Source organism: Lathyrus oleraceus, chromosome 7, assembly GCF_024323335.1.
Source record: "Lathyrus oleraceus cultivar Zhongwan6 chromosome 7, CAAS_Psat_ZW6_1.0, whole genome shotgun sequence".
NCBI lineage: Eukaryota > Viridiplantae > Streptophyta > Magnoliopsida > Fabales > Fabaceae > Lathyrus > Lathyrus oleraceus.
In genome coordinates this window covers 456,243,815-456,315,903 of record NC_066585.1, presented here as the reverse complement: position 1 = coordinate 456,315,903, position 72,089 = coordinate 456,243,815, and the positions used below count along the sequence as shown (strand labels likewise).

The window sequence follows — 72,089 nt, the reverse complement described above, 5'->3', positions numbered from 1 at the left end:
ACTCTTGGGCTTTATTGTCAGTGGTAAAGGTATTGAGGTTGACCCGGCCAAGGTGAGAGCTATTCAAGAAATGCCAGTTCCCCGTACAGATAAAGAAGTCAGAGGTTTCTTGGGACGTTTGAATTACATTGCCCGGTTTATTTCCCATTTGACCGCTACTTGCAAACCCATCTTCAAGTTACTGAGAAAAAATCAGGAGATGATATGGAATGATGAATGTCAAGAAGCTTTTGACAAAATCAAGAAGTACCTCCAAGAACCTCCGATTCTGGTACCACCAGTTGAGGGAAGACCTCTAATCATGTATTTGACCGTTTTAGAAAACTCAATGGGGTGCGTGTTGGGGCAACATGACGAGTCTGGTCGAAAAGAGCATGCCATATACTACCTTAGCAAAAAGTTTACCGACTGTGAAACAAGATACTCACTGCTCGAGAAAACTTGCTGTGCTTTGGCCTGGGCTGCTCGCCGACTAAGACAGTATATGTTGAATCACACCACTTTGTTGATTTCTAAGATGGATCCTATCAAATACATATTTGAGAAACCCGCCCTCTCCGGAAGAATAGCAAGATGGCAGATGATTTTAACAGAGTATGATATCCAGTATACCACCCAAAAAGCAATCAAAGGAAGCGTGCTAGCTGATCATTTGGCTCATCAGGCAGTGAATGATTATCAGTCTATGAATTTTGAGTTCCCAGATGAGGATGTCATGCTTGTTACTGATTATGAAGAACCTGGACCAGAGGAAGGACCCGAAGTGGGATCCCGATGGACTATGGTTTTTGATGGATCGTCTAACGCATTGGGCAACGGTATTGGCGTCGTGATCATTTCCCCCAAGGATGGCCATACGCCTTTCACCGCTAGACTATGTTTTGAATGCACCAACAATATGGCTGAGTATGAAGCGTGTATTTTGGGACTCAGAGCTGCTATAGACCTAAGAATCAAGTTCTTGAAGGTGTACGGAGACTCAGCCTTGGTAATCAGTCAGGTCAAAGGAGAATGGGACACTAAACATCTGAATCTCATCCCTTATCGAGAACGGGTGTTGACATTAATCCCATACTTTGAAGAGATCACATTCGAATATATTCCACGAGAGGAGAACCAGTTGGCAGACGCATTAGCTACCATGTCATCTATGTTCAGAGTCAGATGGGACAATGAAGCTCCCCGGATTACCATTGAACGACTAGACGAACCAGCATATTGTTATGAACTTAACGCTAATGAAGTAGAAGAGAAGCCTTGGTTCCACGAGATAAAAAGATATTTAGAAGCTCAGGAATACCCTGAAGGGACATCCATCAATGACAAGAAATTTCTGAGGAAGTTCTCCGCTAAATTCTTTTTGAGTAATGGAATATTGTACAAACGTAACCATGATTCGACTTTGCTTCGCTGTGTGGATAGAAAGGAATCAGAGAAGATTATGGAAGACATGCACGACGGTATCTTTGGGACTCATTCTAGTGGACATACAATGGCCAAGAAGATTCTGAGGTCAGGGTATTATTGGTCTACCATGGAAACTGATTGCCACCATCCCTCCAGAACTTGTCATAAGTGCCAGATCTATGCGGATAAAGTACATGTGCCTCCTGCTCCATTAAACGTGTTGACCGCGCCGTGGCCCTTTGCAATGTGGGGCATTGATATGATTGGCGAGATTAAACCTACCGCCTCTAATGGACATCGTTTCATCCTTGTTGCTATTGATTACTTCACAAAGTGGGTGGAGGCAGCCTCATTTGCTTCTGTTACTAAGAATGTGGTGGCACGATTCATCAAGAACAGCCTCATCTGCCGATACGGCGTCCCTGAGAGAATTATCACTGACAATGGCACTAATTTGAACAACAAGATGATTACTGAACTCTGCACGTAGTTCAAAATAAAACACCATAACTCTTCTCCGTACCGGCCAAAGATGAACGGCGCTGTAGAAGCGGCTAATAAGAATATTAAGAAGATTATACAAAAGATGACGGTAACATACAAAGACTGGCATGAGATGTTACCATTTGCTCTTCATGGTTATCGTACTTCGGTACGAACTTCGACAGGGGCAACTCCTTTCTCTTTAGTCTACGGAATGGAAGCCGTTTTACCAGTAGAGGTTCAGATTCCCTCTCTAAGGATCATGAAAGAGGCGGGCTTAGACGAAGACGAATGGATTCAGACTCGACTCGATCAGATAAATTTGATGGATGAGAAGAGACTTGCGGCTGTATGTCACGGGCAGATATATCAGAAGCGCATGACCAGGGCATTCAACAAAAAGGTCAAGAGACAAGTGTATCAAATTGGCGACTTGGTAATCAAACGCATCATCCTACCACAAACTGACCCCAGAGGCAAATGGACTCCCACATACGAAGGGCCATTTGTAGTTAAGAAGGTATTCTCAGGTGGAGCCATGATACTCGCTACAATGGATGGTGGAGACTTCCCACATCCCGTGAACGCGGACATAGTTAAAAAATACTACGCATAAAAGAGACCCGCTAGATCGACGTATCTAGGCAAAAGTAAGGGCATCCCGGCGAACCAAAAGGGTTCGGGCAAAAATTAGGGATATATAAAAAAAATGTACACCCGGCAAGTCGAAAACCTGAAAAGGCGGCTTGGGCAAAAAAGGGTATCCTGGTGGACTGAAAACCTGAAAAGGCGGTCCAGGCAAAAATTAGGGATTAAAGCGTATGACTATGTCCCGTTCTTAGTCAACTTCATCCAAGTTCAAGGGACTGAACAAGCCAATCACTTCCATCCGACAGCAGGGGATGAGATGCTTGAAGACATAATGGCAGTAGTAGACTTAAAATCAATAGGACTTCTTCCACATAGCTTTCTCTTTGTTTTCGACAATTTCCTCTTACTAGGATTTCTGTCTCCTTGTACACAAATTGCCTGTTTATAGGCCTTCTTTCAAAATCAATACAACCTTCTTTCAAAAGATGCTTTTGTTTTTTCTTTTTCTGTTTTGTTTGCATAAACATCCATTGATTTAATTTGAATTAATATATGCATTTGAATATGACCAATGTTTACCAAAATACATGCATAGAATAGCAATAGCAATTACTACAAGACTTCAGGATCGAGGATAAGGTCTAACCATGCTTCCAATGAATCCGCTACCAATTATCTTCCCCAGCAAGCCTATTTTTCCCAGAAGAAATTGGCAGTATTCCCCGGCACAGCCAGCTATTCCCCAACAGAGGTCGGCATCGCCAGACAGGCTGATCATCTCATCCATCTCCAGCCCGACTCTGCTGAATATTTCCACCATCAGACAGAAATCAAGCATCCCCAGCCGAGAAAGGGTCATCGACACAAATGTCTCAAATCAATAGATGGGGATTTATTTTCCCCAGTAGAGTCCCCAAGCAGAACTTCTCATACGCATAGCTCATTCATTACATCCTTTCACAGCATACGCATGCATACAACATTCACATTTATTTTAGCATAACACGAAACATCTCATGCATCATGACATAGCATGAAGCTAACTTTTCTTTGCAGGTTATTTATCCTCCTGATATAGTCAAAATAAAAGGTTCATTCAGACAGACACCTTTATCAATCACATTCAAGATTCAGATACATATTTCAAATACAGTTCATGGGAACATTCATTCTGACAACACTTCGATATCCTCCTAATGATGGCATCTTTAAGCCCATCCCAGACATTTATTGCAAGTACAACATATACAGGTTATCAGATACAGCCTAACGTACGGTTCATTCTGATTCAGCCCAACATATGACTTCTTCAGCAACTCCAATGCGGTCTAACGTACGACCCATTTGGACCTTCAAATCCTCGGATACTGCCTAGCGTACGGTACGTTCAGGGGTGTAGTCTAGCGTACGACTACTTTCTTCTTCGGATACAGCCTAACGTACGGCTCATTCTGCAACTCAGATACGATCTAGCGTACGATCCATTCTGAACTCCAGCAACTCCAACGCGGTCTAACGTACGACCCGTTTGGATCTTACAACCCTCAGATGCTACCTAACGTACGGTACATTTCTGAAGTGTAGTCTGGCGTACGACTACCGCTTTCATCATCAGATGCGGCCTAACAGACGACTCATTCTGCGACGGTCTAACGTACGACCCGTTCGGATGTCCATCCCCTCAGATGCTACCTAACATACGGTACATTTCTAAAGTGTAGTCTAACGTACGACTACCCCCTTTCGTCATCAGATTCAGCCTAACGTACGGCTCATTCTGCAACTCAGATACGATCTAGCGTATGGTCCATTCTGACCCTTTATCCCCAACAACATATGAGACACTCCGACTCCCCAGCGAAGTCGGCAGCCTAATGGATGACTCATTATACGGTCTAACGTACGACCCAGTGTGGCACCCATGTCTTCAAATTGGCCTAATATACGGCGCGATCTGAAGCTTTCGTCATCAAACCTCCCGGATGGCATCTTTAAGCCCATCTCCATCAAGGCCAACTGTCGATTCTCAAGTGCAAATTTTTGGGGCATTCTAGTGTTCAATAATCTTCCACCTCCAGACCACGAATGGCGTATACACCATTCTAACTCTCTCGGTCCAAGAATATTGAACAGGGGCAGCTGTCATACCCCAAAATTTGCCCATTAATATTTCAAGACATTTTGCAAGGCATTCCGACTCATATATAACACTGATCTTGAAGAAACAAAGGCCCAGCTCACGGATGGCCCAATCCAGAAAATGGCCCAAACTGGCCTGTTCGCTACGCGCTCGCCTAGCGAAGCTCACAGACAACAAAAATTTCGGGCTTCATTCTGAGCCCAAAAAAAAAAAAAAAGAAATTTTTTTAATTAATTAATTAATTAATTAATTAATTAAATAATTAAAATAAATAAATAAAATATAACAATTTATTTTGGACTTGGGTCTCCCTCATTCCAAGCCCATTACCCACGAAATCAGTCTATAAATACTGAAGTTTCAGTAGGGGAGTTACACTTGGAGTTACACTGGGAGATTCACTGAAAAAAAAAAGAGGAGGAGAACAGAGAAGAACGAATAGAAGTTTTGGCATAGGAACCCTGCCTACCCGGAGAATTCAGAGTAAAGAAACCCTGAAGGCAGCCCATCTGCACCGAAGCCATCGCCGTCCAATTCCCGCTGCCTAACTTATTCCGATACTACAAGTGGTCAATCCCTTCAACCTTGAATTGGCAAACAGGTTTGCGTATCTCTATTGTTTATACTTTCAATTGGCCATATCTACATATATAATGCATCATGATAAAATGTTGATATATAATTTGCTTTCGTATGGGAATTTAAATATGCCTGAATACCCTGAATGTTTGACCATGTTATTCCTGTGATAAAATGCCATAAAATTCAAAGTTCCTAACATGGGGCTGTTTTCAAATTCAAAATCCGTGGCCGCTCGCTAGCACCTCGCTAGCACCTCGCTAGGCGAGCCTGGGGCGAGTATTCGCCTGGCCTTCGCTAGGCGAGGCAGAGGCGAACGAGACAGTAGCTGACTTTTCTATTCTTTTTTTTTTATGTTTTATCATAGCCATGCATTATTCATCCTATCCTATTTATTGTTGTGATATTTCTCCGGTGTAATCTTCGATTGCACCCTGATTTGGTGTTCTGACATGTTTCTTTTTTTTTTTGAGTTTCGTAAAGGTTCGCATATCCCAGGAAAAAGTTATTGGCTAGGTATTCCACTTTAGTTGTGGGATACCCTTGTGGAGTTTCACCCTAAATTAATTTTTAATGTATTAATTTCTAATGTATTAATTTGTTTTAATATATTATTTTTAATAATTTTAATGTGGAGTTTCATCCTAATTATATAATTAATTGTAAAACTTTGCCTTTGAATAAGTGATCTTGGACCTCTCTTTGTTGCCTTACGATTACGATATTACGGTCATGTCCCGCGAACGTGGGGATACCCTTAGCAAAGACCCTTCAGTTAAATCATCATAAAATAAATTATAGTCCCTCGGATGTTGCCTTCGAATATACAACTTTGTCCCTCGATGACCCTCCGATGTTGCCTACGGTTAAAAGATGATAGTCCCTTCGAATGCTAAGGTATCCTCGTAACTGTTGCCTTCAATGACCAATCGATGACCCTACGATGACCCTTTTACATCTAAAGGATAAAACTACTTATTTCTCAATAATAAGGACAGTTTTACCCTCATAAGGATAGGAAATACTCATAAAGACCTTGGGTCGGTATAACTCTTAATTGCTGGCTCACAACCTAAAACATTTTTTCACACCTCACACCTTTCAAAATACCTTCAGAAAATCACCACTTGGTATACATTCATACTAGAATCATTACCGAGTTATATTTTTTCTAAACAATTTCCAAAACTAAACGAGATAACTACTTTGTATATATTCATACAAGAATCATTACAAAGTTAAATTCTCTTTTCAAAACAATTTTTCTAAACAATTCACAAACACTTTTTTTTTTAAAAAATAATATAAGTGATCGAGCAATTAAGAGCCCATGGATAACCATGGATACAAAGGGTGTTAACACCTTCCCTTTGTATAATGTACCTCCCGAACCCAAAAATCTAAATTAAGGTCTTTCCTGTTCTTTTCCACCTTTCCTTATTGGATAAAAGAAAAGTCGGTGGCGACTCTTGCTAACCGCGACATTGCGATTAAAACCACAATAAAGTCCAATTCACCGTATGACACTCATGACAGATTTTCATTTTTAAATTCTTCAAAATGAAAACAAATATGTCTTCAATAAGGGGTTTTGTAAAGTTATCAATCCATTGATGGTTTGTATAAAAAAAATTAAATTAATAATACTCTTTTGAACATAGTCTCTTATAAAATGATGTTTTATCTCGATGTGTTTAGACCTAGAGTGTAAAATGGGATTCTTGGATAAGCAAATAGTAGAATTGTTATTACATAAGATAGGAATGTTACTCTCTTTTAGTTGATAATCTTCTAGTTGACTCTTCATCCAAAGAATTTATATGCTATAACCAGCTGCTGCAATGTACTCAACTTCTACTGTTGATAATTCAATGGTTGATTGTCTTTTGTTGGATCATGAGACTAGATTGTCACCCAAAAACTGACAGCTTCTATTGGTTCTTTTTCTTTCAAGTCTATCTCCAGCATAATCAACATCGCAATAACCTACTAACTTGTAATCTTCTGAATTCTTATAAAATAAGCCACGATTAGTAGTATGTTTCAGATATCTAAAGACCCTCTTAATAGTTGTTAAGTGAGATTCTCTGGGATATGATTGGAATCTGGCACATTAACTGATGAGGACATAGAGAACCAAGACTTAAATGAAGTAATCCAAAGCTTGGGAGGTCCTATGACAAGGGCACGTGCTAGGAGAGTCAATGATGCTCTAATACAATTTATGAACAAACCAATAGGAGCAAGGGACCAATTGAAAGGAAATGGGCTAAGACTTGTCATTTTGGCCCAAGGTAATGAAAAAGGCATTTCATATGGGCTTGTTATCCCATTTTGATGTTTTTAATCAATTATATTGTAATAAAATGTGTCAAGGCCCAACTTGTCAATTATATTGTGTTTTAAACATTTTAAAGCTCTTGAAGCTTTAAAATTTTGTGGCTTTTATATTTCTAAGTAAATAATAGGCTGAAGAAATGAATAGGTAAAGCTTTGAAGGGGAGAAAAAGAGAAATGTGATATCATTAATAAAAATAGCTATAAACTCCTATTATTCATCAGGGCAATGAATATCCACTTTCTCCACCACCTTTAATGTGTGACATTTCATTTCCAAGCCATTATTAATAGGTTAGTAGGCTAAAGTTATAGAATTTCTTGAGTTATTATTGTAAGCTACCCTTTACCTATAAATAGAAAACTAATCATGAATGAAAAATCAAGTTGAATTTTGTTGAACAAACACATTATGTGATTTTGAGAGCATTGCTCATTTGTTCTGGATTGAATCATATTTTGATCTTATCAAAAAACCACGTTTATTATGGTGATCTTCACTAAGGCTTATCATTCTTTCATATTCATAGAAAAAGTGTATAATCCCATTTTTATCCCTTTCCATCCTTTTCTTTCTTAATTTTATTTTGTTTCAGTTATGTCCAAAATCAAATATTACTTGTAATTTCATGATTTCTACTTTATATTATCATCATAAATCACAAATTTCATAAATATAACAAAGTATGAGAAAAATGGCAGAATTCCAAATTGGTTAGCCACCACAATCATACGTTGAACAAGATACCAGGTCTATATGCAGTTAAGTATAGGAGATAACCAATCATACCTCTGTATACCTTTTGCTCTACCTTTTTGCTTTCTCCATCCTTACCTAGAGTGCAAGTTAGGTGCATTAGAGTCTTGGTTGTTTGCTATCAGTCATATCAAACTTCTTCCGAAGTTCTTTTGTATACTTGCTCTGATGAATGTAAGTTCCTAATAGGCCTTGATTGATTTGAATTCATAGAAAGTATTTTAATTCACCCATCGTGCTCATTTCAAATTATGCTTGCATAGACTTATAGAACTATTGGAAAAGAATAACATTAGCAAAACCATATAATGTTATCAACATAGATATGGACTATTAAAAAATCATTTTTGTATGATTTACGGAACAAGGTTATGTCAACCATTTATCTGGTAAAGTCATTTTTCAAAAGGAAGTTACTAAGCCTTTCATACCAAGCTTTGGAGTGTGTTTTAGACCATACAATGATTTCTTAATTTTGTAGACAAAATTAGGATATTTGTGACTTTCAAACCCAGGAGGTTGATGAACATACACTTTTTATGTTATGTATCCATTCAGAAATGCGCTTTTAGCATCCATTTGATATAAGACAGTATTATAATTAACTGCAAAGGATTAAGAGATAAATGGATTCTAACCTGGTCACTAGTGAAAAGGTTTCAGTATAATAAATTCATTTTTGTTTATTATAGCCTTGTGCAACTAGTCTGGCTTTATTTCTTACAACTTCTCCTTACTCATTTCTATTGTTTCTGAAGACCCATTTGGTTCTAATGATGTGTTTCCCTTTAGGTCTTGGCACTAGATCCCACACATCATTTCTTGTGAACTGATTCAGTTCTTCTTACAGACAATATCCATTTTGAGTATATCAGAGCTTCATCAATGGATGTTAGTTCGAAGATAGACACTGGGCCCATAAGTGTCTCTTCATCTTGTATAAATGATGACCTGGTTCTGATAGGTTTTGTCTTCTTACCTAGAATCAGATCTTCAAAACGAGATAGTCATTGCTTGTACTTCTTCAGAGGTTCTAGTGTATTAGAAAGTTCCAGTTCTAACTGATCAGCTTCATATTGAGCACTTCCACAGTCTTTGACCTCAGAATTTGAAAATATGATTTACATATGTGCAAACTTTTCAATACACTTTGAATTTTCAAAGTCAAGCTTATCATCAAACTTAACATGAATTGATTCCTCAACAATATTGATTTCAGTGTTATATACTCGGTATCCTTTTCAACATTCAGAATATCCTAACATGATACACTTTTGAGACTTAGAATCAAACTTGTTTATATTGTATTTAATATTAAGCATAAAACATATACAACTAAATGGATGAAAATAAGAAATGTTAGGTTTTCTGTTCCTTCACAATTCATAAGGAGTTTTACCTAATAGGTCTTATAAAGATCTTGTTCTGAATGTAACATGCAGTATTCACCATTTTTTCCCAAAAGTGCTTTGCAATATTTGTCTCATTGATCATGGTTTTAGCCATCCCTTGAAAAGTATGATTTTTCCTCCTACAAATCCATTCCGCTGAGGAGTTTTAGGACAGTATAAATCATGAAAGATTCAATTGTCTTCAAAAAGGTTTTCAAAATATTTATTTTTAGATTCACCATCATGATCACTATCGACTTTGACAATTGTTAAGTCTTTTTCATTTTGCACTTGTGAACAGAAGGTAGTAAACACAAAATGTGACTCATCCTTGTGTCTTACGAACTTTACTCATGTCCATCTGCTGTAGTCATTTACAATGACTAATCTGTACTTCTTGCCCATTATTGAAGTTGTTTTAACTTGCCCAAACAGATCAATATGCAAGAGTTTTATAGGCCTAAAGGTGGAAACAACATTCTTGGATTTAAAAGAAGTTCTAGAAAACTTACCTTTCCGACGTTCCTCACAAAGAGCATTTGAAGCAAACTTCAGATTTGGAAGGCCTCTAACTAAGTTGAGCTTGTTGAGCTTTGAGATTCTTCTCATGCTAACATGACTTGACGTATATGCCAAGTCCATTGTTCTTCGTTCACTGACATAAGGCATTTTACATTTTGATTTTCTAAATCGGAAAGTTTAATTTTATTGATGTTGTTTTTCCTTTTGCCATTGAAGAGTATAAAACCAGCCTTTTGACTCACATATTTGCAGGATTTTTGATTGGAGATAATGTCATAACCATTATCACTTAATTTACTTATGGACAAGAGATTGTGCATTAGAACTCCAACTAATAGAACATTGGTAATATATGGAATGGAACCATTACCTATTATTCCAGAGCCAATGATTTTACCCTTTTGGTTTCTTCTAAAGCCTACAGAACTTCCAGGCTTAAGTTCCAACTCTTGGAACAAATACATTCTTCCCATCATGTGTCGAGGGCACCCAGAATCCATGTACCATGATTGATGTCTCAATTGTGTTGCTAAGGATATCTACAATATATATTATTTTGTTTTTAGGTACCCACATCTTCTTGGGTCCTTTATGGTTAGTATTCCCAGAGGTTTTATCAACCCATGGATTCTGTGCAAAATAGGTGTCATGTGTCTGACCATAAGTAAAATGAGAATACATAACTTTTAGTTTTATCACCATTTATTTAGGTTTAGATTTGAACTTAGAGTTCTTTGGTGGAACATAACCAATGTTTGTTTTTCCATTTCTACTTACTCCACATATCATAGAAGCCATATTACTTCTATCTATGTTTCTTTCTAGAAAATTTTGAAAAGATGTTTCATATTTCTTTGAAACACACCCAAAATACATATGAGCTTCTGAAAGAATTTCCTTTTCAAGTTTTTCACTCTTGCTTTTGAGAGAAGAGCTTTATTTTTCTAAATTATCAATTCTTTCTTTTAAAATAAAATTTTCTTTTACCAGCTCACTATGGGATCCAAAATTAGTTGCCTGAATTTGTTTCAGATTCTTGTATCTTTTATGGAGTTTCTGATCTTTTCAAGAATTTCAACTAAATCTAATTCAAATTCAGATTGAGTTAGATGAGAAAATACCTCTTTAGAGTCTGAATCTGATTCTGATTTAGAGGCTTCAATGCTAGCCATCAATACCATCTTAGCTTACTCTTCTTCAGAGTCATCCTCAAAAGAGTCAGAGTCATCCCATATTTCCATTAGCCATTTTCTTCTTCTCTCTAAAGAATTTCTTCCTAGGCTTGTCTTTCTTGAGCTTAGGACACTCATTTTTGTAGTGAACTGACTCTTTGCACTCGAAGCAAATAACCTGTTTGTCAACTTCAAACTTTCTCTGCCTAAAGGTTGACTCAAAGCGTCCACCTGTTCTTCTATAGCCTCTGGACTTATTTTGTATTTGTTTCTAGAGATGGTTGACCCTTATAGACAATAGAGACAACTCGTCCTCTTCATCAAAACCTTCTTCAGACTCTTCTTCTTCTTCAGCTTGAAGAGATTTAGTCTTTTTAGATCTGCCTTTAGACTTCAGCGCCATAAACTTCCATTTCCTTTAGGGCTCATCCTTTTCTAGCTTGATCTCATAACTTCTTAAAGAGCTTATAAGCTCTTCCAGAGTTGTGTTATTCAGATCCTTTGACACCTTGAGTGTTGTTACCATTAACCTCCTTTTCTTTGGTCTACTTCTGATGATTTTCTTTACACGGTCTACAATGGTGTAGCCCTTATTCAAAACTTTTAATCCATACACAAGAGTTTAAAACCTTGAGAACATATCATCAATAGTTTCATCTTCTTCCATTTTGAAAGCTTCATATTTCTGGATTAAAGTTAAGTCCTTACTTTCCTTAACTTGCTTATTTCTTTCATGAGTCATTTTAAAATAATCAAGTATAGACTTAGCTAAGTCTCTATTTGTAATCTTTTCATACTCAATATAGGAAATATAATTTAGCAATATTTTTCTTGATCTATGATGGTTTTCGTTGTCCTTCTTTTGCTGTTCATATATCTTATCTCTTTCAAGCTTTACAGCATTTGAATTTATAGGATGTGTGTAACCATATGTTATCATATCCCATAGATTTGCATCATATCCAACAAAGAAACTTTTGATTCTATCTTTTCAATAGTCAAACTTTTATCCATAAAAATTGGAGGTTTAGCATAATAATGATCTTGATCATTCTTTCAATCATTATTCTGTAAATCATTGGATTCGTATTTAAAGATGATTTGAAGCTTGATCAAAGTTTAAAGCCTTGAATATATACTTTAGAGTCTAGTGAAAATGAGGCTTGAATTTATCAGAGTAGATCTGAGTTGTTTTCTTTAGAAGCTTTGACTAGGATATTCAGAGTTGACTTTAATTAAGAACTTCTTTGTATTCTAACTTTGGTTTTGATGATGTCTAGAGTCCAGAGTCTCTCTATCCAGAGACTAGAGTCTATGTATCTAGAGTCTATGGTCTTTCTATCTAGATTCCAGAGTCTATTTTGTTTAACGTCAGGCTTATTCAGAGTCTGTTTTATCCAGCATCTGGCTTGTTTAGAGTTTTCTTTATCCAGCATATGGCTTGTTTAGAGTTTTCTTTATCCAGCATCAAGCTTGTTTAGAGTATGCTTTATTCAACATCTTTCTTATTCAGATTCTGCACACTCAACAAACTATTAGAGTACAAAATGTTCTATATACTTTGTTATCATAAAAAACTCAAGGACTGTAGATGTAGAACCAATTTTTTTCCAACACATGTGTCATAAAAAAGGCTACAAAACATTTCAATGATGAAAATTCATTTAGTGCACATGTTCCCTACGGCCTTTTCAATTGACTCAAAATGTTTCATGTCTAGCTCACCTCAAACAATGTTTTCAAGGTCGTCCAAATCACTAAAGGCTTCTCGGGCTCACTCAGTGCCCAACAAAGCCTTGAGGAAATTGTTTTGCATCGGTCAAAGGTCCAAATTGCTAAGACTCAATTCATATTAAATCCACTCCATGTGGCCCAAGGTATAAATCAGTTCACATGAGAAAACAAGGTACATTTTTCTGATCTCCATTTTTTACTACACCCATCTTAAATTTTGAACAAACTTGGGCGTTTGAGTGCTAATCATACATTTACACCTCACGCCATCTTATTGGAGATCAACACCATCGATTGAAGAGGTCCAGTTCTCTAACTACATCTATTTTTAGTTTCTAAAATGAACATTAATAAATGAAATTTGTTTCAAAATGAATGTCATTCTCACTTTTCAGTGTAAAAAAGAATACTACTTTTGAAATGTATCCTTTAATTATTAGTATTGTGTTAATTAATTTCAACAAATTAATAAGGTTAATTTAGTATAAGTATAATATATTTTGACAACTTTCTTACATTTCTTGTACAAATATCTTAAATGATGTTGTTTATTTTTAATCACAATGAGAGCTTATGCAAAAAAAAAGAGAAAAAAGAGAGATTAATTAACCTTGAATAGTGAATCCTGAAATATGAGCCAAAAATACCTATAATGGTAGATTTTTTGGACCAAGTTTTTATTATTGCCTTTTCTCCTTTTGTGTTAAGCTTTTTTATTTTTCTTAATAAATGATTTGCTACTAAAGGATTTTTTTTCCGTAAACGTGTCATAATTGTTAATTATTCCTCTTATAATTTGTAAAAAAGTGATTTTTTTCTCCTATATTTTATATTTAATTTTTTTATAAATAAAATCATATAATGTCATAGTAAATTGCTCTTTTCTTTTGTAAAGACGAAGAAACAAATTCTATTTTCCCTACGCTCCACTCACTAGTTACTACGGCGACGAAGAATCAAATTATCACTATATTTATTCCTTTTTTTAGTTCTTCTTCCAAGTGCAGCATAGCCCCAAGGAGTTTAGGGTTTTTTTCTACCAATTGGCATCCTCCCTTCACCACCCCCATGTGGATGGTCTACAGGGTTCATAACTATCCCTCTTACTACAAGACGCTTGCCTCGCCAATGTTTAGCTCCGGCTTTGCCCAAACTTTTTTGGTTTACCCCAACATTCCCTACTTATCTGACTGTTGTTGAGCAGTTTTTTGATATCAAACGGACCTCTCCATAAGGTAATTTTAATGTTGATGATTTACCCTCTTTTGCAATCAATTGGACTCGAGCAAGTCTAAAAAAACAAAATATTTCCATCTTATTCACATCCCATATTCGTCAAGGTATTTGCACATCAATTTTCTTCTAAATATGAGCATGAGATCATCACTTTCCAATCTCACTCCTAAACCTTCTGAATGTTCAACATCAACGAAAGTCCTATAACACTCCCTATTTCTCTTGCCTTTATCATTTGTACGACCATAATTGAATCAAAGTTCAACTCAATTGCTATATATCCTTATTGTCTTACAAGTTTTAAACCTTTCAACCCTCCCATAACTCTGCCACATACGCATTATAAATACCAAGAGTTTTATCAAAATAACCCATCCAATTTCAATTACTATTTTGAAGTATACCACCACAAGCACTATCACTTCCCCTCTTGCAAACTCCATTTGTGTTGAGTTTCACCCATCCTTCCATTGATAGTATCCATTATATCCAACTAACCACATGAGACACATGTAAGATATTTTACTCGCCATATTTGCACGATAATACTCCTTTGCACGCTTCATCGCAGTCTGGATATGACACACTAGTATAGTAAAATCCTCAAAGTGTAACTCCGTATTCCTTAACATCAACATACAATAACAAGTCATTGCACAAAAGGCATCCCACTTAATAATGTCATTTAACTTAATCACACCTTTTATATTGGATTGAAACCAATTAAACGATAGTCATTTTTTTCACCACCAGTATTCAACCCACTGAACCGGCTAATCGAAGGAAAAATAAACATTAATGTGTCTTATAATTTAAGACATACTAGTGTTATTTTTTGCAAAACAACTTATAGTTAAAAAATGATAATGTTAGAAATGACAAAAATACATGTATCCATCGATATTTGCAGATAAAATTCTTCAGGAGTAAGAGTTTGATGGCTTATTAGATATCTGCGGATAAAATTAACGATTATTTAATTACTCGTTAGATAACTAATAAAGATAGTGATTAATGATACATGTATGATGGATATCCATATCCGTTAATAATTGTTAAAATTATTTCATTATTATTTTATTGAATTTAAAATTATTATTATTATTATTATTATTATTATTATTATTATTATTTGAATCTAGTATAATAATATAGTAAAAGAAGGAATAAAATGAATTTGATTTTGTTATTACTATTATTTTGTTTTGTGGTAAATTTAAAACTATTTTTATATTAATTATTCAATTAATTTAAAAAATTAATTTTCTCTTAAATAAAAAAATATTATTTTTATTGAACTACGGTCTAATTTTAAAATCATCCATAATTACGTACCAATTACTCTCTCCATCTCATAAAAAGTGTTTCGTTTATTTTTTTTTGTCTCAAAATAATTGTTCTTTTACAATATTAATGTAGTATTTATTACTTCTTCCATCTCATAAAAAGTGTCTCATTTGCATTTTTTTCCTTATTTTAATATAATTGTCCATTTACAATACTAATACAACATTTATTATTATTATTTTTACGCTATTATATCCATATTTATTAACTTTTATTTTTTTCAATTACTCTATTAACTATAATTAATAGAGGTAATATAGTAAATGATATTAGTTTTATCACTAAAATCAACGTATTTAATCATTTTCTTAAGAATCATACATTGTTTAAATATGACCTTTTTTATGAGACGGATGAGTATTATTTTTTCATTACCATACACATATTTATAAACTTTTATTTTATTTAACTACTCTTTTAATTACAATTAATAAAGATATTTTAATTTTATTATTAAAACTAATAAATTTAACCATTTTCTTATAACTTTGTATTACTTAAATATGATACTTTTATGAGGATTTTTTTAAAAAAATAACCAACTTTTTGAAAAATAATTCCAAAATACCAATTTTTCAATTTTTTTTCCAAAATAACCACATTTAAAAGAGGATGCACCAGATGAACCGGCGCATCCCATATGGATGAAGAGGAGGCGTTCAATGTATTGGCGCCTGCATTGGTAGCCTCATGAGGAGGCGCCAATGCCTCTAGCGCTTGCATTGGCCCTCATGAAGAGGTTGACACCAAACATCCAACCTCGCAACTCGTTCATGTCATCCACCCAACAACCAACCACCCAACATCGCAATTCATTCATGTCACCCATCCAACCACAAAATCAAGAATCAAACCCTACCCACCAGCAATCATACGCTGCAACCACAACCGTCTATAGCCTAGATGATTCATATGGGTCACTTCATCGTAGCCCCCCACCAATGACCACTCAAACATCTCATCACCAAAACACATAACCATTGTTTAACTATAGTACGCCCTAGGAACCATTGCTTCATTTTCAAAACGATTCAATGTCCCAATTTGGGCAACTATACCGTCCGCACTCCATCCAACCTCGTCGACCTAACTACGATGACATGGGCATCGAACTCCATTACGGAAGCGTCGTTGACCAGAACCCCTCCGGATATTGGGAACAAATGATGACACATCTGTCAAATACCGCTGTAACTTTCGTCGGACCTTCACACCAACCATCATTCGATCAGGTCAGCACACAAAGACCCCAAACACCTCAGGAAAATCGTGGGAGACCTCGAAGACAAACTAATGCACCTGGATGTGGAACAGGTGGACGTTTCGATCGGGGCGGTCATTAAAATTTTATCAATCTCATGTAACATTTATTATATCATGAATACTTTTTTTGTTTACATTAATTCTTATTATTTGATAAATAAATAAATAAAATACAAGGGTGTATGCACTAGATGAATTGGCGCATACACCACATGCATCATGCAGGCGTCAGAGGCATTGGCGCTTCCTCATGAGGGTCAATGTAGGCGCCAAGGGCATTGGAGACTCCTCATGAGACTACCAATGCCTTGGGCGCCTCTATTGGTCTATTAGGGACGCGTCAGTTCATCTGGCGCATCCTCTTTTAAATGTGGTTATTTTGGAACTTTTTTGAAAAAAATATTATTTTGAAAATATTTTTTAAAAAATTAGTTATTTAAAAAAAAAATCCTTTTATGAGATTGATTACCTTTAACAAATAGGGATTTTTTTTAAAATAACCAGTTTTTTCAAAAAAAAATCGAAAATAATCAATAATTCAAAAAAAATACCAAAATAACCAGTTTTACAAGAGGGTGTGTCAGATGAATTGCCGCACCCCCAAAGCATGAAGAGGAGGCGCCAATGCTATTGGCGCATGCATTGGCCCTCATGAGGAGGCGCCAATGCTCTTGGCGCCTAAGTGTAATGGATGGTGTGGGCGCCAATCCCTCTGGCACCTGCATGTGATGTCATGTGGGCGCCAGTTCCCTTGGCGCATACATTTGATGTTCACCCTCAATAAATACCACGCCTTGGATGCAATATTTTTCACTCAAATTCATCTCCTAATACCATAATTTCTCTAGTTCAACCACCATCACCTTCAAGTTTCTCTGATTTAACAAAGTCTACATACATTCAGAAACGAAATGTTGATGTAATATTTTCCGTCGTTGCGGCTCCGGTACAGATTCGACTTTGGAACACAAATACATTTGAACGTCTTAATCGGACGTTGTACAGTTGGTTAGAGGGAGAAATTGGAGAGGGTGAAAGGATTAAAAGAATACAATGGCTTGTGTCCACGTTCAACCAAAACGGAGAAGTGCGCGAATGGATGGATATTAAGACCGACCAAGACGCTTGTAGGATGATGCATTACATGTTCAAAATTATTTTGATGGTTGTAATCGCATAGTTTTTGTACTGTATTTGTTATAATTATTTGTGTTACTGTTTATGTAATGGTACTTTCGTATATTGCAATAGAGGTACATGTCAATTTTCTTATATTGCAATAGAGGTACATGTCAATTTAAACCAATAGAGGTACATGTCAATTTTCTAATATGAAATAAATTTAGTTTTTCATATATTGCAATAGAGGTACATGTCAATTTATCTGGTTGTGCTCGTTCCAACACTAGGACAGTTATTATGATTGTGACCTGGCTGACGGCATGAACTACATAGTCTAACCATTTTGTTCACCGTATCCATTTCGGTTCGAATCCGGGTGCTATTTGGGTGACCTTTTTTCTTCCTTCGCATAACTTTGTTATGCCAGACGATGTCCCCTTGATATTATGGCCAATAATCCTCTTTTTCCACTGCGGAAAAACTAATTTTATAATCATTTGAAAGGTTGACGACTTTGTAACCTTCAGATAGCAAGTGGGATGAATCTCTTCGAACCTTTGAGCATGCCGCAATTACACGGGAGCAGGGGGTACGAAAGGCTTGGAACTTTCCGCAATCGCATCAACCTCTATCAAGTTCGACTCTGTATTGTCCCATCGGCATGCCCTCGTTGTGATCCATGGACTCGGCAACACTATATCAACCTTTAGTGCGATCAAAGACCGTAACCACGTGTGTGTTTGCTTTGGCAGCTTCATGTCTAATGAATTTCATTGAGCAACTGTCCATATTGCAACACTGAACTCCATTTTGAGCGTCTGGTTTCAAATAGCGCTCATAGCCTGAAATATATTGCCTGCACCAAAACGGTTATAGGTAGGTTACAAATGCCTTTGAAGACAGAGTTCATAGATTCCACAAGATTTGTTGTCATGTGGCCCCAAAGCTGACCGTTGTCGTATGCCCTAGCCCACTTCTCTAATGGAATACTATTGATCCACCGTACTGCATCTTCGTTTGACAATCTTATTTCCTCGCGGTAGTGTTTGAAAGAAGGTTCTGATAATGCGTAACATGCATTGACAACCTTCTTCCACAACGACTTATCTTTGATTTCCCACATGAAATTCTGAGCAATATGTCTAATACAGAACACATGCATCGAGGGAGGATTTTGCCAACCGTTATCAATGTTATTATATTCACTGATGATTGAAAGGTGTCTGTCGGAGATCAAACATAAGTTAGGCTGAGGTGCAACGTGCAATCAGAGATTTCTTAGGAGAAAACTTCATCCCTCAGCAGTCTCCCCTTCAACTAGGGCAAAGGCGGTTGGAAAAATGTTGATGTTCCCATATTGTGCCACTGCCATCAGTAACGTTCCTTTGTATTTCCCGTACAACCATGTACCATCAATTTGTATAATTGGTTTACAGAAAGAAAAACCTATGATACATGGTTGATACGCCCAGAATAGACGATGAAATATTCCATTTCCAACAGCACACGTACCGTCTGGTGTATACGCGGGCAATGTTTCCAACTTGACAATAGTTTCGGGAGCATATTGTTTTAGCGCCAATAGGTATTTTGTAAGACTCCTCCCAATTGCCAAACACTTTTTCAACAACCTTTGTCCTTTCTATTCGTGCCTTCTTATATGATGGAGTGTACTCGTACTCTACCCTAACATGCGAAATTTTGTACTCACCTTTAACGATGGATTGTCGCCAATGACAAACAATATTTCATCGCATATTAGCTGAGAGCTTAATTTACGATGATCCTGCATTGGGTTTGTCAACATGCATGTGTGATTTGGACCCATTGATCTAATCTCTCAAGACTCGCTCCTTTTCCGGTACGAAGCTGACAACCTAAATAGGCAGTGCTCATTCGGACAATAAACTTTATACCTCAATGCGTCAGTTCTGTCAACTCTGAAATCAGTTGATAGTTACATGTGGAATTTCTTAATGGCTTTTACACATTCCTCTTTTGTGCGAAATGTGTCTCCTTGTTTCAAAGATCTTTGCATTTACATATAAGGATTGTACCATACATCTGATGAAGGTTCATCGAAACCCAAATTCAACCTTGTCATGTGTTAGGGTGGACAGTATACATGACTTGCTGGTATTGGCTCATCTTCCTCATCAGCGTTTACCATTGAGTCAACCATGATCTCAGCTTCTTCTTCTTCGTCATCTGGAACATTCACCTCAGCTTGTTCGTCATCAGTCTCACAAAACACTTGTGACTGATCAATAAACCGAGACACCTATTGTTGATGTGGTAATATATACAACTCTATATCGTTGTAACCGGATTGTTCGTGACTGATAAATATATGTTGAACATCGTTATCATCTCGAATCTTCTTCTGATAAAATTTTACTTAGTTTTCTGCAAACCAAACTGGATTTTTATAGATGATTTGACCCACATTACTGCCCTGCAATTTCTTTTCTATTCTTTGTTTCAGATGTGAAAAATTTGATCGTCGATTTATTGTAAACCGAGTTACCTCTGTGTTTCGAAAACAAAAACCGAACAACTCATGATCAAATATTTCACCTTCGACATGGGCATTGATCATGTAATGTTGTGTGGAAGACATTTTGTTCAAATATTAAAAATCTAAGTTTCTTTACTGGAATTGAATGCATTGCTAAGTTGTTTATCTGCACAACCTAAATAACACAAACATTAAACGCATGGATCACTTGGTTTGTCTGTATAGACTTGACCATGCATGCAGTGAAAAGAATCCACATGCAGTGACAAGAATGACAAGAACACACATGCGCCCAGGGAATCTATGAAGCAAGGAATCTCTGAGCCCTAATATTCCTAACAAGCGCCTATTCCCTAGGCGCCATAGAGCAACTTGGGAGCCAAGAGGAAGGGCGCCCCTTCACTTCAAATACACTAAGGCGCCATTAGGAAGGGCACCCTTCCCATTGCCTACACTTTGGCGCCAAGAGGAAGGGCGCCCATTCCTTTCATGTGAAGAATCACATGCAGACGGCAAGAGGAAGGGCGCATCTTCCTTGCATGTGATTCTTCACATGCATGCGCCTAGGACAAAGACAAAGGCTAAGGGTAGTCTGCATTTTGTCATTCCATTATCTACTTTTACCATTGCATGCAACCAATCTCATTCTTCTTAGGTTGAAAACCTACTAACTCATTCTTCTATAAATAGACTTTCATATCAACAATATCAAATCATCTCCAACACTACTTATCTATAATCTTTATTTGCCATACTATTTCTCTACCACACTCAAGCTCTGCAACATCAAATCATGTCTTTTTTGACTATGGGTGATGAACACAAAGGAACACTCGAGAATATCTCGGCTTTTGTATGTTATCTCTCTCTTTTTACTTATTCCGTTTTAAGTCGTATACCTTTGTTATATATGTTTTTCTTACTTCGTACAGAGTTGTCTTTGTTGATTATGTATTTCTTCTTCTTATTGCATTTCTTACTTTTTTGTTATTAGAATTTGAAGCGTTTTAGATGTCGTGTACATGAATATGTACCCCACGATCCTTTAATAGAACCATATATTAGAGGATGTGGATTTGGAAATCTACTCAACATTGTTTCGTACTCGGTGGACTACAAGTTCATTCTTGCATTGTTGGAGCGGTGGAGACCCGAGACCCACACATTTCACCTTCTGATTGGTGAGTGTACCGTCACACTTGAGGACATGTACATTGTAACACCCTTCTAAAATACCCCCAAATATTTAATTTAAAATAATAAAATATCAATCAGAGTAATTATGTCCTGAAGGGTGTCACACAATCACTTCACACCAATCATCAAAATATCCTGTCATGCTCATTTGATTAATTAAAATAAGACACTTTTGCATAATTCACAGCGGATACGAAATAACAACATTCAAATCATGTACTACATTACATGTAAAGTTGTTCAACAACCAAAAGAAAACATAGTAAACATCCCATCCCGATGTTACATCTACCAGAGCATGACCCACTAAGGACTACACTAGACTCCCAGGACTAGCTTCTATTCAATCACTGCTCGTTACCTGAAAACATAGTTGTAAGGGTGAGTCCTTCAATCGATATAATAAGCATTATAAAATATCATGTAATGCTAAGTAATATAACACATATCATTACCCTAATCAGATTACACATATTCAGCAACGACAATATCAACTCATAATCATCACCATCATCATACTCAAACTCAAAACAACCATAAAACACACGTATAATATTGGAATACATCCATTCATATTATACGCCATACATACATATATTATGCAATGAGACTCCATGCATGCGGTACCGACTATTCGTGAACATATAGTTCAACCTCACCGACCAAATCCAGGTACGGCTACCAAGCTCACTAGTCCCACTCATTTGAGACCTAGTGACTCACATCACTAATTCCTCACCATGGGAATTAGCTACCACCCCAAGGGCCATGCTATGCACGCTAAATCACCTAGCATGCAAACATCAACAACAATTCACACTAACTCATCACTAATTCCTCACCATGGGAATTAGCTACCACCATAAAGGCCACAACATGCATGCTAATCACCTAGCAATGCTACATCATCAACAACAATTCAAGAATAGATATATGCTCACACTCTAAGCCATAAAACACTCTATTCACAAATGCACACATAACTGATACATTCACAGCATCATGCATACCATCACACATCATCAGTATTTTATCACATAAGCATATCATATCATGCCAAATAACAACCACAGTATTAGCACACTCTACTAATACCTATACTACTCAAAACAACGGAGAAATGTTCCCTAATATATCCTACATCAGCTAAATCACATAACTCAGCTGAACAACCAAAAACTGCACAACAACAGCACAGAAAAATCACAAGTCTGCCCATACGCGTACTGCCTAGTCCCATACGCGTATGGCCCATTCCTCAGCCAAATCCCATACGCGTAACACCATCTCATATGCGTATGCTACGCGTACCACTTCCCCATACGCGTACCAACAGAGACCAAACTACGTTCAAAACATCATCTTCCTCATCCATACGCGTATTGCCTAGTGCCATACGCGTACCATGCCATCTCATACGCGTATTGCCTAGTGCCATACGCGTATGACCAGAAACCAGACTTCCAGATCTGCTATGGCTTTCTCTGCTACGAGATCTATCCAATTCAACCTTCCACAGTCCAATTTTTCACAATAATCGTTCATATCATCTAACACGAATCATAACCTATTCGATCTCACAATTTCTAACACTATTGCATCTAATTCTTACGAATTTCCTTCAATTGTAACCCAATTTCGTTCATCCAAAGAGTTCACAATTTTCAGCATAATTATTCCAATCAGAGGTAAATCAATGGTTTATCACTACCCATGACATATTATCCCATAATACCCATTAATCGACGATAAACCCCCCTTACCTGAGTTAATCCGGCAAATCTCTGAGCTTCAAGCTTTTCCTTCCTTCAACCCTTGTTCTCTGGCTTTCTTTGCCCTTTTCCACTTTTCTGCCTCTTTTCCCTTTTCACGTGAAAAATAACTCTTTTTACCAAATGGAACCTTTTTACTGATTTCTACTTTTATTCCAATAATAACAAAATAATCCAATAATAATAATCCCAATAATATTCCAATAATTATTATTCCAATAATAATAATAATTCCAATTATTTAATTAAATTAATAAATATATTATTAACTCAATTTAAATAATTATCTTATTTTATCGGGGTGTTACAACTCTCCCCCACTAAAAGAGTTTTCGTCCTCGAAAACATACCTCAAGTGAATAACTCAGGATAAGACTCCTTCATCTGACTCTCAAGTTCCCAAGTCACATTGCCACCTGCTGGTCCGCCCCAAGCTACCTTTACCAAAGCAATCTCTTTACCCCGCAACTGCTTCAACTCTCGATCCTCGATCCTCATAGGTGATGTTTCAACAATCAGGTTATCTCTCACCTGTACATCATCTACTTGGACCACATGCGACGGATCAGGAATGTACCTCCTCAACTGAGACACATGAAAAACCTCATGTAAATTTGCAAGTGACGGCGGTAAAGCGATACGATAGGCTACTTCCCCTATCCTCTCCAAAATCTGATAAGGACCAATAAATCGAGGTGTCAACTTCTTCGACTTCAAAGCTCGACCAACCCCAGTTATCGGAGTAACACGAAGAAACACATGATCTCCCTCTTGAAACTCAAGTGACTTCCTCCTCTTGTCGTGATAACTCTTCTGACGACTCTGAGCAATCCTCATCTTCTCCTGAATCATCTTAATCTTTTCCGTAGTTTGTTGAACAATCTCCGGTCCAATCACAGCACTCTCACCGGACTCATACCAACATAAAGGTGTCCGACATCTCCTACCATACAAAGCTTCAAACGGTGCCATACCAATGCTCGAATGAAAACTATTGTTGTAGGTAAACTCAATCAAAGGTAAATAACAATCCCAAGCACCTCCCTTTTCCAAAACACAAGCCCTCAAAAGATCCTCTAGTGACTGAATCGTCCTCTCAGTCTGACCATCCGTCTGCGGATGATATGCAGAACTCAATCTCAGCTTAGTTCCCAAAGCCCTCTGCAAACCTTCCCAGAACTTCGATGTAAATCTAGGATCTCTGTCCGAAACAATACTCGACGGAATACCATGCAAACTTACAATCTTCTCAATATACAACTCGGCTAATCTCTCTAACGGATAGTCCATTCTGATCGGAATGAAATGAGCCGATTTCGTCAATCTGTCAACAATCACCCAAATAGCTTCAAAATTCTTATTTGTCCTCGGTAAACCAGAAACAAAATCCATACTGATACTATCCCACTTCCACTCTGGAATAGCCAACGGTTGCATTAGCCCAGACGGCTTCTGATGCTCAATCTTTGACTTCTGACAAGTCAAGCAAGAATAAACAAAACTCGCAATTTCTCTTTTCATTCCCGGCCACCAAAATAACTTTTTCAAATCATGATACATCTTCGTAGCTCCAGGATGAATACTCAAGCCACTACGATGTCCTTCCTCCAGGATACTCTTCTTAAGTTCGGTAACATCCAGAATACACACCCGATTACCAAATTTCAAAACACCACTCTCATCAACTCTGAATTCACCACCTTGACCTTGATTCACTAGAGTCAACTTATCAACCAAAAGCACATCGGATTTCTGACCCTCTCTAATCTCATCCAGAATACCACTCGTTAACTTCAACATTCCCAATTTAACACTATTGTGAGTACTCTCACACACCAAACTCAAGTCTCTAAACTGCTCAATTAAATCCAATTCCTTAACCATTAACATAGACATATGCAATGATTTCCGACTCAATGCATCAGCCACCACGTTTGCTTTACCCGGATGGTAATTCAAACCAAAGTCATAATCCTTCAGAAATTCTAACCATCTCCTCTGTCTCATATTCAGCTCTTTCTGATCAAACAAATACTTTAAACTTTTATGGTCACTGAAAACCTCAAATCTTGACCCGTACAAGTAATGTCTCCATAACTTCAGAACAAATACCACGGCTGCCAACTCTAAATCGTGCGTCGGATAGTTCCTCTCATGAACCCTCAGTTGTCTCGAAGCATAAGCTATAACCTGCTTATTCTGCATCAACACACCACCCAAACCCAACAATGAAGCATCACAGTAAACCTCAAATGGTTCCGACGGACTCGGTAATATCAGAATAGGAGCAGTAGTTAACCTTCTCTTTAACTCTTGGAAACCTTCTTCACATTTTGAGTCCCAAACAAACGCTTGCCCCTTTCTGGTCAACATCGTCAACGGTAACGCCAACTTAGAAAATCCTTCAATGAACTTCCTATAATAACCTGCAAGTCCAAGAAAACTTCTTATCTCAGAAACCGACTTCGGAGCTTCCCACTTAGATACCGCTTCTATCTTAGAAGGATCAACAGCAACACCACCTCTTGAAATCACATGTCCAAGAAAACTAACCTCTTCTAACCAAAATTCACACTTGGATAGTTTAGCAAATAACTTCTTTTCTCGTAGAACTCCTAACACCACTCTCAAATGCTCAGCATGCTCTTCTTCAGATTTCGAATACACCAAAATGTCATCAATAAACACCACAACAAACTTGTCTAGGTACGGATGGAAATCCTATTCATATACTCCATAAATACTCCAGGCGCATTAGTCACACCAAAAGGCATTACAGAATACTCATAATGTCCATACCTTGTTCTGAAAGCAGTCTTCTGAATATCCTCAGCTTTCACACGTATCTGATGATACCCAGATCTCAAATCTATTTTGCTGAACACACTCGCACCAACCAACTGATCCATCAAATCATCAATCCTCGGCAAAGGATATCGATTCTTGATCGTCACTTTATTCAGTTGCCTGTAGTCCACACACAACCTCATAGTACCTTCTTTCTTCTTAACCAATAACACTGGTGCACCCCACGGTGACACACTCGGACGAATAAATTTCTTATCCAACAGATCTTCCAACTGACTCTTCAATTCAGTTAACTCAACAGCAGACATACGGTACGGAGCCATCGATATCGGCCTAGTACCAGGTACCAAATCAATCGAGAACTCAACTTCACGCTCTGGTGGTAATTCATTCACTTCTTCAGGAAACACATCAGGAAAATCACACACCACAGCTAGATCGCAAATCGCCAGTTTATCTTTAGCCTCCAAAGTCGCTAACAGCATAAACAATTTTGCCCCATCTGCTACTGCCTCATTCACCTGCCTTGCTGATAGAAACAAACTCTTTCCTTCCTCAATCTCAGGAAAGATCACAGTCTTATCAAAACAGTTGATAGAAACTCGGTTAAACACCAACCAGTTCATACCCAAGATAACATCGATCTGCACTAGTGGAAGACACACTAGGTCCATCCCAAAGTCTCTACCAAAAATACTCAAAGGGCAATTCAAACAAACTGAAGTAGTAGTCACTGAACCCTTCGCAGGAGTATCAATCACCATACTTCCAAGCATCTCAGATATTTCTAACTTAAGTTTCACAGCACAATCCAAAGATATAAAGCAATGAGTCGCACCTGTGTCAATAATAGCTACAAGAGGAAAGCCATTAATATAACACGTACCTCGGATCAAACGATCATCTGCAGAAGTCTCAGAACCCGATAAAGCAAAGACCTTGCCTCCCGACTGATTCTCCTTCTTCGGCTTAGGACACTGTGGACTGATATGACCCACTTCTCCACAGTTGAAACAAGTCATAGTCTTCAACCGACACTCTGCAGCCAAGTGACCACCTTTTCCACACTTGAAACACTTCTTCTCAGCACTGGTACACTCATGGAAACGATGTCCAGCCTGACCACATCTGTAACACTTAGCAGGAGCACTGGAGTCTCCCCCACTAGGCCTCTTCATCCCACTCTGTCTCTGGAAACCTTTGTCAGCTGCATACGGTTTCCCACGATCATTCTGATTCTTGCCTTTCCTATCAACCCTTTGCTGATAGCTCTCTGCTCTAGCCTTGGAATCCTGTTCAAAAATCCTGCAACAGTCAACCAAATCGGAAAACACTCTAATCCGCTGATACCCAATAGCCTGCTTAATCTCGGGACGTAACCCGTTCTCAAACTTCACACATTTCGAAAATTCCCCAGTAGCCTCGTTATAGGGAGTGTAATACTTTGACAGCTCTGTGAACTTAGCAGCATACTCAGTAACAGACCTGTTACCCTGTTTCAATTCCAAGAATTCTATCTCTTTCTTTCCTCTGACATCCTCTGGAAAGTACTTCCTCAGAAATCTCTCTCTGAATACAGCCCAAGTGATCTCAGCATTCCCAGCAGATTCCAACTCAGTGCGGGTAGCAACCCACCAATCATCTGCTTCCTCTGACAGCATATGCGTACCGAACCTGACCTTCTGGTTATCGGCACACTCAGTCACTCGGAAGATCCTCTCGATCTCCTTCAACCACTTCTGAGCACCATCTGGATCGTATGCTCCCTTGAACATTGGAGGATGGTTCTTCTGGAACTCACTCAGTTGACGAGCAGCTCCCAATCCCACAACATTCGGATTTCCTCCAAGTACTCCAGCTAGCATACCCAGAGCCTCGGCAATTGCAGCATCATCTCTACCTCTTCCAGCCATCTCTATTCTGAAAACCCAACAAGCTAAAACAATAAGTACTGATAGGGTTACACAACACCTATCCCGTACAGGGGAAACAGAATAATTACGACTCGACTCGACCGACTATGCTCTGATACCACTAATGTAACACCCTTCTAAAATACCCCCAAATATTTAATTTAAAATAATAAAATATCAATCAGAGTAATTATGCCCTGAAGGGTGTCACACAATCACTTCACACCAATCATCAAAATATCCTGTCATGCTCATTTGATTAATTAAAATAAGACACTTTTGCATAATTCACAGCGGATACGAAATAACAACATTCAAATCATGTACTACATTACATGTAAAGTTGTTCAACAACCAAAAGAAAACATAGTAAACATCCCATCCTGATGTTACATCTACCAGAGCATGACCCACTAAGGACTACACTAGACTCCCAGGACTAGCTTCTATTCAATCACTGCCCGTTACCTGAAAACATAGTTGTAAGGGTGAGTCCTTCAATCGATATAATAAGCATTATAAAATATCATGTAATGCTAAGTAATATAACACATATCATTACCCTAATCAGATTACACATATTCAGCAACGGCAATATCAACTCATAATCATCACCATCATCATACTCAAACTCAAAACAACCATAAAACACACGTATAATATTGGAATACATCCATTCATATTATACGCCATACATACATATATTATGCAATGAGACTCCATGCATGCGGTACCGACTATTCGTGAACATATAGTTCAACCTCACCGACCAAATCCAGGTACGGCTACCAAGCTCACTAGTTCCACTCATTTGAGACCTAGTGACTCACATCACTAATTCCTCACCATGGGAATTAGCTACCACCCCAAGGGCCATGCTATGCACGCTAAATCACCTAGCATGCAAACATCAACAACAATTCACACTAACTCATCACTAATTCCTCACCATGGGAATTAGCTACCACCATAAAGGCCATAACATGCATGCTAATCACCTAGCAATGCTACATCATCAACAACAATTCAAGAATAGATATATGCTCACACTCTAAGCCATAAAACACTCTATTCACAAATGCACACATAACTGATACATTCACAGCATCATGCATACCATCACACATCATCAGTATTTTATCACATAAGCATATCATATCATGCCAAATAACAACCACAGTATTAGCACACTCTACTAATACCTATACTACTCAAAACAACGGGGAAATGTTCCCTAATATATCCTACATCAGCTAAATCACATTACTCAGCTGAACAACCAAAAACTGCACAACAACAGCACAGAAAAATCACAAGTCTACCCATACGCGTACTGCCTAGTCCCATACGCGTATGGCCCATTCCTCAGCCAAATCCCATACGCGTAACACCATCTCATACGCGTATGCTACGCGTACCACTTCCCCATACGCGTACCAACAGAGACCAAACTACGTTCAAAACATCATCTTCCTCATCCATACGCGTATTGCCTAGTGCCATACGCGTACCATGCCATCTCATACGCGTATTGCCTAGTGCCATACGCGTATGACCAGAAACCAGACTTCCAGATCTGCTATGGCTTTCTCTGCTACGAGATCTATCCAATTCAACCTTCCACAGTCCAATTTTTCACAATAATCGTTCATATCATCTAACACGAATCATAACCTATTCGATCTCACAATTTCTAACACTATTGCATCTAATTCTTACGAATTTCCTTCAATTGTAACCCAATTTCGTTCATCCAAAGAGTTCACAATTTTCAGCATAATTATTCCAATCAGAGGTAAATCAATGGTTTATCACTACCCATGACATATTATCCCATAATACCCATTAATCGACGATAAACCCCCCTTACCTGAGTTAATCCGGCAAATCTCTGAGCTTCAAGCTTTTCCTTCCTTCAACCCTTGTTCTCTGGCTTTCTTTGCCCTTTTCCACTTTTCTGCCTCTTTTCCCTTTTCACGTGAAAAATAACTCTTTTTACCAAATGGAACCTTTTTACTGATTTATACTTTTATTCCAATAATAACAAAATAATCCAATAATAATAATCCCAATAATATTCCAATAATTATTATTCCAATAATAATAATAATTCCAATTATTTAATTAAATTAATAAATATATTATTAACTCAATTTAAATAATTATCTTATTTTATCGGGGTGTTACATACATGTTGTTGGGTCTCCGCATAGATGGAAAAGCCATGAATGATAGAGTTAACCAAGACAACTCTATCTGATGAATTATTGGGTGCCCCTTTGATAGACGGTGAAACTGAGGGAGAGACATCCGGTCAAGCAAGGGGGCAAAGTATAAATTTAAAATACCTTAAACAATATTATGCCAGTATAGTATTGTCCGAAGATTCAACCGAGTACGAGAAAAAAAAATTAAAGCTCGATGTTATATTATGATTTTATTTGGTAATTTTTTGTTTCCAGAAAGTACAGGTAATTCTGTAAATATTATGTATTTACCTTTGTTACGCAACATTAATAAGGTAAACACATATAGTTGGGGTTCAGCTGTGTTGACACATCTATATAGTGCAATGTGTAAAACTGCAAAAAAGAATATTTGTACTTTTCTTTCATGTGCGTATTTGCTACAAGCTTGGGGTTGGTCAAGAATGTCGTCGCTCGCCCCGATAAACGAGCGCTCATTCGTGTTCCCATTTGCAACCAAGTAAGTCTAACACTTTACCATTTAGTTAATTATATTTTATATTATAATTAAAAGTAAATAATATTTTTCACTTTTTTTTATCTAAGATGGTCAGTAAGGGGGATAAACTACAATAGGTGTCTGAAACACGCTATTGTAGTCTATCGCAATCTATTGGACCACATTGGACATGACGATGTAATACTCATACACAACTATATTTTAATATAAAAATACTTATCAAATTATTTTTCATCTAATCGTTTCGTATTCTTTTACAGTTTATCTGGAGGCCATATCTGGGTCTTGATCATGATGTGAACCATGACGATGTTGCAATTTGGACAACGAAGACACCGATTATCTGATTCACTACGGTGGAAATGCACCAGAGTGACCGGGTCAAACTGCAGTTCGGCATGCTACAACAGATTCTAGAAGCTCCCACGTGTTTGGGGAATTGACATCAAAAAATGGTTGATGTACAATGGGATTATTCTGACTGGAGAGACTTTGCAAAAGAGTTGTGTCGTCAATTGAGGAATCGACAACAACACATCTTAAACGAACCAGTCATCCATGGTGCAAGACCACTCAATAATATATGGCATGGTTTAGGTCGGTGACAACTCAACAATTTGTATCTGAACCGCGGTATTTGATGGATCCACGCCAACTTGCTTCGTCATCGTACGCCCCACAATAATTCCCTATCCAACACCAATGTGAACCCACTCAAACCCAACAACCAACCACACAACATCAACCTACCACATACACACAACAACCAAACACCCAACCTCGCAACCCGTTCATGTCATCCACCCAACAACCAACCATTCAACGTCTCAATCCATTCATACCACCCACCCAAACATAATACCAAGAATCAAACCCCGCAACCACAATCGTCTATAGCCCAGATGATTCATATGGGTCACTTCATCGTAGCCCCCCACCAATGACCACTCAAACATCTCATCAACATAACACCCAACCATTGTTTAACTATAGTACGCCCCAGGAACCATTGCTTCGTTTCCAAAACGACTCAATGGCCCAATTTGGACAACTATACCGTCCCTAATCCACCCAACCCCAACGATCTAACTACGATGACATGGGCACCGAACTCCATTACGGAAGCGTTGTTGGCCAGAGCCCCTCAGAATATTGAGAACAAATGATGACACATCTGTCAAATACCGCCGGAACTTCCCACCAGGCATCGCTCGATCAGGTCAGCACACAAAGACCTTAAACACCTCAAGAAAATCGTGGGAGACCTCGGAGACAAACTAACACACTTGGATGTGGAACAGGGGGATGTTATAATCGGGTCGGGAATTAGTTTATCGTCAGTACAATGTAACCAATTATTACAACATGAATAAATTTTTTTCCATTACTATTTTTTATTTATTAAATAAACAAAATTAAAATTAAAAAAATAATAATAATAAATACAAGGGGTGTATGCGCCAGATGAATTGGCGCATACACCACATTACACTTAGGCGCCAGGAGCATTGGCGTCTCCTCATGAAGGTCAATGCATGCGCCAATAACATTGGCGCCTCCTCATGAGGAGCCCAATGCATGCGTCAACGTTATTGGCGCTTCCTCCTCATGCTTAGGGTATTTTGGCGCATCCTCCTCTAAAACTGATTATTTTTATATATTTTTTTAAATTTTTGATAATTTTTTATTTTTTTAAAAAAAGTTGATTATTTTTAAAAAAAATCACAAATAGGAGTACAAAATAAACGTACATTCTTTTCCTACAAAATAAATTTAAATATTGATTTGATTGTGAAAGAGACAGAAGAAAGAAAAGGAAAATAACATTATTTTTATAAACAAAGACTTACTCTGTTCCAAATTCCAAACGGAAACAACAAAAGTGGGGTTTATAAAAATGGAAATAAGAAAGTTGCTTGAAAAATCCAAACTTGGAAAACCTCTGTTTTTGTACTGACTCACCGAGTCACCAACTCGTTATGAGGCCAAGTTGATGTCTTTTTTTCTTTGGTGGGTTTTTTTATAAGCCTTCAAAAAGTAAAAACCATTGTTTTAGTCAAAAAAAGCTGAGAAAGTTGCAAAATGCAAAGGGTATCGCTAGTGATGGTGAAGTAGATCTGAAAAATGAGTTAACTAGAGTTCAAAGCTTTCAACTTTTATTCAAAGGGTCATCATCAAATGTTTTAAGGTTTTGGTTTTTTTTTTTCACCGTCGGAAAATGCCTTGTCCTTCATTCCACAAGCTTGTTCTACCCTCCACTCTCCAAGCTAAGCAACTGGTATACCTAAATTTTCTCTCAATAATTCAAGTGTTGTTTATTTTTACTTTTTTTCCTAGTTGAATTTTTGCATGGCTTATTTATTTATCTATTTTTGGAGTGGCTGGTTATTCTTGAGTTTATGAGAGTTTTGATGAAGTGAAAGAAAGTTTGATGAAAGATGTGACAAAGATTTTAGGGTCGAAGTCTTAGGATGTTAGAAGATACGAAGACAAAATATATTTTTTAGATTCATTGAGTAAACAATATATTTGGTCTGTACTTTATATATTTGATTCGATGTATCTAAAAAGTAAACTTTTTAGTGTATTTTGTCTTAGAGATCTACTATGTATCACACTCTTTGAAATGAGTTGGTGTTTTTTTGATATCATTATGGCAAAATTACAAGTATTTGGAACCTAACTTGATTTGTGAATTGCAGAGGCTTCCAGATGATTTTGTGAGGAAATACGGGGGCGATATTTCTCCGATTGTTACTCTCACGGTTCCTGACGGAAGTGTGTGGCGTGTAGGATTGAAAAAGGAAGACAAGAAATTTTGGTTTCTCAATGGCTGGCATGAGTTTGTTCAAAACTATTCCGTCGGGGTTGGATACTTGTTGCTATTCAGATACGAAGGAAAGTCGTCTTTCAATGTTAATATTTTTTGTTTGGCTACTTCTGAGATTAACTATCAATCACCTGCACAAAGCAGGAACGAAGGGTCTCTTGTTGCAAAGCGTCTTAAAATTTTCGAAGAAATGGAAGATGAAGATTCAATTGAAATCCTCAATTTGTCTCCGAGGAACCTTACTCCTAGCCCATTTCAAAACAAAAATGTTTCTGGAGCAGCTGATAAATTCACGCCTGGCAAGTCTCGTTCGCCTCCAGCGCTGCAGAATCTGTTTAATGGATCTAAACTTAATAGCATAAACTGGGGAGAAAGTGGGAATACTCCTTCCTCTAGAAGTTCCAATTCAATAGACAGCCACTTGACCCGAGATATAGGTCTCCAGTTTAACGTAGTCGAGTTTAAAAAGTCTACTGAAGAGGTGAAGTTGCGTGCGGCCACTGATGAAAAGGTTAAAAAAACTGCGACAAAGAAGCGGAAGTCAGGTCCTAGTTATCGTTTAAAACTCGGTTTTCTTTCTCTGATCTTGTTATCTAAGTTGAAATTTATAATCAAAAAATTATTTTGAAAATGCAGATGTTCACGAACCTCCTTGTGAACACGAAGATGAGGTAGAAATGCGCAATAGGTTTTATGAAAGTGCATCTGCAAGGAAAAGAACTGCGACAGCTGAAGAAAGAGAAAAGGCTATCAATGCAGCAAAAGCATTTGAACCATCTAATCCTTTCTGTCGAGTCGTCCTGCGACCCTCCTATTTATATAGGGGATGCATAATGGTGATCTGTTGAATCCAACGCAGTTTTTTGTTTTGTTTTGTTTTTGTTTTCTTTGACAATTTGATCTTGCATACTAATTTTATTTTGTTTCCAGTATCTACCATCTTGCTTCGCAGAGAAGAATTTGAACGGCGTTTCCGGAATTATCAAACTTCAAATCTCTGACGGGAGACAGTGGCCGGTTCGTTGTCTTTATAAAAGCGGTAGAGCTAAGTTAAGCCAAGGATGGTTTGAATTTTCGTTAGAGAACAATTTAGGAGAAGGCGATGTGTGCGTGTTTGAGCTGGTTGAAACGAAGGATGTCGTGCTGCAAGTTACTCTTTTTCGTATTACCGAGGATGAAGGACTGTTGAGCCCGCCGCCGTCTTTGCAACAGAACCAACATGTGAGCCCTGCGAAACTGTTAATGAACAGTCCCTTTCAGAATCAGCTCGCTCCAACTAAACTGATTAGAAACTAACTTTGATCATGATATGCCGTAGCTTAACTGTATATTAGAATCTCCTGTTTGTTTGTGTGTGCAATCGATCAGCTTGTCATCTAATTTCAGCATGCTTTTGATGTCCACATTTCGGGATGATGACTTCGGTGTAACATAGTTTTTAGCTTGCTGCTGTATGTTTTACTTGGTTTGTAAATAGAATGTTCAAGCTAGCTTATATCAGAAACTGAGTTGTGCTTATTATCTCGTTATTATCTCATGCCCAAATCAGAGTTGAAAAGCAAAAAATTTCTTTTAAAAGTTGGTTAATTGCTATTAGTTCTTGTCATTTTCTGGTCATCTTGTCATGAAAGTGATAACTGATGTAAAATGCAAACTTCCAATTATGCTTTAAGAGTTGGTTGGTGAAAATCTTGAAAGAAATGAATATCCATTTGATTTTTGTAGGAAAAGGAATTGGACAAAAGACAGGTTTATATTGGTCTGTATTTTATCTTGGATGGTAGACCCTCCCTTGTGGAATGTCATTTTTAGCCAAAGTGTTGTTTTCCTTTAGCATGAGAAAACGATGTACTCCTTAACTTTATAGGGAGTTCCCTGATTGTCTCCATCTCGGCTGTTTGATTAAGAACAAACGGTCTAAATTTTGAAACAAATTTTGAATTTTTCTTCTGATATAACATCTGAGCTTGAGATTTTAAACAAGATGCGAACTATTGTAGACAACACAAATCTGTTTTTTCTTGCTAGCCTCTAAGTTCTCCATGCACAAACTACCAAGTTCTTTTTAGTACTTAACAACCTGTTGCATTGCAGAAACTTGATGAATATATCACTTAAAACCCACATTCCTACAATTAGTTTTTTTCTCTCCTCTTCCTTCATTTTAGAGCTTTTCTTTTCCGAATTGTTATGCCTTTTCTCAACCACTTCGATATTAACAAACTCGGTCCATTCACTTATGACCACATCAGGTGCCCGAAGAAAACATAAATTAGATTCAACAATGCCAAACACATGTCGATGACTAGTCACCCACCACGCTCCCTAGTGGAGCTGATTCGTGTGAATCAAGACCTAGAATATGGTCATGGATGACTATATATACCCGCCTCAAATGCTAGGTCAAAAACCACTTTTTCACAAATCACTAAACTAAAAGACAACTATAATTCATATTATGATTCAAATTACCTGTCTAATTTTGTTTCAAATCACAACAATACAACTTATGTGTTTCATAGGATACTAATAACCATGGTTACAACTAGTTTATTTTCCTACCTATCTTCTAACCCAAGAGAGAACAAATCTCATTGCTAATCATAACCATAATTAACCATAACAATTACTAACATTATATTGCTAATCTAAACATTAACCTTGCCATATAACCATAATTAATACTCTCCATTAGCATAGATTTGACTGATTAAAAATCTATCAGCTAAGTAACAATAAGATTATAATCACTTTCTTCCACTAAACTTGTATTCAACACAACAAAACCATTAGAAACAGAATAAACAACAATCAACGCCATTATTGAACAATTTCAAAACCAAACTTTGAATTCCCTTAATCAAATTCAATCAAGATCCTTCACAATTTTGATTCCCATGCTACTAGCCGTACCGATAATCGATTTCGAAAGCGACTCAAGAGGCATGTTCTGCAAAAACGGATCGGATTGTTTCACCTTAGCGATCTCGTACACGTGCCGAAGAGACAGAGTCGTGGCGGTCACGTGACCGGGGCGAGTACTGCCTAATTCGATTCCGGCGGCTTTCTTCAGGTACCACGAGACGGACGGAGATTTCACTATGAACTCGAACGTGTTGTCTTTGTAAGCTGTAATTGTAACCGCCATTGGTGTGTCTGGCTTGAATTTCTGAGTTCGCGCGTTGAAGTCTTTGCAGAATGCCATTAGGTTAAGACGGTATTGACCTAGTGCGGGTCCCACTGGTGGCGCGGGACGTGCGCCGCCGGCTGGAACTCTCAATCGGATCGTCGCTGCAACCGCTTTCGGAACGCTCATCGTCGGTGAGTGGGAGTGGTGGTGATGGGATTTGAGATTGATGGTGGCAGCTACAAAACCAGTCAGGGTTTAACCTTCGTTATTACATTGGGCTGGGTCGGGTCAAATATAACTTTTATGGGCCGGGTCATTCAATTACACAGAGAATTAAGGACGTATTCTTTAAATGATTTTTTTTACTCGGTATTTAAAATTGGTTAAATATAAACCGTTTTTGGTTGATTTTTTTTTTTTAATATCGTTCATGTTAACTTTTGGGCAAATAAAATAATCTCCAAACATAAAACACGTTATGTTGAATAGTCACTAGGTAGAACTGAGCCAACTCGGATTTTGGCGGCCATAGGGCAGGTACAAAATAAATGAGGAGAGGTTTCAAGGTGGGATTTGCATAGGTTGCACATTGACATCCTTTTAATATCAAATTATCATTAGTTGTGAGTTTGTTGTGAATCAATCTCCATGTTTAAAAAGTTTTGGATGAAGGCATACGAGTATTACAAATTATTTTACCCCAATTAGGAATGTTAAGAAACCAAAAACATCAGTCTTCCGTTAGATCAGTTCAATTGATAGATATACAAAGGTATTAAAGATAGAAGTGTGAGCTCGCATATGCAACATCTTGCTTATTCATCTTTAAAGGTAAATTTCAGTTATTAAACAACTTGACAAAAAATAATTGTCTTGAAAAGGACCTAGAGATATAACTATATGAGAGATTTTTTGCGACAAGTTAGGATAAGCATTGACAATATCTAAAGGAATTTATAATGATTGTTGTTGATGAAATCTTTTACTTTGGAACACATATGAACATGAATATTAGTAGGGATATTCAAAACATCAATGAGAAGGACTCCACACCAAGGGTATGTCCAGAAGTTAATTTATGTGTCATCTCCAACTGTAGAATTTGTGAGGATGGTGTGAAGCTTATGCTTTATGTTGGACCAAATAGAGGGAAAATATGGTAGTTGATGGTTTTGTTGTTCTTGATCGTCTTGCTTCCTAAGATTCTGGCCCATTGATTTGTCATGGACCATATCTTTTAAGGTCCAATAAAATTATCTCAGTCAACACTCCTTCAAGCAGGGGGTCTTGGAAAGAGCAAAGTGATTTAATTTGAGTGTACTACCATCTTAATGATTATGTGTCCCTCAAGCGAAGCTTGAGACGAGTACCTCAAGTGTCCCTTAAGGAAGCATGTGCAATATTAAATATTTCTCATGATTGGTATGTCTTGTAAAGCTAAGTATGTTGAGGACCATTGACTCCCTTACATGTGTTAGGAAGGAAGATGTATGGTGGTTTACTTTGCAAGCGTACGGTGCACCTAGGGGGAGGCCATCATGGCCTATGCAACCTAAGTTTCTAGTCTTATAAGATGAGAACCTCAACTGATTTTCCATCAACGATATTTCAGAATTTTCACTTTAGCAAGGCAAGTTACATTTAAAACTTTTCAAGCTTAGCTTCATCATTTTTCTTCGCAAACATGTATAGCATCCTATTTCCTTTCTTCACATTTTTTTCTTCACAAATTGCGATCATTAGTGAGTTAGGCGAGAGGGGCAATGTGATTGAACCTTCCAATAGTATAGAGCTTACGAAATTATATGAATAATGCATGAAAAACACCAGGCGAGTCGATGGAGTAATCGATTACAGGCTCCTCGAAATAGGGATGTTTGAGAGTTATGAGAACACCTTCGATTCTAGTAGTTTGTGACTCTTTTTTTTTCCTATTCTTTCATAGGAAATCTAGATTTGTCAATGGTGGCTAGATCATCCATACATGTAGGAGTGAAATTTTTTGAAACTTGCTACACCTTCCTCCCCATGATCTAGTAGTGGAGTGGAAGTAACTTCCGTCAACCCAAGTCTAAGACTCTATAAATACCTTTAATCTTAGGATTGAGGATATGATATTTTGAATACACACAAAATATCTCCAGAAATATAGAATTTCTCACCTCACGTGAGCTTCCTCTCTCCATACCAAAAACACCATCAAACAAGGTTTTTCACCACTGTAAAACCACAGAAAATTCTTAAAGTCTCTAGCTACCCCTATCAGCAAAGGGGTGCTACGCATTTGTACTTTTTGACAAGTACAAAAGACAGAGGAACAAAGGATGAAAATACTTAAATTCATATAAATAGATAAGATACTATCCGATAGAAACTTTCTTTGAATAAGGTCGCGCCGATAAGACACCTGAACTTTCAACGACTTATCAAATGAGATAAAGGAAACAATAAGTGCACATGTACTTAGAGAAAAATTTAACTAAATAGAAAAAAACACCTGCATACTTACAACCTTAGGATGACCCTCTTTATTTGAGGACGTCAAAACAAACCAATCATTACAAAAAATCTACATCCCAAAACAACTAAAAGGATTTAAAGTTCATGGAATTATCTCACTCTAATATCGTATAAGACTAAAACCAAGGTTCTAAGAGGAATCATAGTAGACAATTAATCCTACTAGTGTAAGAACGTTGTCATCAATCCTCTAGAGTGGTTATCCATAAAGAATGTTCTAATACATTGTAACCTTAAGACTTCTTGTCCTAGAAGGTCACCGAATTAGAGTTGGCATAATGCATAGGACCGTCAGAACATACTTCCAGAGATTTTCTTACACTTATCTTCTTAGAGAGTTGTAGTAAATAGAAGGTTCTTGATCCTTAAAAATCCTACTATAAATGATGGATCACACATCATTTTCAGATACATTCTAACCTAAAAACTCTTACTTACCGATGTCAGTAACTTGGCCGTCCAAGTAAATGTAGCCTCCCATCCCAATCAGACCAAAACAAGAGGATACCAAAATTCGCCACGAGATCTTCGGTAAGCAACTGCCCTTAAAGAAAGTATGTCACCAGATCAAATAAAATAATATTAAGACATGGAAAAAAGTTTGTCACATAAGTTTATGTAATGTCTCTTACAAATTACAACACTATTACAAAACTCGTGACTCAAAGAATGAGTTATTATATAGTATAAGTTTGACTAACCAAATTAATTAACTAGTCACATTCAATTTCTTGTTAGTAGTTATTAAAGTAAGTGTTTCCCTAACTGTCAACCTCTTAATAACATGATATTGTTCTGGTTCAAGAGTTCCTTCACCATATGAAATCTATATATGGAGAATTTTATATTTATGAAGAAATTCAGCTCCGGAATTTTGGTTATCTTAAAGGTGAAGTTTCTTTGATCAACTTTAAAAGCTGAACTTGTTAGAAGTTAGAACAAACTCACACATAGAAATATTGCACTTATGAAATTAATCAATGTGCTTTGTCTTCAATTTGGTATCTCATTATGAGCAATTAAGATCCAAAGATAACATGATTCTTACAAGTTATAAATCTCAAAAGATTACTAGACACCAAATCTATATAAACATGAACTAACATAAAACACACTATAGTACATCTTATTAAGTTCTACATAATGAGTCTCTTGCATAGCTTCAAGACCTTAAAAAGTCCAAACACCTGGACAGTTTTTTTTTATGAGTAGGAATCGAACTCGATACTCAGGGTTTATAACACTCGCACACGCTGCGCCCGAAAATTTACTTTCCCGGCTTGAAACCTTCGTTAACCACGGTAGAATCTACGACTTTACTTTGAATTCTCTCATATTCTAGCCGGTTTACAATGGTAAATTTTCGAGCCAATTTCAAGCATACAACTCCTGCAAATATCATAATAGCAGAAAGTATCCAACTGAACTGCAAATTGGCTAGTCCTCTAGCTCGAAAATCGGCCTCTTTCGTTCCACAGGTAACGGCTCCATGCATTTCATTACCATTCTTACTAGCCATATTCATCACACATCCTTCAGGAACAAATGCAGGAATCCAAAGCACAAACCCCATGTTTATAAACCAACATCCTTGAAAAATAACCGAAATCGAAAGTACAATCGCAGCGTTGAAACTGTTGGGAAAAACAGTTGCAGCCAGAGCTGCAACAAGCGAAACAAACACTATAAGCTGTAACAGCCAGTGATAATGACCTTCAAGTCCAACATGATCAGTGGAGTGAAAATGGAGTAAGAAAAGCTCTTGACTGAAAACCGAGGATACAAGAATCCCGACAAATCCAGAAAAGAGTTCGAGCGAATCGGTTAACTCAGTAGCGAATGAAAAACCAGCAAACAAAGCAAGGTGTATGAACATAGTTGCATGCTCAAAGTTATCAAGCTTAAAAGCATAGTGAAAATAAGGGAAATCTATGATTTGCCTGAGAAATGCTAGAACAGAAAAGATTAAAATTAAAATAAGTTCCAAGTGTTTGAATTTGAATTGAAAGGTGTTGATTTGGAACCAAAATCTTACAGTGAAATTTGAAGGACCTTTCACAAGGTAAGATTTGATTGTGTTGATTATGTGCCATAGGCCAAGAAATGTGAGGGCTAAACCTTGCACAAAGTGTGGTAAAAACAGTCCCATGAGAACTTCTATTTTTTTTTCTCTTCAGAATTGAACAATTATTTAACTTGGTTTGTTTATTTAAATATATATGAAAGCATTAGGAAAATGATGCTTGCACGGATTATATACATCAATTTTATCTTTTGTTTATTTTTGGATAAAAGGTACTTTATAATTATATGATGTGATTAGTCCACACATTTTACTGAGTAGTGCATGGTGCATGTGTTTCCACAAACGGAAAAGAGAACCTAAATTTTGAGTTACATCATGAAATAAGATGAAAATGGAGACACCACTTGTGACCTATTTTTGTTTCCAAACTAAGATATTCTCTATACGAAACACAACTGCACAACTGTAGAGTCTAATTTCTCGAATCATATAGGACCGGTCATTGACCCTAAATAAGGAGGCTCAATCATCAGTGCCTACCGTTAGATATCATCGGACGGTCTCTTACAGCATGCCGAAATGATAGAAGACATCCATAACCGTCATTCATATATAAGGCATCCCGCATGAGACTTGAGGTACTCTCTCTCTAACTCATAACTCACTTTACTCCTCATTCTCTTACTGACTCGGACGTTGGAGTGTTAACCTTGCATGTCCATTATGTGTTTTCGTATCGAAGATCCACTCCGCCGCGTCAAAGCTCTACTCCATCATTTCACCTAACATTTCTGATTTCTTAGCAGAACAGATTATAATGGTCAAGTAAAGATCTCTCTCAAAAGCTTTAACTCGAGACTGAATTCGTACTCATAACCTCCTAACCTCCGGTTAAAATAATCGAGACTCTATCCCGAAGTAATGGTTTCATAGACATGTTGTTTTCTTCAGAACTCTGAAGTATAATTGGAAATCCGCATCAGAGATTGGAGGATAAGAGATAGCTCTTCTTTAAAAAAAGCACTAAGATGTAACAGAAACAACTTATTACATACACAACCTTCTTTTCTTTGTGAAGCTGAAAATACCCATGACGATAGTGGTTGTCTTTTTGCATAAAAAAACATACAAATAAAACTTGTCCTTTGGATTGTGTGGAGAGTAAAATTTCTCCAATGAAATCATGTGGCAACCAACCATGATGTTCCCCCACTCATTAGAATAAGTTGATTCTCCATTACATGAAATTCATGTAGAAAGAAATCAGTGATAGGGAAAGAGACAAGCTTTTGGTGTCTATTATTTTGTAACTTCTTTCAAATTCAAAATAATGTCATTTTTAACTTTAGATTCTTGACCAAGAAAAAGTATATTTAAAGCAGAAGGAGTTAGGAGTTAGAACACGGTTTCATAACATGACAGAGAAGAAAAACTAACTTGGCCAATGAATGACTGAAAAGTGGCATAAACAAGGGTAGATCAAGCATGGACTGTTATTTCCACTTCAAGTTATATGGATATATATTAGAAAATCCATTGAAAAGTTTAGCTTTTATGTTGCAACTTCTTTAGAGAAGATTGTGGTTATTTATCAGATAGAGACAAAAGTGTCAGTATCATCTGTGAAGTGGTGAATTTAGCAGCATTATTTCGTACAAAGTAAAATAATAAACAAATTCACGTGTGATTATATTAGTTGTTTTGATGTTTATTACTGTTAAACCGCTATAGCATGTTTTTACAAAATGAAAATACTATTTCTACTTCATAGATAACAAAGTAACCTTCTTCACAAAATGAAACTTATAACAGATACCAAGTAATCAATATGAAAATAACACTGAAGTATACTTGTCCAAACAAAATACAAAAAAGAAATACAAGGTAGTTTGTCTGATATGGTAATGAATGATGCATGAATTAGTTCATAGATTTTTCGGGTTTCAGCTACCAAGAATTTAGACTTAGTTACAAGTAAAGCCAGGAAATGAAGATAAGCACAACCTCATTTATCGTCGTTTTCCACTAGGTCATCATTTGTCTTCATAGCCTCAACTAAAGATAAGAACGTGTTGTCATCAGGAGTAATGCCTTTTCGTTTCATTTCTCTGAGAAGCTCTTCAGCATAGACACTTTCACCGTTTTTGCAATAGCCTTGAATAAGAGCATTGTAGGTAAGAATGGTAGGATGAAATCCTATAGACAACATTTCATTATAAACTTCTAAAGCATCCTTCATGTCACCTTTTTTACTGTAACCACTAATAAGTGTATTGTAACTAATATGATCAGGTTTGATCCCCCTTCTCTTCATCTCATCAAGAAGTTTCTGAGCTTCTTCCACTTTCTCTTCTCTGCAGTACCCTTGCATCAAGGTATTGTAAGTGACTTCATCAGGAACAACCTTTGCATCATCCATCTCTTTCAAGAGTTGAAATGCACGGTCGATGTCACCATTTGCACAGTGACCATCAATCAACGCATTGAAGATTATAATATCTGGCAGTAGACCTTCTTTTTTAGTCTTCTTAAACATCTTCTCTGCCTCGCTCATCCTATTCCTTTTCCCAAGAACATCAATAAGCGACGTGTACGTTACCAATGTCGGTCTAATCCTTTTTTCTACCATTTCATCATAAAGGGTGAAGGCTTTCTTCGCATCCCCACATCTACAATAGCCATTAATCACTATGTTATAGGTTACAACATCAGGTTCCATCCCTTTTTCTCGCATTTCTTTGATCATATCATCGGCTTCCACCAACTTTTTCTCCAAAAACATTGCATGAATAAACAAATTATACGTGACAAGAGAAGGCATTATGCCTCTACTCATCATCTCATCCCTATAAGCAAACGCCTTATCCAATTCCCCTCTATTGCAACACCCGTCAATCAAAGCATTGTATGTTACAGCATTAGGAACCAATCCAGATTCCAACAACTTACAAAGTAAATCAGACGCCTCGTCAATCCGTCTTTCTCTACACAACCCCGAAATAAAAGAATTATAGGTGTAACTATCTGGTTTAAGACCCTTATCTTTCATAGTCTGAAAAACCAAACGAGCTTCTCGAAACTTACCTTTTAAGCAGTAACCATTTATAAGGGTATTATAGGTTACAACATTAGGCTTCACACCAAGAACTTCCATGTGGCCGATAAACTCCTTAGCCTTTTTCAATTTATCTTCTTTACACAAGACATTGATCATAATGTTAAAAGTGAAGACACTTGATTTAATCTTCATCCTAAACATATCTTCATAAAAACCCCATGCCATTTGGGTTCTATTGAGTTTAAGAAACATATTCAAAACCTGATTGCAAGTCTCGGTGTTGGGGAGAATTCCATTTTGTTTCATCAAGATGAAACACTCAAGAGCCTCATTCGGTTTCATGAGTTGGCAATAAGAAATAAGGAGAATGTCAAAGACGACGGTGGTTTTCGTGTTGAGATGGTTTCGAGCTAGTGATAGTTGGTTGAAAAGGACGGCGGGGGCGGTGGTGTGGATGATAGGGTGGAGGATTTGGTGAGAGAGGTTGGAGGATGGGAGGCGGTAGAGGATGCAGAGGGCGATGCATCGGGTAGTGAGGTCGAGGCAATGAGGGTGGTTGTGAAGGTGGGAGAGGAGAGTTTGAACTAGAGTTGGGTTTTGGTGGAGGTTGGAAAGAGTTGAAGATAGGAGGGAAGGGGTGAGGTGGGGGGCAAGGTGTTTGATGAAATGCCACTGAGAAGATTTGATTGAATTGAGGAGTGTTGTTTTGGTGATTGGTTGGGTTGGGGGAGTGGTGAGAAGGGAGGAATTTGATAGTGGTTTGAAATGGCGGTAAAAGGAATTGGGATTGAAGGGTTTAAGGAATTTCATCTGGTTTTTTCTAAGTTCATAAATTGCTGCAGGCCTTTGAATCTAGCCTATAGAGCGGCGCGGGTCGACGGCAGCTTGTGGTTGACGGAGCAGCGGGGGTCGACGGCAGCTTGCGGTTGACGGAGCAGCGAGGACGACGGCAGCTTGCAGGTTGACGGAGTAGCCGGTTAACGGTGCCTCGAGGGTCGACAGCGGCAACTTGGCAGCGGGACAAAGGTGAAGACTCATTTAATTTGTGAAGTGCAATTTAGTCACTAACAAAATAAGCAATTAAATAGATTCAATTCGTTTGTGAAGACTCATATAAATATTTTTTAGTATATTAATTTACTTCATTCGTTTTGAAGTGAAAGATGAGATATTTATAAGTTCACTTTGGTGATTGAGATTCCTATTAAGCAACAATGTTACTTAATATCTCTGTTAATGTTTATGTTTATTTGCTTAATATACTGTGAGAAATATTTTTTTTCTTCTTATTGTTTTGAATAATCTATAACAATATATAAATACAAAATTTTATTTTGGTGTAACCTATTTTGATTTTCCATAATAATTCTAACCATCAAATTATTCCACTCACATTATTGATTTTCTTGAAAAAACCGGTCAAATATAATCACGTCACAATGCGGTTTTCTCAATTCAAACCAAATTTAATGCGCTAATATTACATATTGTAAACAAAATTAAATAATAAATTGTTTTTAAAAAAAATTGTTTTAAAAATAAATTTAATAATAAATAGTTACATATTATTAAAAATATATTTATTAATAATTATTTAATATTTCAAAATTATATAGCTTTTTATATAATATTTATAATAAATATGTAATATTAATTAAAAAAACTAATAATATATTTTGTACATAAACAAATAAACAATTTATAGAAACAAAACACAGGTCCTACCGGGAGTTGAACCCAGGTCGCTGGATTCAAAGTCCAGAGTGCTAACCACTACACCATAGAACCGATTTGTTTTAAACCATATATATTTATTAAGTCTGTTTTTAATACCTCATTGTTTCTTGAACCTTTGTTAGCTTTCCATCACAGTTGATGACATTTATATCTCTTCCACGTTCTATTGTATCTTCATCACCACCGCCTATAACAATTGTTGCGACTTGGGAAGCTGAAGGGAGACTATATTGGGGTTGATTCGACGGATGTTCTTTAACGAGTAACCTACATTCTTCAATATTTGGCTCTAGTGCAAGCTGCCTAAACATAATGACAAACGGGTTGCATTGGTGGAGTAGTTTTTGCAATTTATACACTACGGCTTGGTTAAGTATTGAGTTTTCCCTCATCCTATTTTGAAGCTCATGATCGGTATCATAAATGTATAACTGCAAGTAACGTGGCCTTGAACCTTGATTCGGATGAAAACCTCCTATTTTGTGATAAATTGCACCTTGAGCACGAAATGTGTAAATACCACAACCAGTTGCAACCAAATTTTCGTCGACATGAACACCTAGTGAAGTAAACGACATTACATGGTTGTAACTTCTAATATGTTGTCTAAAATGTCTGCCTTCAGTAGAACTGTCTAAAAATAACTGTAACAACTCGTCAGGAGCAGGCACTTGTGAAATTGTCACCTTTCCACCTTTGCAACACATATCTTGAGATTCTCTATGAAATAATTTTGCATTGCATCGTCTGCACTCACTCGAAGTAGGAAGTAGGGATTTTATTGTCATAACAGTATTTCGAAAATTTCTAGCAATGTTATGTCTTGCTTGAAAAATATATCTTGATTATGTGTTTTATTACATACAAAACATGCATTAAAAGAAATATACTTATTATATACATGGTGACTAACATGAAATAATATTTAAATAAAAACATACAATATATGGTATGGATTAAAAATACATAATCGTACCTTGATCAAAAACTGTTTGTGTTTCGTGAGTTTCAACAGGTGAATTAATATTTTGCGAGTGTGATTCTATAAAAGAAAGTATTGACTTCAATATAGAGTTATAGATGAAAAATAGCAACAATGTATAAATCTAAATGTGTGTTACTATCAATTTGAGTATAGACAGAATTATACTTACCACAATCATTGTCATCAATATTTCTTATAAATGGTCTTGCTTCGTGGTTATCATTTTGTTGGAAAATCGGGTATGTAAAATTTTGATCTGTAAATTAGTATTGAATTAACATATCATCCAATTATTTTTGCATAATTAATTGATATTTTTTAAACATAAAGTACTAAAGTATAATCTATAAAATAATTTAAAGTTTCTAACCCGTGGATGGAACGCGACTGACATATGTGGTACTCGGTCCAACTTCATTGTCATGTGCTCTTTGATAAAACCGAGAAGCAAATTTGGCATTTGTCAAGTCTTGAAATGACATCATGGTTCTCATATCAGAAAGATCACATGTTTGAACTTGTTTTCCTTTGTCTTTATTTTGTCTATAATTCGAACGCCTTCTAGCCAATTCTTCTTGTCTTTGCTCAACACTCATCCGCTGTCTTCGATGTCTTGCATTTTGTGTCTGTCTTTCTCTTTGACGTTGTCTTGAATCTTGACTACGAATATTTTCCATTATATTATTTTATCTGTAAAATTAAATGTAGTATTTAAAAATATCCAAACTTTGTATTTTAATATGTTTATTACTAATAAATTAATCTTGAATATTGACTACGAATATAAAGGGAATACTTTCTTTTGGTGTAGCCTATTTTTCTATCATTTTTACCCTTATTTTATTGTATAATTTACCTAATAACTTTCAATAAAACCACTATTATTAACTTCCACGTAACTTTCTATTAATAAATTCCACATGCTTTATTTTTTAAAAATTAAATTATATTTAAATAAAAAATATCGTTTATATTTTCAATGATGTGTATTAAAAAAACGGACAGACGGGCACGCGAGTGCCTGTCTGGACGCTAGTTTTATCCAAACTTTGTATGTTTAATATGTTTATTACTAATAAATTAATAAAATTTACAAATGAAAAATATGAATAAATTAAAAAAGAAATCTGAATTTTCAAGGTTCATAATGATGATAATGGTTGATTCACATACTATGGTTGATTCTACATATATTTGATTGTCACCTATTATTTCCTGACAAATAATCACCAGATAAATTAGAAAAAAAATAGATTTGAAATAAATAACATTTTTCTACTGTGATTAAACTTCATGTGGATGCAATTAAGTTTTTATAGTGATTTCATATGTTGATGCAAGTTTTTATAGTGCTTTTTCTACTATGATTAAATTTATTATTGATGCAAGTAAGTGATACTCTGTCTACAAAAATTGAATTTATGGAAGTTAGTAGTAGTGAATTTTATAGAAGTTATCACATAAATTATACAATGAAATAACGGAAATATTTTACCTTTATTTTTCTTACAAATTGCTTCTTTAATGATGGTGAGAATGAGAATCTGTTGACGTATGTGTCCAGATAAGATAGAGAATCATTGAAAATTATAATTTACTTACAATCAAACATCAAGAATAAAATTTGAGAAAGAGAATGTTAACAATAACAAAGGTCATTAATAATAAAAATTGAGTTGAATAAAAATGGAATAGAAACACATCAATTGAAAAGATAGATAAACAATTGAAAAAAAATTAACAATACTAAAAAATGTATAGAAACAAAGAAGAAATAGGAGAGGATTTTTGTCTATATACATTGCTATTAGAAGTCCTCTGCGTGATGAGATGTATTCTTTATTTTTCTCATCCACTTTGCTTTTATAAGATTATCATTTGAATTGCACAAATAATAAAAATTGAAAGTTCCACATGACTGGTTCACCTATATATCTTTCATATGCTCATTCCATCAATATTTTTTTTCATTACGACAGTGCGATCTTCTTCCAAAACCAAAGACATGAATAAAAAACAACAAAATAATTAAGAATTAAGTAACCAAAAATAGTTACAATTACTAAAGTATAAGCATAATCTTGTAAATAGAACTGAAAATTAGAACCAAAGATGTGTGAGAATTGAGAACAACAAACAATAAAAGAAAATCAACTTCACAATTTTTTTATCATTTGTATCCATATCTGCAATATATATATATATATATATATATATATATATATATATATATATATATATATATATATATATATATATATATATATATATATATATATAGTTGTAAGGATAAATAACTTACTCTATTTTTCTTCTAAATAAGAAATAACAGGGCATGTCTTGCACTGATTTTTTAATCCATGATCAACAACTATATTGAACATTAAGGGTAACACAATTTTAGACGTCAAAACAAAAATATTATATTACTTTAATATTAAACTCTAAAAATATGTAAGAATGAAACTAAATGAGAAATGTAAAAAAGAATACTAATTAATATTCAAATGAAGAGAAAAAACTAACCAATATATATATATATATATATATATATATATATATATATATATATATATATATATATATATATATATATATATATATATATATATATATATATATATATATATATATATATATATATATATATATATATATATATATATATATATATATATATATATATATATATATATATATATATATATATATATATATATATATATAACCTTTCAACCTTCATTTTGTCTGAAACCTTTCAACCTTCATTTTGTGTGAAGAAATAGAAAACAATTATGATTCCAAATCATTCTGATTTTAAAGTAATATTGAACTCTTAAAATCTGTAAGAATGAAACTCAATGAGAAATGCTCTTAAAATCTGATTTTAAAGTAATATTTAAATGAAGAGAAAAAACTAACCAATATATATAACCTTTCAACCTTCATTTTGTATGAAGAAATAGAAAACAATTATGATTCCAAAGCATTCATATTTTAAAATAATATTGAACTCTTATAATCTGTAAGAATGAAACTCAATGAGATATGTAAAAAGAATACTAATTAATATTCAAATGAAGAGAAAAAACTAATCAATATATATATATATATATATATATATATATATATATATATATATATATATATATATATATATATATATATATATATATATATATATATATATATATATATATATATATATATATATAACCTTTCAACTTTCGTTTTGTCTGAAGAAATAGAAATAAATTATGATTCCAAAGCATTCTGATTTTAAGGTATTTAAAGATTAAATAATTGTGTGGGAATCAGTTGAAAAATTAAAAAACAGTTGTATGTGTGAGAGAGGGGGTTATTGCCGCAAGTTATATAAATATTTTTCTTTTATAGTCAACATGTAACAAAAAAATTTATTCATTAAAAATAAAAGAAAAAATAAATAAATATAAATAGTATAATGGATAAATATAAATCATATTTTATATTTAAATATAATTTTAAAAAATTACAGTATGTGGAAGTTAATAATAAAAAGTGGAAGTGAGAGAGGGAGTTAATATTAAGTGGAAGTTATTGCTGCAAGTTATATAAATATTTTTCTTTTATAGTCAACATGTAACAATAAATTTTATCCATTTAAAATAAAAGAAAAAATAAATAAATATAAAGAGTATAATGGATAAATATAAATCTCATTTTATATTCAAATATAATTTTAAAAAATTACAGTATGTGGAAGTTAATAATAGAAAGTGGAAGTTAGTAGTAAGAAGTTATATAGAAGTTGATAATAGTGGTTTAATAAGTAAAATATACAATAAAGTAAGGGTAAAAATGGTAGAAAAAAGGGCTACACCAAAACCAAGTTTTCCCTTTATATATTGTTATAGATAAAAGAAAAAATAAATAAATATAAAGAGTATAATGGATAAATATAAATCATATTTTATATTCAAATATAATTTTAAAAAATTACAGTATGTGGAAGTTAATAATAGAAAACGGAAGTTAATAGTAAGAAGTTATATAGAAGTTGATAATAGTGGTTTAATAAGTAAAACATACAATAAAGTAAGGGTAAAAATGGTAGAAAAAAGGGCTACACCAAAACCAAGTTTTCCCTTTATATATTGTTATAGATAAAAGTTTTTTTATATATAATTTAAATGTTTAATTTATTTTTATTTTTTAGTAACGTTTTAATTTATTTTTATTATATCAAATTTATGTCATTTTTATGTTAAATCAACTCAATTGATAGTTATATAAGAATATTAAATATAAAGACGCATATTTAAGTTGAGGATATAATTGAAATACACTGAAAGTGTAAAAGGATTTTACATTGTTAGTTAATTATAACAGTTGGATGTTGAAACAAATTTGACTTTTATTTTAAAATTCTATAAAATAATGCAAACGGATGATGGTGATAAATCGATTGTGTAAAACTTTTTACACTGACAATGTATAGTAATTAATCTCTTAAATTGATAGATGTATAAGAATATTAGATATAAAAAGACGGGACTTAAAACTGATGTTTACTTTTTGAAGTGTGAATTTCAATTATTAGATTAATTAAAAAAATTATATTATTTTGTATACATTTTACTTTAACGTCATTTACTCTTATTTTCTCTCATACCAAACCATTATTATTATTTTATTTTATTTACTTTCTTTTATATATTCTCTAATAGGCCCAACAAAATGTAAACAATGTGGGACTAAGTTCTCTTGGTGAAGTTTTTTTTTAAATATCCAATTTTTTATTTTTTTTTTCTAAAAATACCCTATTTTAAAAAAAAAATACATTTTTGGCCATTTTTAGCCCTAAATTGGCCTTAGGCGCCACCCTAGTTGGCGCCTACCCTTAAATTTAGGGCAATTCGCCACTAGGGGTGGCGCCTACCCTTAAATTTAGGACAAGTCGCCACTAGGGGTGGCGCCTACCCTTAAATTTAGGGCAAATCGCCACTAGGGGTGGCGCCTACCCTTAGTTTTTTTTTTTAATTAATTATTATTTTTAAATTATTTTAAATGTATTATTTTATACTTATTATAAATTATATTAATTTATATTAATACATATATATAAATAATGTTATTTACAAGATATATATATATATATATATATATATATATATATATATATATATATATATATATTTAATTTATAAGTAATTAATATTATTTATAAATTTTTGGAAAAAAAAAATTTATATACATGTAAATAAATATTTATATACATGTAAATTAATATATATATATATATATATATATATATATATATATATATATATATATATATATATATATATATATATATATATATATATATATATATATATATATATATATATATATATATATATATATATATATATATATATATATATATATATATATATAAAGATATGATACACAATATCTTTAAAGATAAAGATATAAAGATAATAAACACAATATATTTTTATTAAAATAATACACAAGACAAATATTATAAAGATATGATTAAAATGCATTATTAATTTGCGATTTATCACATATTATGCGGTCCCTGGTACGACCCGCACGGGGGAGGTCTAACTACTCGCCTAGACGGCTCACGTGGTGGTGATGCTTCCCTATTACCACCCCTAGTCCTAACGCGTCCCCTTGTCGTTTGCCGTTGTGGTTGGGTCGAAGTCCCTTCAATGCTGTAGGAAAGGCGGGTGCCCTCTGCGCCCTCAAAGCTTTGTCTCGGTGGGACAAACTGACTCCTGTTGGGTGCGCCCTCGAAATGTGGCCTTTGGTAGTTAAGGGTTGAATCGGATTGGCTAAAGAACAATGTTTGTTGTGGTGTGTAGTAGTCTTGTTGGTAATCCTCTTGTATACCCGTGTCGGGGCTAGGTGGAGGACTGGAAGAGCTCGGGACATCGTCGTGATGGAAGTGTTGGATTGATGGATGTGGGGGGATTGATATTGTGGTAGGTGTTGGGACTGTTGATGGTGGTGGGAATGTTGAGGTTGGTGTTGGTAATCTTCATGGTATTGGGGTTGAGTTTGTGGTATGTAGTGTTGATTTGGTTGGGGGGTGGACATGTGTTGTGGTGGTTGTTGTTGGTAATACGGTGGTGGTGGTGGTTGTTGGTAATAAGGTGGTGGTGGTTGTTGTTGGTAATATGGTGGTGGTTGTTGTTGTTGGTAATACTGTGGTGGTTGTTGTTGTTGGGAATATTGTGGTGGTTGTTGTTGTTGGAAATATGGTTGTTGCATCCGGGGATCGTCCAAATAGAACGGGTCAGACACAATCATTTCTGGATTTGTATTTGCTCTATACCAATCCACATATTCCCTTGTCGACTTCATTTCGTTGGGCGCCACTGGAAATTGTAGAACATAATGGGCACGGTCTTTCCACATTTTACGGAACTCCTTTGCAAATTCCTTCCAATTTTGGGCATACCACTGGTGGCTGACTTTTTTAAGATGCCAAGGTTCCAAAGACATTGGGGCCCCTGGGATTTCTTGATGCATCCCAAATTGCAGTTTGACACGGTCACTTTGGTGCATCTCCACAGTGGTGAACCGCATTATAGCCGTTTTTGCTGTCCAAACAGCTGCATCTTCGGGGTTGGGTTGATGTTCCAATCCCAAATATGGCCTCCAAATAAACTGCAAAGAAAAAAGTAAATATGTTATTTATTGAGAATGCTTGATATTAATAAATCAGTTAGAAGATGAGTGATTTAGTGGTAATACATCTTGTGCTCGGAGACGATCCAAGAGTTGACGATAAAATATTATTTTATTTTTCGGGGTAAGACTGTAATTTAGTCCAGTTGTAATGAACCTAAACAAAAAAAGATAAATAATATTATTTACAAATATTTATAGAATAAATATACAAAATGAAATAACATCATAAATTTACCTAGTTGCGTAGGGGAAGGAGTAGACGTTAGGATTTTCTGGGGCTAGCCTCAGCAATCTCCACCACCCCCATGTTTGGAGCAAAAAAGCACATCCGGAAAATGTCCAGTGGTCATTTTGTGAATTTTTACACAAAGAGCTATATAGGAAAGCCAATACAGCAGAACCCCAACTATACGTGCTTATTCTATCAATGTCCTCGAGCAAACTCAAGTACATAAAGTTTATGCTATTTCCCGTGCCTTCGGGAAATAGCAAGTTTCCAAACAATAACATAATGTAAACCCTTGTTTTTATGATTTTTTCTTGTTCGGACGAATCCTCAGTCAAATTTATAGAGTCGTGGTAGAATTGGAGGCTCGATAGTTTAATACCCTGGCCCCTTGCTTTTGCAGATCCCTCACCCTCGACCAGATCTACGCCCAACATTTGAACACATAGTTCGTTGGGCTGTTGAACATTTCCAGTCACAGGCTTACCATCTATTCGAAGACCCAAAAGCATGTACACGTCCTCTAGTGTGACGGTACATTCACCGATTGGTAGGTGAAAAGTGTGTGTCTCTGGTCTCCAACGTTCACACAAAGCAAGAATAAATTTGACATCAATTGTGGCATTTACGACATGCATAACATGACCGAACCCCGCACGCTCTATGTAAGGTACGCACCATGGGTCTGGATAAGGCATAGGGTGTGAACGTTGACGAAATTTCTTGGGATCCTTTAAAAACAAACAATATAAACAATCATTAGATTGGACTTTTAAAAAATAAATTGTAAACATACGAAGAGGCAATGTTCAAGAAAAACTTACGAATGAGGCAATGTTTGCCCTAGTGCCTCTGTGTTCTTGGCCCATGGTAAGAAGAGACGTGATTGCAATGTAGAACGAAGCTTGGTGGATGAGAAGTTTCGTTGGAGTTCTCTGAATAAAAGTGTTAGTGGTTGATGAAAACATGCAAGAATGACCTTCTATTTATACCCGTTTTCAAATAGTATGAATATGCAAAAATGTGACACGTGTAAGGCATGCGTGGGAATCTTGCAGGCTAGGTGGATAGGTTGGCATGCATTGGTACATATTAGGTTGCACTTGTCTTGTCTAGGGGAAGGCTTGGTGGAACCTGATGATGCAAAAATGTGACACGTGTAAGGCATGCGTGGGAATCTTGCAGGCTAGGTGGATAGGTTGGCATGCATTGGTACAGATTAGGTTGCACTTGTCTTGTCTAGGGGAAGGCATTTGATGGATAGGCATGTGTGGGAATCTTGCAGACTAGGTGGTGAAGGCATTTGATGGATAGGCATGCGTGAGAATCTTGCAGACTAGGTGGTGAAGACATTTGATGGATAGGCATGCGTGGGAATCTTGCTTTGAATATTATTTTAGTACAACAGTTTTAGAAAGTTTAAATTGGTTTTTAATTCAATTTAGTTAATCAGGTTGTTTAAAATAAATAATTAATCTTAAATAAGATTGAATATTATTTTAAACACATAATGGAAAAAAGAGATAGTTTAGCTTTTGAATAACATTGTATCCTGCTCCTCTAGCTCACAAGTTGTTAAGTAGATGTTTTATTTCATTCACTTGTTATGGCTTCTTTTTGTTTGAAGCGTGATATTCAGTATTGGAAGTTCAAGAAGTTTAACTTTTCTCTATGGAGTTATTCACTTTCAATTTGCACATGAAGACGAAGCTAATGTTGGTGCAAGCAAAGCTAAAGCCGAGACAACATATTTGAAAAGGCATGCGTGGGAATCTTGCAGGCTAGGTGCAGGCTAGATGCAGGCTAGGTGGGTAGGTTAGCATGCATTGGTACAGAGTAGGTTGCACTTGTCTTGTCTAGGGGAAGGTTTGGTGGTAGTGTTGCATGCAAAGATGCGACACGTGTAAGGCATGCGCGGGAATCTTGCAGACTAGGTGGTGAAGGCATTTGATGGATAGGCATGCGTGAGGAAGGCTTGGTTAATGTGTGAGTATAAGTATTCACACAAATTTTCACAAAGGTATTCACAATATCTTCACATATATCTTCACAATATGTTCACATATATCTTCACAATATCTTCACAAAATCTTCACATATTATGGCATCCTCATCACAATACAAAATCAAAGCTCACGTGAATGGTGAGACTTATGAATGTGATATGTCTGGCTTCCTATTTAAAAACACCGATTGCACTCGTTTTTGTCTAAATAGAGGAGCTGACTTCTCTTATCTGAAAAAAAAGATTGAGTCCAAACTTAGACAACCCGTGTCCCAAATTTTTTATCAACAACCTTTTTTTTCTGAAAATAACTCAGTCAGGTTTTATAAGTCATTGATTCAAAATGACATGGAGGCACAATACATGTTTCGTAACCATGAGTATTCTGTTACGAATATATAGTGTTGTACATTGTGTTGGAACAATTTCAACCAACTCAGAATATTCAGTCACAGGTTATTGATCCTGTGGATGATGACGAACAAGATGTTGAACACCACGTTGAAGACGATGTGGTTGATGATGCAGAAGACGTGGTTGATGACTTGGTGAACCGTGATTCCGAAGATGAAGACCAAGTACAAATACCTATAGCGCAACGCTACTCACCGCCTGCGCACTTCACAACCCTTAACTTAGGCGAGGATGATCCCTCATCAGATATGTTCTACAACCCATATATGAGGTCTGATGAGGAGTTAAAGAAGGGTGACCAATTTCGGACCAAGGAAGAGTGTCTGTTAGCAATAAAAAACTGGCACTTGAAAAACTGTGTTGACTACGATGTTAACAAATCAAACCCGGAAAGATACGTTATTTTATGCAAAAATCCGGAGTGTGGGTATAGGTTGATGGCATCGTACAAGAAGAAACATAATGCGTGGGTGATAGGGTCCATTTCTCAAGCTCACACTTGCGTCAACACAAACATGGCACAGGATCATCGCAAACTTAGCCATGATATGATCTGCCATTCCATAATACCTCTTGTTGAGGCTGACCCGTCACTCAAGGTCAAAACTATTATCTCCCATTATGTTGCTGTTTTCAAATATACACCGTCGTACAGAAAGGCTTGGTTAGCGAAAACCAAGGCAATTGAACTGGTATACGATAATTGGGAGGAATCATACAAACAACTTCCGCGCTACCTGGCTGCACTAAATTTGTATTCACCTGGGACGGTTTCTATAATGGAGACCTTGCCGGCACAATCCCCTGACGGAACTCGTCTAGAAGGTAATGGAATATTCCATAGACTTTTCTGGGCATTCCGTCCCTGCATCATCGGTTTCACATTCTGCAAGCCGCTTATTCAGGTCGATGGAACTTGGCTGTATGGGAAATACAAAGGATCGTTACTGATGGCGGTCGCACAAGATGGAAATTCTAATATTTTCCTAATAGCCTTTGCATTGGTAGAAGGAGAAACGATTGCTGCTTGGAGTTTCTTCCTTAAGAATCTCCGAACGCACGTGACTCCACAAGCTGGCATCTGTGTGATTTCTGACAGGCACGCTTCTATAGACAATGCATACAATAATCCAGCAAATGGTTGGCATGACCCCCCGTCTACGCATGTCTACTGCATCAGGCATATTGCTCAAAATTTTATGCGGGAGTTCAAAGATAATTTCTTGAAGCAAAATTTGATAAACGCGGGGTATGCATTAAACCAACCTGGATTCCAATACTACCGCCGGGAAATAGTGTTGGCAAATTCTGATGCAGGGAGGTGGATCGATAATATTGACAGAGCAAAGTGGACTAGGTCATACGACGATGGGGTGAGGTGGGGCCACATGACAACAAATCTTGTGGAATCAATGAACGACGTCTTTAAGGGCATACGTAACCTCCCGGTAACCGCTTTGGTGAGTGCGACCTATTTTAGGATGGCTACGTTGTTCGTAACAAGAGGCAAGCGCTGGCATGAAGTGTTATAGACGAGTCAAGTATATAGTGATGCATGCATGAAGTTTATGAGGCAGGAATCTGCCAAAGCCAGCAGCCATCAGGTTACGGAATTCGACCGCCATGGCCACACTTTTAGTGTCAAGGAAACAATTGACCACAACCAGGGGCTTCCCAGACAAGAGTATAGGGTCCTAATACCAGACTATTGGTGCGACTGTGGTCAATTTCAGGCATATCATATGCCTTGTTCCCATGTCATTGCAGCGTGTTCACACAGCCACTTAGATGCATTATCGCTAGTGTCTCCCATCTACAAAGTTGTAACATTGCTAAATGTATACGACAATCCCTTTCCGGTGGTAGCATTGGAGGCATATTGGCCAGAGTATGATGGGGAAATTGTTTGGCACAACGAATCGATGCGGCGGAATAAAAGTGGTCGCCCAAATAGCAGGCGCATTAGAACTGAAATGGACGTCGCAGAGAAAATGCAGAGGAAGTGTAGCATATGTAGACAACTAGGGCATAATAAGAACAAATGTCCATATTGTGGATCTAGTTCCACAACATAGTTTTCATACTCATAACTATGTGAACCAATGCTATTTATCAATAAACTTTACTTTTCATTCCAAATAGAAGATGACACTGGAACAACAAACACAAACATCTAACATTATGTCATACCTCAAAATTTGCCCATCAATAGTTCAAGACATTTTTCAGGGGCATTCCGACTCATTTTATGGCACTGATCTTAAAGGGACAAAGGCCCAGCTCACGAATGGCCCAATCCAGAAAATGGCCCAAACTGGCCTGTTCGCTACACGCTCGCCTAGCGAACGTTACGTTCTCTACACGCTCGCCTAGCGAACGTTCGCTACACGCTCGCCTTGCGAAGCAAACGTTCGCTACCAGCTCGCCTAGCGAAGCTGACAGACAACAAAAAATTTCGGGCTTCGTTCTGAGCCCATTAGGTCATGAAAAAGGGCAGTATAAATACCAGCACTTCAGTAATGAAGAGGGAACGAAAAAAGGAGAAAGGAGAACTCTAGCAAGTAAACCCTAGCGCTCACAGACGGAAAACCCTAAAGGAAGCCCTGAAGGAAAAGCCGGCGGCGGCAAGGTCACTTCCGCTCAATTCGATCCGATCAGCCAATTCAAGGTTACAATTCGATTACAAACAGGTTTGCATTACTATTATCGCTTCATCTTCTTAATTTGCATGTGATACCGCTTTATGTTCTTAACTTGCATGTGATATTATAATTGAATTCATAAACATATTTGAGGTTTTGCATGTGAGTTTAAGTATGCCAGCCTATCCTGAATGTTTGACCATATTATTTCTGTAATTGAATACCATAAGACTTGCAGCATGCTGAAATCGTACTGTTCTGAAATTCAAAACCCGCAGCCGCTCGCTAGCACATCGCTAAGCGAGCATGTAGCGAGCATTCGCTAGGCCCTCGCTAGGCGAGGCAGAGGCGAACGGGACAGTAGCTTATATTTCTTTTGTTCTGTGCTATGCTTCTCTGATCTGTTCCCTTATCATCATACATTCTTTTGCATGACATTTTTGCTGTTGTATTTCTTTTGCGGTGCAATCTTTGATTGCATCCTGATTTGGTATGCTAACCCGTTTGCTGAATTTTGCAAAGGTTCATATGTCCCAGGAAAAGATTGTTGTTTAGGTCTTCCACTTTATTTGTGGGATACCCTTGTGAAGAGCTGCCCTAAATTGATTAATTAATTTTAATGTATTAATTTTAATGTATTATTTTTAATGTATTGATTTTAATGTGGAGATTCACCCTAATTACTTAATTAACTTTAAAATATGGACTTTAAATATGTGATCTTGGACCTCTCTTTGCTGCCTTACGGTATTACGGTATAACGGTCATGTCCCGCGAATGTAGGGATACACTTAGCAACGGCCCTTCGATTAAATCATCATAAAATAAATCATAGTCCCTCGGATGTTGCCTTCGAAAATACGATTTTGTCCCTCGATGACCCTTCGGTGTAGCCTACGGTTAAATGATGATCGTCCCTTCAAATGCTATGGTATCCTTACAACTGTTGCCTTCAATGACCTATCGATGACCCTACGATGACCCTTTTACATCCAAAGGATAAAACTACTTACTTCTCAATAGTAAGGACAGTTTTACCCTCATAAGGATAGGAAATTCCCATAACGACCTTAGGAAGGTATAACTCTCAATTACTGGATCATAACCTAAAACATTTTCCACCCCTCACACCTTGCAAGTCTTAGAAAATCACCACTTGGTATACATTCATACTAGAATCATTACCAAGTTACATTTTTCTAAACGGTTTTTTTTCAAAATCAAACGAGATAAATACTTTGTATACATTCATACGAGAATCATTACAAAGTTAAACTCTCTTTTCGAAACATTTTTAAACAATTCATCAACACTTTTCAGACAAAGATATAAGTGATCCAGCAATTAAGAGCCCATGGATAACCATGGATACAAAGGGTGCTAATACCTTCCCTTTGTATAATGTACCTCCCGAACCCAAAATCTATTGAGGTCTTTCCTGTTCTTTTCCACCTTTCCTTATTGGATAAAAGAAAAGTCGGTGGCGACTCTTGCTATCCGCGACATTGCGATAAAAAGCAAAATACCCCAAGTCAGTTCACCGTATGACAGAACTGGCGACTCTGCTGGGGATACTTTAAAAAGAGAGGTTACCTTAAAAACAAGATCAATTGTCTGATTTACTTTTAAGGTATTGCTTGGGTATTCTTGAGTGAAAGATCCTACACCCGGATCTAGTGTACCTTAGGTAAGTAGCAATAGATCATCGCGACTATCCGGCGTATACTGGAATGGTTAAAATGATGGCTACGGTTAATGTGACACTTTGGTTGTCCTGATGTTCCTCATGTTACTTGAGGAAAAATTTGGCTTCCGCGTGGTGTCATCAAAGCATTAACCAGACCTTTAGAACCCTAATTGACTCATCCTGGCCATTAGAAAGTAGTGAGATAACTGACTTCGGTTCCGACTGGGGTTGGTTGAGACTCGATACTACACTCCTTGAGATTGGACTTTAGGGAAGCTTCGGTCAACCACTTGGTGTTGCACTGAAGTGGACTTGAGGGAAGGTCAATGATTGGAGATCCTTTTAGAACCCGGTTACTATTCTAGGACAGGTTGAACCAACTAAACTTCAGTGGGGAGGGTACTTACCTATGGAACTCATGCAAGCCTTAAAACCTAGGAATGATGGTTGTGTGACTCGCTTGCGCTTGTTATTTATTTAACCTCATAACATCATAACATCATAACATCATGACATAATAACATTGTACTAACCATTTCAAGGACTTAGGGATTTAACTTTGCTCTGTCTTGTAAAGCTATGGCTCCCAGGAAGACCATCCGGATTAATCTTGTAGCAATCTCTCCTCAACTCAAGAACTTAGTGTCAGAACTTTCCGATCATGCCCAGTTCATCAAGAAACACGGTTCTCTCCTCAATTTGGTTACCACAGTTCTTCGACCCTAAACATCATTGCTTCACATTCCCAGATTATCAGTTGGTACCTACACTGGAAGAATTCTCCAGACTGCTTGGGATACCTATCCTTGATCAAATACCTTTCAGTGGTTTAGAAAAGGTTCCGAAGGCTGAAGAAGTTGCCGCAGCTTTACACATGACGAAGTCCGACATTGAAGCTAATTGGGTAACAAGGAGTGGAGTTAAGGGTTTACTTGCCAAATTCCTTACAAATAAGGCCCGAGAATTCTTAAAAGTTATGAATGTTCGTGCTTTCGAAGACATCCTGGCATTGCTAATCTATAGCTTGGTGTTATTCCCTAATCCAGACCAATTCATAGACATGAATGCTATTAAGATATTTCTCACTCATAACCCTGTACCTACCTTGCTGGGAGACATTTTGCATTCCCTCCACACTCGTACCATGAAGAAGCAAGGGACTCTCATGTGCTGCATACCTTTGTTGTCTAGGTGGTTTATTTCGCACCTTCCTCAATCAGTCTTGAAGAACGAGCAGAATTTGAAATGGTCTCAAAGGATAATGTCGCTCTCCCACCCAGACATCTGTTGGTGTCCTCAGTTCAAGGAAAATGTTGCCATCATTGACCGTTGTGGCGAGTTCCCTAATGTACCACTCCTAGGAATAAGAGGAGGTATTACTTATAATCCTGCTTTAGCTCTGCGACAGTTTGGTTGTGCTCGAAGAGATGGTCCACATGAAATGATCATCGAAGGCATGGTGTTCGACTATGACAACGATTCCCAAGGCCTCCGTCAAAGATTTGTACGAGCTTGGGGCATGGTGAAAAGAGGCACGTTAGGACAAAAAAATTCTATTCCTATGGAACCTTATCTCAGATGGGTACGCGCCAGAGCTCGTGAACTTGTCATGCCATATCTTGCAATCGGACCTCAGATTGTCGAACCTGAAGCTGAAGGAGGTGCTCCTCAGATCATTCCTTATCCAGATATGCCTACCAACGTTGATGAACTAAAGAGATCCTGGATCCAGTTGAGAGAAGAAAGGGATACTTTCGAGACTCAGTTCGTCGCAGAAAGGAAGAAAGTGTTAGAACTTACCAGTCAGCTTAATGAGGAACGAAGACTCAATGCGTATCTTCGCCCAAAAAGAAGTCGCCCCTGGGAGACTTGAGCTTTCATTGTATTTTTATTAGTATTCCTTTTGTAATGAACATTGATCAAAGAAATTAGCAATAAACATTTCTCTCTTGCTGGTGATTTACGCAAAGTTAAATTCCAAAAGTCCTTGAAAACATTTCATGCATTGCATAACATAATATAACACTGCATAACAGGTATTCTACAAGTTCAATGTTCTCACGGTCTTCATTACAAACAGAAAAATGGATCTCGAACAAACTGTCAAAGATCTCCAGACTCAGAATGCTCAATTCAAGGAGATGATGCTAAGCTTATCCAAGGGGCAGGAGGAACTGAAGGCTCTTTTGCTCGAAAAGAAGAAAGACAAGAAAGCTGTGAGTTTCATTAACCCGGGAAGAAGGCGTAAAGGACAGGCCGTAGGAGTCAAGTTTGGAATCCCGAATGGTCCAGAAGAGGGGGAGGAGAATAATTCAGAGGAAGAGAATGCTGATTTCTCCAACCCTGAGGATGACGATGAAGATTATGAAAATGAACAGTACTCTCCAAGAGATGATAAGTACAAGTTGCTGGAAGAACGTATGCTAGCTATGGAGGGTCAGAAGGCGCCCGGTCTGGATTTCGAAAGTTTGGGTCTGGTCTCCGATGTGACCATTCCTTGCAAATTCAAAATCCCCACTTTCACTAAGTACGATGGTGCGTCTTGTCCTCAGACGCATCTGAGAGCTTATGTGAGAAAGATTCAGCCGCATACCTTTGACAGGAAGCTATGGATCCATTTCTTCCAAGAGAGCCTGTCTGGCACACAGTTGGAATGGTATTATCAGCTCGAGAGCTCTGACATCCGCACCTGGACTGATTTAGCAACAGCTTTCTATAAACAGTACCAGTATAACTCTGAACTAGCACCTACCCGGCTACAGTTGCAGAATATGACTATGGGATCTAAAGAAAGCTTTAAAGAATATGCTCAAAAGTGGAGAGATTTGGCTGGCAGAGTCAAACCCCCTATGACTGACAGAGAATTGGTGGACATGTTCATGGGCACACTGACCGGCCCATTCTACAGCCATCTACTGAGAAGTTCTTCATCAGGTTTCACTGAACTTATATTAACAGGTGAACGTGTTGAAAGCGGCATCCGAAGTGGAAAGATACAGGCGGCTACCTCTGCAAGCACCAAAAGGTCCTATCAGGGGAGGAACGAATCAAATGCTGTGTACGGTCAAAAGGGTCGTAACAAGAAAAACCGTGACCACGACATTGGAGCAGTTACGATTGCAGCACCACCATCTCAAAACTTCCAGCCCAAACAAGACAGGCCAAGAAGGCAGTTTACCAGGATCAATATGACCTTGGCACAGGCACTGCAGGGAATGCTAAAGGCAAATTTGATCACCCTCAAAGATCCTCCTACGAATCCCAACACTACCTCTTCTCGTTATAACCCTAATGCCAGGTGTGCATATCACTCCGATAGCCCCGGGCATGATACAAACGATTGCTGGTCATTGAAGAATAAGATTCAGGATATGATCGAAGCTGGAGAAATTGAGTTTGAGCCTCCGGAGACTCCTAATGTCATCACTGCTCCTATGCCTAACCATGACAAGACTGTTAATGCTATGGATGACGATTCTCACATTTCCAATGTGGCGGACTTAACATCTCCTCTCCCGATCATAAAGAGGAATTTATTGTAAGCTGGTTTATTTCCAGGTTGTGCTGAAGATTGCAATCTCTGTATGTTCCAACCAGATGATTGTTGGGAATTGAAGAATGGTATTCAACGGCTGATGGACGATCGTACAGTTCTCTTCGAAAGGATTCCTAAGGCGGAAAACCCTATTGAAGAAATATCTGTGGTTGCTAGGTCCAAAGTGCCAGTGAAGATTACCGCTACCAGGGCGCCTGTGAAGATTACTGCTGAGCCCAGGGTTGCTCCCCTAATCATCACTGCACCTGGCCCGATCCCGTATTCCTCAAGCAAAGCTATTCCGTGGAATTATGGCGGTGATGTTTACGTCCATGGCGTGAAGCAAGTGGATAATGCTGCTAATACTAGTGGCATTGTTGGGACTAGTAAAATTACTCGAAGCGGAAGGATCTTCTCTCCAGAAATCTCACCTCCTATCCTTGAAACTCGAGGAAAGGAACCAGTCAATCCTGCTCAGTCAGAGACACCGGTCGAAGTTACTCCCGAAGATGTTGCCAAACAAGAAATGGAAGAGGTGCTGAAAATCATTCGCAAGAGCGATTTTGATGTTGTAGAACAGTTGGGGCATACCCCGTCTAAGATCTCGATGTTATCCTTGCTGGTATCTTCTGAACCTCATGCCAATGCATTGATAAAATTCTTGAAGACTGCTCATGTGCCTCAAGAGACATCTGTCGATCAGTTCGAACATTATGTTGCTCACTTGGCTGTTGACAATGGCCTAGGCTTTTCCGATGCTGACCTGACACCAGCGGGAAAGAATCACAATAAAGCCCTGCATATCTCCATTGAGTGTAGGGGAATCACTTTGTCTCATGTGTTGATCGATAATGGCTCTTCCTTGAATGTGCTGCCGACAGCCGTGCTGGATAACCTGGATTGTAAAAGCATTGAGCTGAAACCTAGTGACATTGTGGTACGTGCTTACGATGGTGCGAAGAGTGTTGTCCATGGCGAAGTAGTCCTGCCTATCAAGATAGGACCTCAAGTCTTCAACACTACCTTCCATGTAATGAACATTCGTCCTGCCTATTCCTGCTTACTGGGACGCCCTTGGATTCATGGGGCAGGTGCTGTAGCTTCATCTCTCCATCAAAAGTTGAGATATCCCACAGAGGGTAAAATTGTCACCGTGTGTGGAGAAGAAGAGTACATTGTCAGTAGTGTGCATACCTTCAGATACGTCGAGATGGATGGTGAATTCATTGAGACTCCTTGTCAGTCATTTGAAGTAGTTCCTCCGACCAATCCTGTCCTTAAGCCAACTTCCTGTGTACCCAAGGTTATTCGTGCTCCTCCTGCTATGATTTCTCTGAAGGACGCTCAAGCCGTGGTTGAAGATGGTGGTCGTACTGGCTGGGGTCAATTGATCGACGTACCGTACAAGTCTGACAAATTTGGCCTGGGGTTCAGCTCTGACAAGAGTCAAATTAATGCCGTAGAAGATGCTGACAGCGATTGCGACCTGGATAGCTGGATTTTCCCAACAATTGGTGACGGACTCAATAATTGGAAGGCTGAAGACACTATCCCGATTTCCTTTAGTCAGGAGTAATTGTTATTGTCCATTTAGTGTTGCAAATTTTTGTTTTTTTACAATTGAACTTCTCCAAGCGTTGTGTCTATGCCCGGGGCACAATAGCTAATTTGTTAAGGGTTTTGTCATCTTCATAAGCATATTCATATTCAATAAATCAATGGACTTTTTGCATTCAAATATTGCGCTTTTTATCTTTTCTGTCATCTTCCAAACGAGCTATGTTTCCTTACACACACTCACGTAACGAATTGCAGATCCATACCCACTCTGGATCCTGTTGACAATAGTTCTACTACTGTTCATTATGACTTTGAAAATCCGATCTACCAAGCCGAGGATGGAAGTGAGGAAGATTGTGAAGTACCTGGAGAACTTGCCAGACTGTTACTGCAGGAAGAAAGGACTATACAGCCACACGAGGAGTCAGTTGAGACTGTAAATCTGGGTACTGAAGTAAACAAGAAAGAAGTCAAAATAGGAGCAGACTTGGAAAACAGTGTCAAGAGAAGGTTAATTCAGATGTTGCATGACTATGTAGAGATTTTTGCTTGGTCTTATGAAGACATGCCAGGACTGGATACCGATATAGTAGTGCATCGACTGCCAACGAGGGAAGAATGTCGTCCTGTTAAGCAAAAGGTTCGTCGCATGCGTCCTGAAATGTCTGAGAAAATCAAAGCCGAGGTGATGAAACAATTTGATGCAGGTTTTCTGGCTGTTACTTCTTATCCTCAATGGGTTGCTAATGTGGTACCAGTGCCAAAGAAGGATGGTAAGGTGCGAATGTGTGTAGATTACCGAGACCTGAATAAAGCGAGTCCCAAGGATGACTTTCCACTCCCGCACATTGATGTTCTGGTAGATAACACCGCTCAACACAAGGTGTTCTCATTCATGGATGGATTCTCAGGTTACAACCAGATTAAGATGGCGCCTGAGGACATGGAGAAAACTACGTTTGTGACGCAATGGGGCACGTTCTGTTATAAAGTAATGCCATTTGGTTTAAAGAATGCAGGGGCAACGTACCAGCGTGCTATGGTGGTTTTGTTCCATGATATGATCCATCATGAAATAGAAATATATGTGGATGACATGATAGCCAGATCTCATACTGAAGAAGAACATCTCGACCATTTGTACAAATTGTTTGAGAGGTTGAAGAAATACAAGCTAAGATTGAACCCGAACAAATGCACCTTTGGAGTAAGATCCGACAAACTCCTGGGATTTATTGTCAGTGGTAAAGGGATTGAGGTTGACCCGGCTAAGGTGAGGGCTATTCAAGAAATGCCAGTTCCCCGTACGGATAAAGAAGTCAGAGGTTTCTTGGGACGGTTGAACTACATTGCCCGATTTATCTCCCATTTGACCGCCACCTGCAAACCCCTCTTCAAGCTACTGAGGAAAAATCAAGAGATGATATGGAATGAGGAATGTCAAGAAGCTTTTGACAAAATCAAGAAGTATCTTCAAGAACCTCCAATTCTGATGCCACCAGTTGAAGGAAGACCTCTAATCATGTATTTAACCGTGTTAGAAAATTCAATGGGGTGCGTGTTGGGACAACATGACGAGTCTGGCCGAAAAGAGCATGCCATATACTACCTTAGCAAAAAGTTTACCGACTGTGAAACAAGATACTCACTGCTCGAGAGAACTTGCTGTGCTTTGGCCTGGGCTGCTCGCCGACTGAGACAGTATATGTTGAATCACACCACTTTATTGATTTCTAAGATGGATCCTATCAAATACATATTTGAGAAACCCGCTCTCTCCGGAAGAATAGCTAGATGGCAGATGATTCTAACAGAGTACGACATCCAGTATACTACCCAGAAAGCAATCAAAGGAAGCGTGCTAGCCGATCATTTGGCTCATCAAGCAGTGGATGATTACCAATCTATGAATTTTGAGTTCCCAGATGAGGATGTCATGCTTGTTACTGATTATGAAGGACCCGAACTAGGATCCCGATGGACTATGGTTTTCGATGGGTCTTCTAATGCATTGGGCAATGGTGTTGGTGTGGTAATCATTTCTCCCGAGGGTTACCATACGCCTTTCACTGCTAGACTATGTTTTCATTGTACCAATAATATGGCTGAGTATGAAGCATGTATTTTGGGACTCAAGGCTGCTATAGACCGGCGGGTCAAGTTTTTGAGTGTGTACGGAGACTCAGCATTAGTAATCAGTCAGATCAAAGGAGAATGGGACACTAAGCATCCGAATCTCATCCCTTACCGAGAACGGGTGATGACATTAGTCCCACATTTTGAAGAGATTACATTCGAACATATCCCACGAGAAGAGAATCAGTTGGCAGACGCATTAGCTACCATGTCATCTATGTTCAGAGTCAGATGGGACAATGAAGCTCCCAGGATCACCATCGGGCGACTAGATGAACCGGCATACTGTTATGAACTTAACACTGAGGGAGTACGGGAAAAACCTTGGTTCCACGAAGTAAAAAGATATTTAGAAGCTCAGGAATACCCTGAAGGGGAATCCATCAATGACAAAAAATTCCTGAGGAAGTTCTCCGCTAAGTTCTTTCTGAGTAATGGAGTATTATACAAACGTAATCATGACTCAACTTTGCTTCGCTGTGTGGATAAAAAGGAAGCAGAAAAGATTATGGGAGATATGCACGACGGTATTTTTGGGACTCATTCTAGTGGACATACGATGGCCAAGAAGATTCTGAGATCAGGGTATTATTGGTCTACCATGGAAGCTGATTGCCACCATCACTCCAGAACCTGTCACAAGTGCCAGATATATGCGGATAAAGTACACGCACCTCCTGCTCCATTGAACGTGTTGACAACACCTTGGCCCTTTGCAATGTGGGGCATTGATATGATTGGAGAGATTAAACCTACTGCTTCTAATGGGCATCGTTTCATCCTTGTCGCTATTGATTACTTTACAAAGTGGGTAGAGGCCGCCTCATTTGCTTCTGTCACCAAGAATGTGGTGGCACGGTTCATCAAGAATAGTCTTATTTGTCGGTATGGTATCCCTGAAAGAATTATTACTGACAATGGTACTAATTTGAACAATAAGATGATTACTGAACTCTGCACGCAGTTCAACGTAAAGCACCATAACTCTTCTCCGTACCGACCAAAGATGAATGGCGCTGTAGAAGCTGCTAATAAGAATATCAAGAAGATCATACAAAAGATGACGGTGACGTACAAAGACTGGCATGAGATGTTACCGTTTGCTCTTCACGGTTATCGCACTTCAGTACGCACTTCGACAGGAGCAACTCCTTTCTCTTTAGTCTACGGAATGGAAGCCGTTTTACCAGTGGAAGTCCAGATTCCCTCTCTAAGAATCATGAAAGAGGCGGGCTTAGATGAAGATGAATGGATTCAGACTCGACTCTGTAAGACCCCAATTTTGGGCCCTAAGATCCCTCATGGCCCATATCATATCATATCATGGCCTCAAGGATCATTGCATGCCCTAGTTTCCCTCCTAGTGGGTGGGTACCTTGTGAGTTGATTCTTGATCACCAAGCATGTCTTGCATTTGTATATCTTTGCTTTTCATATGTTTACTAACCAAAAAGTACAAAAATATTGTCAGTCTAACCTTGTTGCTTGCAGTTGAAGCAATCATCAGCAATTAGGTCAAAGACAGTCAACAGTCAGTCAAAGCAATGGATGGTGGCCATTCTTGCAGAATTTGGGCACCATGATCAATAATCAAGAGTTCATATAACTTGGGACATCATTTGGAATCAAGTTCTCAAGGAATCAGGGTTTGGAATTCATCAGAAGTGGTTCAATCATGCAAAACCCTAGAAAAGTCAACAGAAAGTCAAACTTGGTCAACTGTGGATTTAATCAATGATTTGATGGATGGAATTGATTTGAAGAAGCTCATTCATGTCCATACAAGCCTCATACATCATGTCAAACCTCATCATGGAAGAAAATCAAGTCAAACAGAAAATTTCCAGAAATGGAAAGTTGACCTATAATTGGAATTTACCAAAAATGGAAACTTCTTGATCCTAAACTTGCATCATGATACAAGCTTCAAATGAATTTTTGTCCAACATGAAAGTTGAAGATCTTGTTCTCCCATTTTCAAAAAGTCCAAGAACACTCAAATCCCATGAATGGTTTGCAAGATATGATCAATTCAATTTCAAAAATTTGTGAACTTCAAAGAGCCATATCTCATGAACCATAAAGCCAAATTTGGTGGGGTTTTTTCCTACAAACCACATTTCATCTCCTCTTTCCAAAAATATAAATTTCATCCATCAAAACCTCACCATGCAAAATGGCAATTTTGGACTTGTTTCATTTAAATTCAAGTTTGACCAAAAGTTGACTTTTCAAATTAAAGGTTTTCAGCACATTTGGCCAATTGGGAATTGTTTGGAAGGCTATTTGCAACATGTTCCAAGCCCAAATTCATGCTCATGCTACTATCATACCATCATTTTGGCCAAAGGTGCAAAATTAGCAATTGGTTGAAATAAGTAAATCCTTGTTAGCACTTCATGAGCAGACATAAAACAGCAAATATAATGGTCATTTGCAGCATGTTACAAAGCACATTTCGTGCAGACTCACACCCCATTGCCAAGTTGGTGAAAGTTAGCAAAATGACAAAAATGCTTCATTTGAACTAATCTTGTTTAGCACTTCATTAACCAACATTAAACGGATGTATATAACCTTATTTTCTGCACAACTAAACCCTAATAGCAGCCTCCATTCGCAGAGAAAACCTTCACTCTCTCATTTTGCATTTTGACATACTTTCATTTTTTCTGTTAAAACTCCAAAGAACCCTTGCATCTTTTGTTGGTTCCTTCACATACAAAGCATTTGGAGGCCTTTGCAAGGAGAGAGCACTAGCTGTAACCACCTTTTCGAGCTCTGTTTTTCCAAGCTCCAACAATGGCAGACCATGTTTTGAGCTGGAACCCACGCCGTTGAGCTACAAGCTTTTCTCCATGCATCATTTCAAAGCATAAGGAGCGTCTGTTTTGACCTCTCACAACCAGAAAATCACATTCCAACTCAGCTCTTCAAATCTGGTAGGTATTTCGATTCTCTCATTTCTTAAAACCATTACATGTTTCTTATAGATCTCCATTCCATGAGCACTTTGAACTTTGATTCACATAAAATGGTTGAGTATGGAGTGAATAATTTGGTTTTAAAGATTGATGCTCATATGATGTTTTGTTTGATTCTTCCATATGAGCTCAAATTAATGCAAATGGTTTTTGGAATATTGATGTACTTTGCTTGATGTTTCGATTGGTATGTGTAATTTGTATTTCTGGAAAATTTGTTGAATCGAATTTTGTGAAGATGATGAAGTTATACTGTAGCCGTCGCAAACCCTAAATACTGTTGTTGCCCAGAATTCGTGTGACGCGGTTGGCTGTTGTAGTATCGTATGTTTGCATGAATTCATACTGTGCATTGCCATGCTGAATCGTTACCTGCCACATCATCATCGAAGCACACCGTTTCACTTAAGTGAACCGGTATTTACCATACTGCCACCATATTTAATTATTGTTATTTAATCATATGCTATTCTATTTATTTTTCAATAATCATTCGAATTGTTACCTCAACTCATAAAAATCATAACATCTTCAATTCAAATCCAAAATTCATGAAAATTTCAGCATTGTGTTCATCTTGATGTCTACTTTTTTATCATGATTTTTATTGAATTTTTGGTTGGCTGGATTTTAATTGGCTTTAGGGTTCTTAACATGTATGCCTATGTGATACCTTTTGCCAAAACCCTTGTGAAATAATGATGTTGCATCCAATGACCCTGAAATTTTTTGTGGTTATTCTACACTCATTCATGTTCATTTTGATATAAAGTTTGTGCATTTATCATATGTGGTTGTTGAGATATGAATTTTTGAAGTAGGGTGTGACAATTTGTGTCACACCAATGCTATGCCATTTCATGATTTTTGTTCACATGCTTCCTGGCTTCCAAATAATGTGAAATTTTGCATGAGCCATCTCTTAGATG

General features: G+C 37.1%; 4 protein-coding genes and 1 non-coding gene across 5 annotated transcripts; 1 reads left to right on the top strand and 4 right to left on the bottom strand.

The window, feature by feature from the left end:
- Positions 1 to 32,851: 32,851 nt before the first annotated feature.
- On the top strand, positions 32,852 to 35,344 carry LOC127100861 (B3 domain-containing transcription factor VRN1). The gene is made up of 4 exons (XM_051038172.1): positions 32,852 to 33,273; positions 33,698 to 34,370; positions 34,462 to 34,661; positions 34,756 to 35,344. Exons 1-4 carry the CDS (start codon positions 33,214 to 33,216, stop codon positions 35,119 to 35,121), a joined length of 1,299 nt encoding a protein of 432 aa, XP_050894129.1. The 5' UTR covers positions 32,852 to 33,213; the 3' UTR covers positions 35,122 to 35,344.
- Positions 35,345 to 36,494: 1,150 nt separating this feature from the next.
- On the bottom strand, positions 36,495 to 37,312 carry LOC127100862 (uncharacterized). Its single transcript, XM_051038173.1, has one exon. It carries the CDS (start codon positions 37,139 to 37,141, stop codon positions 36,692 to 36,694), a length of 450 nt encoding a protein of 149 aa, XP_050894130.1. The 5' UTR covers positions 37,142 to 37,312; the 3' UTR covers positions 36,495 to 36,691.
- A 3,114-nt stretch (positions 37,313 to 40,426) lies between these two features.
- On the bottom strand, positions 40,427 to 41,699 carry LOC127105892 (uncharacterized). Its single transcript, XM_051043101.1, has one exon. It carries the CDS (start codon positions 41,622 to 41,624, stop codon positions 40,743 to 40,745), a length of 882 nt encoding a protein of 293 aa, XP_050899058.1. The 5' UTR covers positions 41,625 to 41,699; the 3' UTR covers positions 40,427 to 40,742.
- A 1,566-nt stretch (positions 41,700 to 43,265) lies between these two features.
- On the bottom strand, positions 43,266 to 45,671 carry LOC127105543 (pentatricopeptide repeat-containing protein At2g15630, mitochondrial). Its single transcript, XM_051042730.1, has one exon. The coding sequence runs from the start codon at positions 45,367 to 45,369 to the stop codon at positions 43,507 to 43,509; it is 1,863 nt and encodes a 620-aa protein (XP_050898687.1). The 5' UTR covers positions 45,370 to 45,671; the 3' UTR covers positions 43,266 to 43,506.
- A 604-nt stretch (positions 45,672 to 46,275) lies between these two features.
- TRNAQ-UUG (transfer RNA glutamine (anticodon UUG)) lies at positions 46,276 to 46,347 on the bottom strand. Its single transcript has one exon. It is a non-coding gene; the product is annotated as a tRNA-Gln (tRNA).
- Positions 46,348 to 72,089: the final 25,742 nt, after the last annotated feature.

Coding starts and splice junctions, on each gene's coding strand:
- LOC127105892 (XM_051043101.1), bottom strand. CDS start 41,624: ATGGGACTGTTTTTACCACACTTTGTGCAAGGTTTAGCCCTCACATTT.
- LOC127100862 (XM_051038173.1), bottom strand. CDS start 37,141: ATGAGCGTTCCGAAAGCGGTTGCAGCGACGATCCGATTGAGAGTTCCA.
- LOC127105543 (XM_051042730.1), bottom strand. CDS start 45,369: ATGAAATTCCTTAAACCCTTCAATCCCAATTCCTTTTACCGCCATTTC.
- LOC127100861 (XM_051038172.1), top strand. CDS start 33,214: ATGCCTTGTCCTTCATTCCACAAGCTTGTTCTACCCTCCACTCTCCAA. Junction 33,274..33,697: donor CTCTCCAAGCTAAGCAACTG/GTATACCTAAAT, acceptor TGTGAATTGCAG/AGGCTTCCAGATGATTTTGT. Junction 34,662..34,755: donor TATATAGGGGATGCATAATG/GTGATCTGTTGA, acceptor TTTTGTTTCCAG/TATCTACCATCTTGCTTCGC.